This window comes from Aquarana catesbeiana, linkage group LG06 (genome assembly GCF_042186555.1).
Source record: "Aquarana catesbeiana isolate 2022-GZ linkage group LG06, ASM4218655v1, whole genome shotgun sequence".
Classification (NCBI taxonomy): Eukaryota; Metazoa; Chordata; class Amphibia; order Anura; family Ranidae; genus Aquarana; species Aquarana catesbeiana.
The window spans coordinates 369,554,982-369,627,070 of record NC_133329.1 but is presented as its reverse complement, the minus strand read 5'-3'; the positions used below and the strand labels follow the sequence as shown (position 1 = coordinate 369,627,070).

At 42.1% G+C, this 72,089-nt stretch overlaps 1 protein-coding gene across 3 annotated transcripts; it reads right to left on the bottom strand.

Annotated features, from left to right (window-relative positions):
• Positions 1 to 25,637: 25,637 nt before the first annotated feature.
• Positions 25,638 to 63,519, bottom strand: MMADHC (metabolism of cobalamin associated D). 3 transcript variants are annotated; one of them, XM_073634203.1, is made up of 8 exons: positions 63,367 to 63,480; positions 59,419 to 59,461; positions 53,208 to 53,352; positions 45,081 to 45,298; positions 41,116 to 41,224; positions 36,932 to 37,062; positions 31,056 to 31,142; positions 25,638 to 26,720 (listed from the first exon to the last, which is right to left on the bottom strand). In XM_073634203.1, exons 2-8 carry the CDS (start codon positions 59,425 to 59,427, stop codon positions 26,526 to 26,528), a joined length of 894 nt encoding a protein of 297 aa, XP_073490304.1. In that variant the 5' UTR covers positions 59,428 to 59,461; positions 63,367 to 63,480; the 3' UTR covers positions 25,638 to 26,525. The 3 variants fall into 3 exon arrangements, with proteins under 3 accessions (XP_073490304.1, XP_073490305.1, XP_073490306.1); XM_073634204.1 differs by lacking the exon at positions 59,419 to 59,461 and having other exon boundaries at positions 63,367 to 63,447; XM_073634205.1 differs by lacking the exons at positions 53,208 to 53,352; positions 59,419 to 59,461 and having other exon boundaries at positions 63,367 to 63,519.
• Between the last annotated feature and the right edge of the window lie 8,570 nt (positions 63,520 to 72,089).

The following is a 72,089-nucleotide window of genomic DNA, read 5'->3' as shown; positions in this document are numbered from 1 at the left end:
ACAAAAAGCAGATAATCACTACTGTAAGGGGTTCATTTTTTTACTGTAGAACTGTGAAAGAAATAGTTACAGTAGCGATTATTTGCTGTTTTTGTACTATAAAGGGCTCATTTTAGTTTTTTTTTTAACCACATTATGTTACTGGCCGATTAATCGATTATGAAAATAGTAAACGATTAATTTCATAATCGATTAGTTGTCTCAGCCCTAAACCTGACCTTCATGTAAATGGAGATTTATGGTTTTTGACTTTGACTGTTGTTTTAACTTTAACACATTGCTAGTAGCAGCTGCACAAATTTTCTCTATAGCTGTGTGTGTGTAAAAAAAAAAAAAAAAAATTATATATATATATATATATATATATACACACACAGTATATTATCGCTTGAATTATTTTTCCCATTATGGGCATGAGTTTTTTTAAAGCTGCTAATTGTAAATGCTATTCCTTGTTTCGGTGCATACATATATAACATAACAAGAGAATATATATAAAATCTGCACAGAAACAAGGGATATCATTTAGAATTAGCATCTTTTTAAAAAAGTAATTACCTTTTGCAGGAGCTTTTTATATTTCTAGATTTAGAATCTTTGTAAATGTAGATTAACTTCCTGGTTCCTGGAGGGGGAGGAGAGGTTTCCATAGCTAAGGGGCGGCAACTTCCTCTGACACTGCTGTTGCTATGGAAACCCAGTCTGCAACCTATTACACTGCTTGTGCTGCTCTGAGCAAGTGCAAGATCTGGAGGTGCATGCTGGGTAACCAGCATGCATGGAATACAGGAAGAGATACAGTCTGGCTTCAGATGCCCACGCATGAGATAGCCACGGCCACTGGGACTTACAAAAGTAAGGAATCAATGGTGCAAAAATACAAAATGGGCCTTAGTTTACAGCATACCTTTACTAGAATAAATTAAGCATGAGGATTAGAGGAGCATTTTTATGTAAAAAGACGGCAGAATGGCACGGGCAGGCAGAATCACGTACAAGGCGGTCGGCTTCTGTCCGGGAGCGCTCAGACGTAAGGGGGAGGCCATCCATTCGTGCCCCCCCCCTCGCGATCCCTCCCAGTCAATGAGAATCTTCCTCTGCCTCTGTATAGTAAACAGAGGCAGAGGAAGTGATGTCATCGATCCTCGGTTCGGTATTTTCCGCTCCGGCGCCGAGGAGAGAAGACATCCGAGTGAGTGTAAAACACACACATAGTAGAACACGCCAGGCATACATTACACCCCCCTTTACCCCCTGATCACCCCCAAATCACCCCCGTCACACTGACACCAAGCAGTTTTATTTTTTTTTCTGATTACTGGATTGGTGTCAGTTTGTGACAGTTAGTGTGGTAGGGCAGTTAGTATTAGCCCCCTTTAGGTCTAGGGTACCCCCCTAACCCCCCCAAATAAAGTTTTAACCCCTTGATCACCCCCCGTTGCCAGTGTCACTAAGCGATCGTTTTTCTGATCGCTGTATTAGTATCACTGGTGACGCTAGTTAGGGAGGTAAATATATAGCTTCGCCGTCAGTGTTTTATCGCGACAGGGACCCCCATATACTACCTAATAAATGTTTTAACCCCTTGATTGCCCCCTAGTTAACCCTTTCACCAGTGATCACCGTATAACCGTTACAGGTGACGCTGGTTAGTTCGTTTATTTTTTATAGTGTCAGGGCACCCGCCGTTTATTACCGAATAAAGGTTAAGCCCCCTGATCGCCCGGCGGTGATATAACTTAGGTTTTAGGGTCAGATAAGGTCTGCGTCGCCCCAGGCAGCGTCAGGTTAGTGCCAGTACCGCTAACTCCCACGCACGCACCGTACAGCTCCCTTAGTGGTATAGTATCTGAAAGGATCAATATCTGATCCGATCAGATCTATACTAGCGTCCCCAGCAGTTTAGGGTTCCCAAAAACGCAGTATTAGCGGGATCAGCCCAGATACCTGCTAGCACCTGCGTTTTTGCCCCTCCGCCCGGCCCAGCCCAGCCCACCCAAGTGCAGTATCGATCGATCACTGTCACCTACAAAACACTGAACACATAACTGCAGCGTTCGCAGAGTCAGGCCTGATCCCTGCGATTGCTAACAGTTTTTTTGGTAGCATTTTGGTGAACTGGCAAGCACCAGCCCCAAGCAGCATCAGGTTAGTGCCAGTAGCGCTAACACCCACGCACGCACTGTACACCTCCCTTAGTGGTATAGTATCTGAACGAATCAATATCTGATCCGATCAGATCTATACTAGCATCCCCAGCAGTTCAGGTTTCTAAAAAACGCAGTGTTAGTGGGATCAGCCCAGATACCTGCTAGCACCTGCGTTTTGCCCCTCCGCCTGGCCCAGCCCAGACCAACCAAATGCAGTATCGATCGATCACTGTCACTTACAAAACTCTAAACGCATAACTGCAGCGTTCGCAGAGTCAGGCCTGATCCCTGCGATCGCTAACAGTTTTTTGGTAGCGTTTTGGTGAACTGGCAAGCACCAGCGGCCTAGTACACCCCGGTCGTAGTCAAAACAGCACTGCAGTAACACTTGGTGACGTGGCGAGTCCCATAAGTGCAGTTAAAGCTGGTGAGGTGGCAAGCACAAGTAGTGTCCCGCTGCCACCAAGAAGAAGACAAACACAGGCCCGTCGTGCCCATAGTGCCCTTCCTGCTGCATTCGCCAATCCTAATTGGGAACCCACCACTTCTGCAGCGCCCGTACTTCCCCCATTCACATCCCCAACCAAATGCAGTCGGCTGCATGAGAGGCATTTTCTTTATGTCCTCCCGAGTACCCCTACCCAACGAACCCCCCAAAAAAGATGTGTCTACAGCAAGCGCGGATATAGGCGTGACACCCGCTATTATTGTCCCTCCTGTCCTGACAATCCTGGTCTTTGCATTGGTGAATGTTTTGAACGCTACCATACACTAGTTGAGTATTAGCGTAGGGTACAGCATTGCACAGACTAGGCACACTTTCACAAGGTTTCCCATCGCATTTTGAGAGACCCGAACCTGGCACCGGTTACAGTTACAAAAGTTACAGGTGATATATGCCGAAGCATGGGGGCAGCAGGGGCGGAGGAGCGATTTGCTCCTACCTTTTGCGGGAGGATGCCCCCATGCTTCGGCATATATAAATGGTGCATGTATGCCCATCATTAGAAGTGGGTGGATGAAGGGAGGTATTCTAATGATGGGTATACCCACCGATCAATCTCTTTTTTTCGTTCAGCCCACAGGCTGCATGAAAAAAAAAGATTACAATATATGCCCAACAAGGACCAGCAACGTACTGGTATGTTGCTGGACTTTGAGTGGTTATACCATAATGATGCCCGTCTTCCGTGTTTTTCTCTGGCTCTCCTGTCCCAACAGGGAACCTGAGAATGCAGCCGGTGATTCAGCCAGCTGACCATAGAGCTGATCAGAGACCAGAGTGGTTCCAAACATCTCTATGGCCTAAGAAACCGAAAGCTACGAGCACTTCATGACTTAGATTTCGCCGGATGTAAACAGCGCCATTGGGAAATTGGGAAAGCATTTTATCACACCGATCTTGGTGTGGTCAGATGCTTTGAGGGCAGAGGAGAGATCTAGGGTCTAATAGACCCCAATTTTTTCAAAAAAGAGTACCTGTCACTACCTATTGCTATCATAGGGGATATTTACATTCCCTGAGATAACAATAAAAAGGATAAAAAAAAAAAAATTAAAGGAACAGTTTAAAAATAAGATAAAAAGAAAAAAAATAATAAAGAAAAAAAAAAAGCACCCCTGTCCCCCCCCCCTGCTCTCGCACAAAGGCGAACGCAAGCGTCGGTCTGGCGTCAAATGTAAACAGCAATTGCACCATGCATGTGAGATATCACCGCGAAGGTCAGATCACTTTGTCACTTTCCCGCAACTTGTGTCAAAATATTAAATATTCCATGGACTCACCATGCCCCTCAGCAAATAGCTTGGGGTGTCTACTTTCCAAAATGGAGTAATTTGGGGGGGGTTTGTGCCATCTGGGCATTTTATGGCCTTCAAAACTGTGATAAGTAGTATGCCCATGGCCTGTGTGAGCAATATATCATTTAGTGACAACTGTTTGTAATTTTTTTTTTTTTTTTTGTCATTATTCAATCACTTGGGACAAAAAAAAAATTAATATTCAATGGGCTCAACATGCCTCTCAGCAATTTCCTTGGGGTGTCTACTTTCCAAAATGGGGTCATTTGGGGGGGGGTTTGTACTGCCCTGCCATTTTAGCACCTCAAGAAATGACATAGGCAGTCATAAATTAAAGGCTGTGTAAATTCCAGAAAATGTACCCTAGTTTGTAGACGCTATAACTTTTGCGCAAACCAATAAATATACGCTTATTGACATTTTTTTTACCAAAGACATGTGACTAAATACATTTTGGCCTAAATGTATGACTAAAATTGAGTTTATTGGATTTTTTTAATAAAAAAAAGTAGAAAATATCATTTTTTTTCAAAATTTTCTGTCTTTTTCCGTTTATAGCGCAAAAAATAAAAATGGCAGAGGTGATCAAATACCATCAAAAGAAAGCTCTATTTGTGTGAAGAAAAGGATGCAAATTTCGTTTGGGTACAGAATTGCATGACTGCGCAATTAGCAGTTAAATCGACACAGTGCCAAATTGTAAAAAGTGCTCTGGTCAGGAAGGGGGTAAATCCTTCCGGGGCTGAAGTGGTTACAGCATACCTTTACTAGAATACATTAAGCATGAGGATTATAGGAGTATTTTTATCTAAAAAGTAAAATTTTGTCCGGAACTCCGCTTTAACAACTGATGAGCCATCGGCTGTCAATGGGTTTCCCTGCTGACAGCTGAACAATAAAAAAAGAAAACTGCTGTTTAAAAAATAAAGAGAAAAATGACATGGGGGTCCCCCCAAAATCCATACCGGGCGCTTATCCGGGCAGGTCAGGGAAGGGCGAGCGAGCACCCTCCCTCCTAAACCATACCAGGCAACATGTCCTCAACATGGGGGGGTGGGTGCTTTGGGGCGGGGGGGCAAAGCAAAAGCAAGGTAAAACAAGACTGTAAGCTAACTATTTTATTTAGTGACAGGGGCTTTGACTAGAGTTCAGAGAGCTTTAAAAAAGCGTGTCTGAAGCCATGTTTTGAAGCAAGTGTAAACAAGCCCTTAGCTTACAGTGCTGGTTAGCTGTAAGTCAGGGCTCCAGCCAGTCACAGAGCTGGAATCCACGGCCCTGGAAGGAAGATGGGTGAAGATGAATGCGGCCTGCAGCAGGCATGCGAAGCTCACAGGCATCCTCTTCCGGGATACGGTGCTGCTGATAGACCAGCATGCTCCGCCCGTTCTAGCCCCGGATCTCGCGCATGCTCAGTACACACAGATCAGATCGCTGTCAAGAGCTCAGGTTGCCATCACAACGGGTGTCGTCGTAGGAAATCACGCGAGATTTCACGGCGGCTCTCCGCACTGACTCCTGGGATGAATGACACGAGATCCCAGGAGACAGTGCGCCGCAAATAGGAAATGACGAAAATACCCGCAAAGTCCCCGCCCACAGCCGCAGGGACAGAACAAAGAAAAGCATGTATATCGCAAGGTAGGGAAAAAAAAAAAAAAAAAGGTCCATATAGCACTCGGTGCTATATATACAAGCCACTGATATTAAGTATAAAAAAATGGGTGAAGATCCACTTTAAAGAAGTCCGGTAATTGGAGCTATCACAAAAAAAAAAAAAAAAGCAGCCGGCAATGTTTATTAACAACATTGCTCAGCTGCTGAAACACTAAAAATTAAAAGAAACATTGTTTCTTTTTGTATCTGTTTCTTCATCTGCAGATCAAAGGGATGAACAACTGTTCTTCTGTTTAACCCCTTATTAACCCTTAATTTACTCTAATTAGCCTTAATTAACTCCCTATTCTCCTCCATTTAATTATTATTTTCTTGCTTTTTTTTTTTTTGTTCACGTCTATTTTATAAACGATAAACAATGAAAACTTTTTTTTGTTTGCTTTGTTAGTGAATATTTTTACTCATATATATTAACATATATTTACACATTTCACATTGAAAAAGCACAAAATTAAAAAAAAAAAAAAAAAAAAAATTTCGTTTGTAAATAACTTTTCAATGCTTTGTACCATTGCTGACAGCTGAAGTGAAAACAAAACAGTTGCGGTAGTATCGGTAATCGGTATCAGCGAGTACTAAAAATAAAGTATTGATACTTGTACTCATTGTAAAGAAAATGGTATCTGTGCATCCCTACTATGAATACATTATGCCAGTTCCACCAAGGTAGGTATAAGCAGCTTTGGCCTTCTATAGCTCTGAAGGTAGAAGAGACCAAGCGGGACTAAGAGGAAACCGCAGAGGACCAAAAGCCACCCGTGTGAATGTACTTTTAGTATTAAGAAAAGAAGATCGATAATGTGAGTGGAAAATCTGATTACACTGGCTTGTCAGTCTGATTCAGATATAAGGATATCCCCTGAACACAGGACAGGCTGTTCTACCCCGGCTGTCACAGGAGACAATCCTGAAAGGGATTCCTGCCCGCTCTCCCTCTCCGGCCTTTTACCAGGGGCTTAAATTTCCTGCAGCCGTCGGCCTTTGATAATTGCAGTTTTGTTGGAAGCTTTAAATCCAATAAGAGCTCCGAGGAAAAAAGCTAAAGCTAAAATAACTTATCAGTTGGCATCTGTTCCTGGGTAGTCTGCGGCCCTCCGCTCTCTGCATGGACATCTTCCCAATAAGATTCATCGGAAACATAGTTCTTCCCAGATCCCCCGCCTTTCCAAATTATATCATGTTTACTGCTTTCTATGGCTAGTTTTAGGGCTCATGCACACAGGACGTTTTTACAGCTGCGGTTAGGGGCGTCTGATGTTTTTTTTAACTGCTTCTAAATTCCCCTCCATGTTAGCCTATGTGTCCATGCAGACATAAACTGTCAGAGGCGTTTGGAGGCATATAAGCGTTTCGGCTTAGTGTACACGGGACGCTGAGGCAGCCACCTCAGAACGATTTTTTTGACAGCTTGAAACCAGCGTTTAAAAATGCCCATTTTGCCGCGTTTGTGTCTAGGAGCGTTTATTTAAGATAACATCATAGGACCCTCCCAAAGCCCAAAAAACAGTTTAACTATATAACATTTAACTATATTCTATATATATATATATTATTCAGCCATTCTGTGAGACCAGAGTGAGTAGCAGCAGCTGAGAGAACAGCAGTGTACTTGTATCTACTTAAATTTTGGTGCTTTTACTATGGATCCCATAATGAGCATATGTGAGGAAATGCTCCTGACGTTGCTGAGGTTGGAAAGACATTGGAAATTGCGTGTGAGGACCAGAAACCCTAACCCTAATCCTAACCCTAACCTTGTTCTTCAAGGGGAAAACCCTAACTATAACCCCCTAACCCTATTAGGAAACCCTAACCTTGTTCTTCAAGGGGAAAACCCTAACCATAACCCCCTAACCCTAATAGGAAACGCTAACTGGAAACCCTAACCAGAAACCCTAACTTGTTCTTCAAGGGGAAAACCCTAACCATAAACCCCTAACTCTAATGGGAAACTCTAATCCTAACCCTAACCACTAACCCTAACCGGAAACCCTAACCCTTACCATAACCCTAAACTTGTTCTTGTAACTTGTTTTTCAAGGGGAAAACCCTAACCATAACCACCTAACCCTAATGGGAAACGTTAATCCTAACCCTAAACCTAAACTTGTTCTTCAAGGGGAAAGCCCTAACCATAACCCCCTAACCCTAATGGGAAGCCCTAACCCCAACCCTAACGCTAACCCTAACAGGAAACCATAACCCTTACCATAACCCTAAACTTGTTCTTGCTCTTGTAACTTGTTCTTCAAGGGGAAAACCCTAACCCCAATCATTGTCGAAGCTACCTAGAATTTAACATGAGGGAAAAATGCAATTAAAAAAGCCAGATAATAAATTTCATGCAACTATGTTTGATCAAGTTGGGGGTAAAGCTCAATGGTGGGGTCATCTGGTTGAAATCTAACAACATATAGGTCAAATTCCAATTCTACTTTGGCTAACAGCAATGCTAGTGGTGTATTGGGTTGGATCATGGGCTCATTAGGGGTATATAAATGGTCTATGAAGCATAGCAAGCAATTACAAGTTTTTTTTAAATATTTTTTCTAGTGGTTTTTCATCATTTGCTATCATTTTAGATAGGGCAACTTTAAAAACATTTCAAACTAAAACACGGCTAAAAGCCGGTACTGCGTTTAGCGGCGTTTTGTGTCTGAAATGTCGGAAACTTCGACGCCTGAACTCATTTTTTTGCTTTCAAAGAAAAGCCTCTAAACGCAACTGCCTAAAAACGACATTAAACGAACCTGTGTACATGTACACATAAGATGACATTGAATGAGTTCAGGAGCAGCTGAAAAAAGCATCCAACTGCCTCTGAACGTCCGTTTACCAGCAGCCGTGTACATGAGGCCTTATAGGCAGTAGAAAACAATAGCCTCTGCTTCCAGAAGCACAGGCTGTTGAGCTGTAAAAATGCAAAATGTCAAAAAACGCAGCTAAACACTGTAACAAGGGTTTTTACATTATAGGGAATGTTTTTACTGAAAAAACGTCCATAAACGCTATTGAAAAACGCAGCTAAAGCGTCTTTTTTTCCTAGCAGCAACTCTGGCGTTTTTTTAAACGTCATGTGTGCATGAGGCCTTAGGGGTCATTGATATCAAAGTGAAGTGCACATGCGTTATGTGTTAACATGCATTGTGTTAAAGCCCGATTCCAGGAAAGTTAAAAATGATCCAGCAGTGGGGCTGCCCCTGCACTGCAAGGGTTAAATGCTTGTTTTTATCTAGGGCAGGGGTCTCCAAACTTTTTAAACAAAGGGCCAGTTTACTGTACTTCAGGCTTTAGGGGGGCCGGACTGTGGTCACAGGGGTAAAAAAAAAAAATTACAAAACACCTATGGTCAGTAGAAGGAGTTGTGCCCCATAATAGGTATTAGTGATAGGAATTTTGCCCCATCATTGGTGTCTGTGGGAGGAATAATGCCCCATCGTCGGTATCAGTGGCAGGAATAATGCCCCATTGTTGGTGTCAACGGGAGGAATAGTGCCCCATCATTGGTGACAGTGGGAGGAATAGTGCCCTATCATTGGTGACAGTGGGTGGAATAGTGCCCCATCATTGGTGACAGTGGGAGGAATAGTGCCCCATCATTGGTGACAGTGGGTGGAATAGAGCCCCATCATTGGTGTTAGCTGGAGGAATAGTGCCTCATCATTGGTGTCAGTGGGAGGAATAGTGCCCCATCATTGGTGTCAGCGGGAGGAATAGTGCCCCATCATTGGTGTCAGCGGGAGGAATAGTGCCTCATCATTGGTGTTAGTGGGAGGAATAATGTCCCATTGTCCATATCAGTGGAAGGAATAACACTTTATATATGTGGGAGAAAATCCTAAGGGCCAGATAAAGGCATGCAAAGGGCCACATCCGGCCCGCGGGCCACAGTTTGGAGACCTCTGATCTAGGGGTTGGGAAAAGCGGTTTTACTTACCCGATCCTCCGCTCCCCCCGGCAGATGGTGCTCCCCTATGCTCTGGCAGTGGACTGTTCTTCGACATCCTCAGAGGGCATCCAACCATTGGAGATACAACCTGTCTTGAACGCGTAGGAGCCCAGAAGCAGAGGATCGGGTAAAAAAAAACTGTTTCCTGGTCCCCAGATGTAAATAGGCATTTGACCCTTGAAGTGAGACTATCACATGTGATCTCGCACCACGTACAAGTGTGAACCGGGACTAAGTGTTAGATTTGTCCGCCGCACTGTCGCAGTCCCACTAAAAATCGCTGATCGCCACCATTACTAGTAAATAATAATAGTTCCATAAATCTATCCCATCGTATGTAGACGCTATAACATTTGTGCAAACCAATCAAAAAATACGCTTATTGGGATTTTTTTTTACCAAAAATATGTAGCAGAACACATACTGACCAAAATTTATATAGAAATTTGATTTTTTTTCAATTTTTTTTTTTATTGGATATGTTTTATAGCAGAAAGTACAAAATATTGTTGTTCTTTTTTTCAAAACTGTCGGCCTTTTTTTGTTTATAGCGCAAAAAATAAAAGCTGCAGAGGTCATCAAATACCACCAAAAGAAAGCTCTATTTGTGGGGGAAAAAAAGAACATCAATTTTTTTTGCGTACAATGTTACATGAATGCGCAATTGTCAGTTAAAGTAACGCAGTGCCGTATCGCAAAAAATGGCTGGTCATGAAGAGGGGTAAACCTTCCGGGGCTGAAGTGATTAAAAAAAAAAATACATTTAATGGTGGATTAATTAGGCCTCATGCACACTGAAGCTGATAAACTGACGTTTTTGGGATTTAATAAAGGAGGTAAGGGCAACGAGATCAGAATAGACACCACATCCCAATTTTATGATGAATACATGAAAAAGAGGAAAACTCTTTAAAGGTGTCAAAAAAGGCAAAATATTGTTTTTTAATGATAAAAATATATTTTATTAATAATAATAAAAATATTATCATAAAAGAATTCCTTGTTGCATATCAAATTCATTTCATATACAGATACAGACACTACCGCTCTACATGTTTCGCTTCGGATGAGCTTCTTCAGGAATTTCTAGAGTGCTGTATGAATTGATTACTACAAGAAATAGTGAAGAAAACATCAAAATAGGAATTAATTACTTCAAATTTTAATTAAAGCTAATTACATCTATCAAAATATAGGTATACAACAGTATACTTTTTTTAAAATTGGTTTTAACAATAAAACTTTACAGTCAGAAAATATTTTGAAACACAGATGGACGTTTTTGGGAGTTTTTATAGCCCTTAACCACTTGACCACTGGGCACTTAAACCCCCTTCCTAACCAGACCAATTTTCAGCTTTTGGTGCTCTCACATTTTGAATGACAATTACTCAGTCATGCAACACTGTATCTATATGAAATTTTTGTCCTTTTTTTCACACAAATGGAGCTTTCTTTTGGTGGTATTTAATCACCGCTGGGTTCTTTATTTTTTGCGCCGTAAAAGAAAAAAGACCGAAAAATCTGTAAAAAAATACATTTTACTTTATTTCTGTTATAATATTTTGCAAATTAGTAATTTTTCTTCATATATTTTGGCCAAAATTTATACCGCTACATATCTTTGGTAAAAATAACCCAAATCGGTGGATATTATTTGGTCTTTGTGAAAGTTATAGAGTCCAAAAGCTATGGTGCGAATATCTGAAAATTGATCACACCTGAAGTACTGACGGCCTATCTAATTTCTTGAGACCCTAACATTCCAGAAAAGTACAAATACCCCCCAAATGACCCCTTTTTGGAAAGAAGACATTCCAAGGTATTTAGAAAGATGCATGGTGAGTTTTTTGAAGTTGTCATTTTTTCCCACAATTCTTTGCAAAATCAAGGTTTTTTTTTTACTTTTTTTTTTTCCCACAAAATTGTCATATTAGCAGGTTATTTCTCACACACCGCATATGCATACCACAAATTACACCCCAAAACACATTCTGCTATTACTCCCGAGTACGGTGATACCACATGTGTGAGACTTTTACACAGCGTGGCCACATACAGAGGCCCAACATGCAGGGGAGCACCTTCAGGCGTTCTGGAGCACCCAGGCCAATTCTGACATTTCTCTCCTACATGTAAAAATCATCATTTATTAGCTAGAAAATTACATAGAACTCCAAAACATTATATATGTTTTTTTAGCAAAGACCCTAGAGAATACAATGGCGGTCGTTGCAACTTTTTATCTCGCACGGTATTTGCGCAGCAATTTTTTAAACGCGTTTTTTTTGGAAAAAAAACTGTTTTGTGCTTTACAAAAACCAAAACAGTAAAGTTAGCCTAATGTTTTTGCATAATGTGAAAGATGAAGTTACGCCGAGTAAATAGATACCCAAGATGTCACCTTTCAAAATTGCACGCGCTTGTGGAATGGCGCCAAACTTTGCTACTCAAAAATCTCCATAGGCGACGCTTTAAAATTTTTTACTGGTTACATGTTTTGAGTTACAGAGGAGGTCTAGGGCCAAAATTATTTCTCTCGCTCTACCGATCGCAGCGATACCTCACATGTGTGGTTTGAACACCGTTTTCATATGTGGGCGGGACTTACGTATGCGTTCGCTTCTGCATGCGAGCACACAGGGACAGGGGCGCTTTAAAAAATTTTTTTTTTTTTTATTGTTCATTTTACTTTATTTATTTTAGTTTGATGCTTTTTTCCAAAAAAAAAAATTTTTGACCACTTTTATTCCTATTACAAGGAATATAAACATCCTTGTAATAGGAATATGGCATGACAGGTCCTCTTTACAGTGAGATATGGGGTCAATAAGACCCCACATCTCACCTCTAGGCTGGGAAGCCTGAAATTAAAAAAAAAAAAAAACGATCCTGGCTTCGATCGTAGCGGTGAGTCGGTAGAAGCGTGGGAGGGGGGGGACATCCCCTCTCGCCTCCCGTAAGAACGATCAAGCAGTGGAACAGCCGCTATGATCATTCCTATGGTGTAGGGAATCGCCGGCTGAAAAAGCTGATATCTGAATGATGCCTGTAGCTGCACCCATCATTCAGATATCCCCACACAAAGTCAAGGACATTGTATGACGGCCGGCGGGCGGGAAGTGGTTAAAACGCTTTTTTTTTTTTTTTTTTAACACAAAGTTGTCCATTTATACAATATTTCTACCACATAACATGTACATGCCAAAAATGACACCCCAAAATAGATTCTCCTGCTCCTCCTGAGTACGGCGATACCACATGTGTGAGACTTCCACAGCCTGGCCACATACAGAGGGCGAGTACAGCTGAGCATGGCTCAGCATGGCAGGGTATGGCGGGGTATTACGGAGTATGGCGGGGTATTGCGGAGTATGGCGGGGTATGGCAGGGTATGGCGGGGTATGGCGGAGTATGGCGGGGTATTGTGGGGTATGGCGGGGTATGGCGGGGTATGGCGGAGTATGGCGGAGTATGGCGGGGTATGGCGGAGTATGGCGGGGTATGGCGGAGTATGGCGGGGTATGGCGGAGTATGGCGGAGTATGGCGGGGGCATGGCAGAGTATGGCGGGGGCATGGCAGAGTATGGCGGGGGCATGGCAGAGTATGGCGGGGGCATTGCAGAGTATTGCACAGCATTGGAGAGTATTGTGGGGGTATTGCAGAGTATTGCACAGCATTGCAGAGTATTGCACAGCATTGCAGAGTATTGTGGGGGCATTGCAGAGTATTGCACAGCATTGCAGAGTATTGTGGGGGCATTGCAGAGTATTGCACAGCATTGCAGAGTATTGCACAGCATTGCAGAGTATTGTGGGGGTATTGCAGAGTATTGCACAGCATTGCAGAGTATTGTGGGGGTATTGCAGAGTATTGCACAGCATTGCAGAGTATTGTGGGGGTATTGCAGAGTATTGCACAGCATTGCAGAGTAATGTGGGGCATTGCAGAGTAGTGCACAGCATTGCAGAGTATTGTGGGGGTATTGCAGAGTATTACACAGCATTGCAGAGCGTTAGGGATGGCTGAGCATGGATGGATGGATGGATGGATGTCTCTGTGCAGCACTGTGGGCACTACACATACAGCCCACAGCGCTGCAGACATCCATCCATCCCCCTCCCCGCTCACTGTGTACCGATCGGTACACAGGAGGGGAGGAGAGGAACCGGCGTCATCAGATGACGCCGGTCTGTTTACATGTGATCACATGGTAAACGGCCGCGATCAGCGGCCATTTACCGGGATCCGTGATGCGCCGGGTCCCCTGGACCCGGCGGTCACGGATGTGTTCGGGTGCGCGCCCCAGGGGGCGCGCGAGAGGGGAATTCCGGGAGGACGTCATATGACGTCCTCCCAGAGTTATCCAACCGCCCTGCAGCCGTCATTCGGCTATGGGCCGGTTGGTAAGTGGTTAAACTCCCCTCTATGTTATCCTATGTGTCCATGCACACATGGACGTTTTTTTGAATTTTATCAGCAGGGGAATTAATGGGCTGTTGTCTGAACGCCCTAAAATCGCGTTCAAGAGCAGTTCTTCTGACCACAAAAACGCTGTGTCACTTTAACTGACAATTGCGCGGTCGTGCGACGCTGCACCCAAACAAAATTGACATCCCTTTTTCCCCACAAATAGAGCTTTCTTTTGGTGGTATTTGATCACCTCTGCGGTTTTTATTCTTTGCGCTATAAACAAAACAAAAAAAAAGAGTGACAATTTTGAAAAGAAAGCAATATTTTTTACTTTTTGCTATAATAAATATCCCCCAAAAATATATAAAAAAAACAATTTTTTTCTCAGTTTAGGCCGATATGTATTCTACATATTTTTGGTACAAAAAAAAAAAAATCGCAATAAGCTTATATTGATTGGTTTGCGCAAAAGTTATAGCGTCTACAAAACAGGGGATAGATTTATAGCAATTTTATTATTATTCTTTTTTTTTATTAGTAATGGCGGCGATCTGAAATTTTTATTGTGACTGCGACAATATGGTGGACACATCAGACACTTTTGACACCATTTTGGGACCATTGTCATTTATACAGCGATCAGTGCTATAAAAATTCTGCGTAAATGACACTGGCAGGGAAGGGGTTAAACACTAGGGGGCGATGAAGGGGTTAAGTGTGTCCTAGGGAGGTTTTCTAACTGTTCTAACCGATGACAGGGAGCAGTGATCTCTGTCATGTCACTAGGCAGAACAGGGAAATGCCTTGTTTACATCTCCCCGTTCTTCGGCTCCGTGACATGATTGCGGGCCCCCGACGAACATTGAGTCCGCGGGACCCATGGGCACGGTCACGGAGCATGCGGCGGGCACGCGCCCACAATGCCATGATTTAAAGGGGACGTACCTGTACGCTCATTTGCCCAGCTGTGCCATCGTACATCGTACATCGTCGTGCCCTGGTCGGCTAGTGGTTAAAAGTAGACATGTGCAATTCGTTTAGTTCCAAATTCGTTAATTCGGAAATATCCAAATTAACGAAAACCCATTTATCGAATTTTTCCGAATATTCGTAAATTCGAATATTTGTAAATTCGTACATTTGCATATTCGTAAATTTGAATATTCAAATATTTGTAAATTCGTACATTCGCATATTCGTAAATTAGTAAATCCGTAAATTTGGAAATCTGAAATAATAATTAACTAATAATAACTTAACTATTACTATTAAATTATAGGTATTGTAATTTCCTTTAAAATTTGGCGGTTAGTGAACGTAACAAATACGATTTTATCCAAAGTTACGAATGATCCGAAATAACAAATGCCGCATCAAAAAGAATGGAACGTAATGTAATAATAATAATAAATAACAATAATAATAATAAAAAGGTTTTATTATTATTATTTATTATTAATTTGTTCCATTTGTTTGGATGCAGCATTCGTTATTTCGGATAATTCGTAACTTTGGATAAAATCGTATTTGTTACGTTCATTAACAGCCAAATTTGAAAGGAAATTACAATACCTATAATTTAATAGGTAGTTACTATTTCAGATTTTCTAATTTTTGGGTTTTCGAATTTTCTAATTTACGAATTTACAAATGTGCAAATGTATGAATGTGCGAATGTACGAATTTACAAATGCATGAATGTGCGAATGTATGAATTTACAAATGTATGAATGTGCGAATGTACAAATTTACAAGATTGCGAATGTATGAATGAACGAATGTGCGAATTTACTAATTGCGATCATAACGAATGACCCGAAAAACTAAAAATCACAAAACGAATTAAATGAAAACGAACACATTTTTTGGCAGTGCACATGTCTAGTTAAAAGAATGCCAAAAAACACTGACACTGAAAAACACGTTTAAAAAACGCTATTAAAAGCCTGATTTTAATGCAGTTTTCCTGCCAGCGATCTGACATCCAGAAAGTCTTTTTTGAATGTCCTGCATGCATGGAGCCTTAATATAAATCTGCATTCATTTTTGTCTTTTACATCTGCCTGGATTTTGAAAATGAAGAGAACAAAAAAAAAATTCGAAAAAATAGAGATAGTACAAGCACAACGCTGAAGCAATCAGAGAAACGAAGCTTGGAAAAATCCAGGCTGTTCTGTAACATTGGAGGTGTATTAAATCTGATGACAGACGCGCCCACGCAGATGACGCAGTCACAGCGGCCTCTTCTGTTAGACCTCACCTGTCGAGGGTCACTTCATCTAAAGTTACAAGCGCGCAGTGTACAGCGGGACGGCCGGAGCACCGTGCGATGAATGACACCTCAATTATGAAGGGGAAAAAAAATAAAGAAAAGGAGCTGGAAATCAAGATGGTAGACAAGAAAGGACGCACTCTCTACGGAGAAGGACCTCTGACCTTATTTTATAAAATTCCTTTTTATTTCCAGACTATAGAGGCGCAGGGAAGAGAATGGCTCCTTTACAGCTGGCAGAGCCCTGAATGACGCCTCCTCCATCGCAGTGTTCTTATCTCATTGAACTCCATGAATAGGTCTGACTCGGGGATGCGTGCAAGATGCAATTGATAAATACCTTCCTCAGGAGGTTAACTTCCTTTATCCAACAAGCAGAATATAAATGAGGAAGAAAGGTAATATTTTCCGTAGCATGCCCGGAAAGGGGTATACAAATACATATTACACGGGATGACTTTCAAAAATTTCACTAAAATCTCATAAGCTTTAATGCGTTTCCAAAGTCATTTTCAATATTTTTTTGAATCTTCATTAACCTCTTCGATACCGGGCACTTTCACCCCTCTTCCTGCCCAGGCCAATTTTCAGCCCCCCCCCCCCCCATTAACACTATGTGGTGTGTAGAACTGCTGAAGGAATTTCTGTTCAAAATGCGCATCTTCAGCAGTGCGATTTGAGTCATTATTCTGTATGGCTCAAATCCCACTCAATTTGAACCAAAAACAAAACGCGCAGGACACTTTTTTTTTTGGCCGCACCAGGATTCTGCAAATCGATTTCGGGGGTGCCGTTAACATACACACCTGCATCAATTCGCATAAGTGGGGTGCAATTTGTATTGCAAATTCTGCACCGCATCAGTGTGAAGCGGGGCTCAGCGCTGTCGCACTTTGAAGGACAAATGCACGGTTATGCAACACTGTACCCATATGACATTTTATCTTTTTTCCACACAAATAGAGCTTTCTTTCCTTGGTATTTAACCACTTAAGGACTGGAAGATTTTCCCCCTTATCGACCAGGCCATTTTTTGTGATGCGGCACTGCGTCGCTTTAACTGACAACTGCGTGGTCATGCGACTCTGTACACAAACAAAATTGACGTCCTTTTTTTCCGACAAATAGAGCTTTCTTTTGGTGGTATTTGATCACCTCTGCGGTTTTTATTTTTTGCGCTATAAACAAAAAAAGAGTGACAATTTTGAATAAAAACACAATATTTTTTACTTTTTGCTATAATAAATATCCAAAAAAAAAAACTTAAAAAAAAAAAAACATTTCTTCATCAGTTTAGGCCGATATGTACTCTTCTACATATTTTTGGTAAAAAAAAATTGCAATAAGCGTTTATTGATTGGTTTGCGCAAAAGTTAGAGCGTCTACAAAATACGGGATAGATTTATGGCATTTTTATTATTTATTAATTTTTTCCTAGTAATGGCAGCAATCAGCGATTGTTAATGTTGCGACATCGTGGCAGACAGATCGGACACTTTTTTGGGACCACTGACATTTATACAGCGATCAGTGCTATAAAAATGCACTGATTACTGTGTAAATGTCAGTCAGAGAAGGGGTTAACACTAGGGGGCGATCAAGGGGTTGTGTTCCCTAGGGAGGTGTTTCTACCTGTGAGGGGATGGGACTGACTACTTAGTAGGAACACCGGATCTGACAGAGGAGGGGAGACAGAACAGGGATTTGTCTGTTTACACACACACAAATCCCCGTTCCGACTCTCGTGCCCGCGATGGCGGGTGGCCGGCGGCAATTGTGCGCGCCTGCTTTGGCTCTTGGGCCCCATACACACTATTAGATTTTCTGCAGATTTTTGTTTTCAGATTTACCAAAACCATGCTGTGAAAGGGCCTGCCTGATTGTAAATTTAAACTCTTAAGGTTTGATCTCATATTATATGGTTTTGATAAATCCAAAGACAAAAATCTAGAGAAAATCTAATAGTGTGTATGGGGTCTTAAAGGAGCCGCCATACATATACGGTGATTCGCGCAGGAGAGCCAACCTGCCGCCGTATATGTATGGGAGCCGGTCGGGAAGTGGTTAAAGGAGAAGTCCAGCCTGAGCTAATTTGGCTGGGCTTCTCCCAAGGGTCACAGGAGTGCAATTCGTTTTGCACTCCTGTGACCCGTTTTCAGCAGAGCGGTCTGAAGTCCGCTCTCTGCTGACGTCACTGGAATTAGTCCAGGCACCGCGTCATCGCAACAATGAAGTCTGGATCCGCCAGGTGCATGGACTGATGGCTGTCTCAGCCTCTCAGCGAGCCGCTGAGACAGCCGTTCCTCGCCCCTCTACAGCTCAGCAGTCTAGTGAGCGTGGAGGAGCAGAGCAGGAGAGATGCTGATTGACAGTCAGCAGCCCTCTGCTCGGGGAGCCGCGAGAATCAAGCGATTGGCGGTGTTCGATGGCTCGGTTCTCAGTGCAAAGACACTGGCGGACAGATGCAGCATCGGACTGATACTGCATCCACCTAGGCAAGTATGATTATGGGAAAAAAGCAAAACCTATACTTCTCCTTTAACATACACACCCACATCAATTTGCAGAATCCACACAGAACTCATTGAAAATTCTGCACCGCATCAGTGTGAAGCGGGGCTCAGCGCTGTCGCTCTTTGAAGGACAATTGCACCGTTATGACATTTTTAGATTTTTTTCACACAAATAAGAGCTTTCGTTCGTTGGTATTTAAAGCGGTTGTACTGCTTGGTGATTTTTACCTACAAGTAAGCTTATAATAAGGCTTACCTGTAGGTAAAAAATATCTCCTAAACCTTCAAGGTTTAGGAGATATTGACCCTACGTCAGCAGCACATGCGCTCTGCAGGTCTGGCGTATCCTGCCGGATCGAAGAGCGCATGCGCGGTTGTGACATCATCGCGGCTCCGGCCACTCACATCGCCGGAGCCAGCGATTCCGGAAGAAATGCTGAGGGAAGACATCAGCCCCCTCAGCGGTGACCGAGCGCGCTGCAGGAGCTTCGTTCTAAGCTATTTCATAATGTGCTAGTATGCGATGCATACTAGCATATTATGCTATTGTCTTGCAGGTTTTTTTTTTTGGTTTTTTTTATCAGTGGTTTACTACTGCTTTAATCACCACTGGGGTTTTTTTTTTTGCTAAGTAAACCAAAAAAAAAAAAAAAAAAAAGGGCAAAAATTTTGATAAAATCCCCTAGTTTTTCTTACTTTCAGTTATGAAATTTTGCAAATAAATAATCTTTCCTCATGAATTTAGGCCAGAATATATTTTGCTACATTTCTTTGGTGAAAATAATCCAAATCAGTGTTTATTATTTAGTCTGTAGGAAAGTTAGAGTCCACAAACTATGGTATAGATCTGAAAACGAATCAATCCTGGTGTTCTAAGATGGTCCATTTTAAGGGACCCAAAAACGCCAGGACAGTACAATTATCCCCTAAATGACCCCTTTTTGGAAAGAAGACAGTCCGAGGTATTTAGTAAGAGGCATGAAGAGTTTTTTTATTTTTCATTTTATACATACTGTCACGAGCACAGTAATCGTGGAAACTGGTGACAGTATATAAAAAGAAAACTATTTTTTTGTACACACTGTGACCAGAGCAATACAAGTGTTACCATAGTAAACATTTTACTACTCTGTGGAGGTGCTCAGGAATTTTTTTATTTACACACTATGGGGGTTATTTACGAAAGGCAAATCCACTTTGCACAAGTGCACTTGGAAGTGCAGTCGCTGTAGATCTGAGGGGAAGATCTGAAATGAGGGGAAGATCTGAAATGAGGGGAAGCCCTGCTGATTTTATCATCCAATCACGTGCAAGCTAAAAGCAAGCTAGTTTTTTATTTTCCTTGCATTGTCCCCCTCAGATTTACAGCAACTGCACTTCCAAGTGCATTTGTAGTGCAAGGTGGATTTGCCTTTCATAAATAACCCCCTATGTTTGCTTATAACAGTGATATCCATGTGCGATGTGCGAGTTGCCGGCTCTCCTTATCTATCTGCATTCTGTTCGGTGTTTGGAGGACACTTGGAGCCAGAGCACCAACTATTGATGGAGGAACATCCATTCCCCAATCTCCTCTCTGACAAAGGACGCCAGAAGAGACAAGGTTTTTGTCACTTTGGCCATTACAGCCAGGGAAGCAGCTGATCAATCTGTGTTTTAAGTTGTTCCGCCTTCTGACCTCACTAGGTGTCCTGAGATGGTGAGTGGTTCTTTGGCGCATGGGTTACCCCTGGTTGGATTTGGCGGTTTTTAAATTTCTAAATTTATGTGGCTAATATGCAATTATTCACGATTAACATGCAAGTCTGTTCCTGGATTTGGTTTCCATAATAGACAAATCCTATTTTGTTTATGTCTTGACACACTGTATTTGTTTAAACCTTATCTATTGGCATTTATAGTATGAATGCCTGCATCTATTGATACACCCCAGAAGGAAATAATTTCTGAAACGCGTTGGGTGTGAAGCCTACATTCTATATTACGGTGTCTCAGGACCCCTACGACATCCAGTCATGTTGTCATGTAACTGTATTAGCCATGTTTTCCTCAGCAAGTATTTGTATGTCATGTATTTTTGAATCATTTATAGCATGATAAATTTCTATTTTTATATACAATACACATTTTGTTTGTGGGTGCTATATCACCACTAGGGCCTTTAATACCCCATAAGGGGGAACCCTGTCCTCTGTATTTTGTACACAGGGATGTTGGCCCACCCTCAGACCTCTTTATCTCAGCTCTCTCTGTATCAATCTGCATTTGATCAGCTGCTTTGAAGGGTAGGGAGACATCAGGGGTCCAAGTAGTCCCCTGATGTCTCCATGAAGAGTACCCGTCACCTGCCCCTGATGTCTCCATAAAGAGTACCCATCACCTGCCCCTGATGTCTCCATAAATAGTACTTGTTACCTACCCCTGATGTCTCCATAAAGAGTACCCCTCACCTTCCCCTGATGTCTCCATAAAGAGTACCCGTCACCTGCCCCTGATGTCTCCATAAAGAGCACCCATCACCTGCCCCTGATGTCTCCATAAAGAGTACCTGTCACCTACCCCTGATGTCTCCATAAAGAGTACCAGTTCCTGATGTCTCCATAAAGAGCACCCGTCACCTGTCCCTGATGTCTCCATAAAGAGCACCCGTCACCTGTCCCTGATGTCTCCATAAAGAGTATTCATCTCCTGCCCCTGATGTCTCCATAAAAAGAGCACCCGTCACCTGTCCCTGATGTCTCCATAAAGAGCACCTGTCACCTGCCCCTGATGTCTCCATAAAGAGTACCCGTCACCTGCCCCTGATGTCTCCATAAAGAGTACCAGTCCCTGATGTCTCCATAAAGAGCACCCGTCACCTGCCCCTGATGTCTCCATAAAGAGTACCCATCACCTGCCCCTGATGTCTCCATAAAGAGTACCAGTCCCTGATGTCTCCATAAAGAGCACCCGTCACCTGCCCCTGATGCCTCCATAAAGAGTACCAGTCCCTGATGTCTCCATAAAGAGCACCCGTCACCTGTCCCTGATGTCTCCATAAAGAGTATTCATCTCCTGCCCCTGATGTCTCCATAAAAAGAGTACCCGTCACCTGCCCCTGATGTCTCCATAAAGAGCACCTGTCACCTGCCCCTGATGTCTCCATAAAGAGTACCCGTCACCTGCCCCTGATGTCTCCATAAAGAGTACCCATCACCTGCCCCTGATGTCTCCATAAAGAGTACCAGTCCCTGATGTCTCCATAAAGAGCACCCGTCACCTGCCCCTGATGTCTCCATAAAGAGTATTCATCACCTGCCCCTGATGTCTCCATAAAAAGAGTACCCGTCACCTGCCCAAAGCTATAACAATGGGGTTCGTTAGAAAAATGTTTTGAAATAAAAGTCTACTAGGGTATAGCCAGAATAACAGAGAGGCAGTCCAGGGAAGGCAAAAAGGAAGAATAAATAAAAGAAACACATTTTATTTTTCTGTTCCTTTTTCAGACCTGTCCAACAATCAGATTCTGTATAGGGGTCTGTCGTTATTTACATTTTCCCCACATATGGCTGAAAGCTGATGGGACATTGACCTCATAAGCAGCAGATCCTTTATGACACAAAGGGGTATTTCTCATTACTCTAAGGCAGGGGTAGGCAACCTTGGCCCTCCAGGTGCAGTGAAACTACAAATCCCATCATGCCTCTGCCTCCAGGAGTCATGCCTGTGATTGTCGGGGTCTTGCAAGGCCTCATGGGACTTGTAGTTTTGTAGTCTCAAAATAGTTGGAGGCCGAGGTTGCCTACCCCTGCTCTAAGGTTGTCATCTGCTCAGTTTAGATGCAAATTATTGCTTAGTGCAGTGCTCGCAGGATAGTCAGTCAAGGTCTTAGTGTTGTAGGGTAGCCATAGCGACTAAAGACAGAACGCAGCCGTCACATTTCAGAGAGCAACAAAACTGGCTGGATTAACCTTCGTCCACAACACCGGATTTGTCATATCTCCTTTAACAGACCTCACCCAACATGGAGTCCTAAGCACACTACGGAAATACAGTACTGATCATGAAATTATAGAACATATTAAAAAGCATATAAAAAACAAGTAATGATTTCAATGGTATAATTCATACTGTGGGGTTGATTTACTAAAGGAAAAATTAGCTGTTCACTTTGCAGTGGAATTGAAACACCTTTTTCACATAGCTGTCATGTGTGCCTGTATACATCCATTTACTCCTCACAAATTAGCTTGAAAAAGCTCAGTACAGCTTTTTTTTTTTTTTTTTGAGCTAAAATACAGCCCATTCATTGTAATGTGCCTATGCACACAGGCGTGTAAACAAGAGCCGTGCATTCTTTAGTAAAACAAAAAAAAATAAATAAATAATACGGGTGATTGTGCACAAAATGCGTGCAAATGCCCATTTATATATTGTGTAGAATGAAAACACAAGAATACGTTTTCTCGCACACAAATTTGTGCAAAAATTGAACGAACGCATATGCGCGAAAATGCGTGCAAATATATACAAAAAAAAAAAAAGTCTGAAAAAAGAGGATGCTCAAACAGGAGTATCGTGTGCAAGAGGCCTCAAACACAATGAAGTCATCTGCACACAGGTCAGCAGAAAAGCCTCGCCATACACTCCCTGCCAATCAGAATCTATCCTGTGTTGTAAATGAGCAGAGTTCTTTCCTTAGCCGTAGTATGCAGGGGGGGGGGGGGGAAGAATACACAAAGGGAACAATAGAATTGTCTCTAGAAGAGGACTGTCAGGCAGGTCATAGATGCAATTTATTTTTGCAATCACTCGATTCCTCCATCAACACAGCCAGTTTGTGTCCCATGGAACTATTGGGGGCACAGGGAGCTGTCCCAGGAAAACACAGTGATTACTGCTAGTAGGTATAGCCGCTGGCAATAATCGCATGTAAAATCTGACATGCTGGTTGCACCCAAGTTGATTGATGGATCAACTTGGGTACAATCAGCCTGCCCATAGATGTTTCGAATCTCGGCTGGGTTCTGATAAAAGCTAACCATTTATGTTAGGGAAGGTCAGACATACAGGTACGTGCGCTCTTTTTCTTTAATCACATTAGCACAGCCAGACACCTCCAGCTATGCAACTCAACCCAGAAATACTATAAAAACAGGCTAGAAAAAAAATAAATAAAGTTTAGGAGACATCCGCTGATATCCACACATGGTAATCACCTCTCGGAACATTTGCCAGTTTTCTTGCGAGCTGCATTTTCATTGGCTGCTGTACCTACGAAAAACACAGGGAAAAAGGTCTTCTGCAACTTTTCCAAAATCGTAGTCACAGGAAGACAGCATAGTTACGCAGTTCCCAGGACAGGAAACTGTACTGTGGGGGTGCTAGCACAACAGCAGTGCATTATTGCTGAAAGTGCATGAAAGCATGCACAGGAATGTAAACCTAGTCTAAAATCTACATTAGAATACTCTCAGAATGAGAGAATGGTGTCTGCCATTGATAACCTGAAGATGCCAGTTGCATGGCTGCCTCAGATCTCAACACTTCAGAGTGACGGGAAACACATAGATCAGTTTTAAAGGAGAAGTTCACTTTGTTTTAAAAAGATAAGTGCACTTTTTTGCAGGTAAAAAAAAAAATGTGCATTCACTATTTTTTTTTTTTTGCACGAGTCTTGAAAGCATTGCACCCATGATCAGTAGATCGTGGGTGCCATGCAGGACTCCTAAAGACTGTCAGTGTAAGCTGCCTGCCCGTACATCATATGGTTCACAATTACAGGAAGAATTATTAAACTACCACAGTGCTCAGAGTTCATTGAAAGCTACAAGCCACAAAGTACTTTTAGTTTTCACAGAACACTGAATAAACTATGCAGGCGGGCAGGACTGCCACAGTTTCTTTTTTTTTTTTTTAATTGTGACAGCGAGCTATAGGAAAAGATCCCCTGCTTGCGGTCACAACAGGGAATCAGGGGGGGAGTGGGGGATGGTGCTACAGTAACATGTTATACCCTGAATATGGGTGTAACATGCTACAAAAGCTGGTCCAAACAAACTTTTTCCTTCACTAAGTGCTGCACTGGCTCTAAGCACTTTATGTACTGCATGTGGCTTCAGCTCCAAACAGTACACAGTGCTGGATTCTGGCTGTATGACAGAAACTTCCTGCCTCACACCCAGAACAATGCAGAGTCGGTCTGAGCAGCTCTCAGCGATTCATAGACAGCTTTGTATTTTGTTAGTGAATACAAAGCTTCCTCTGATTGGCTGAGGCAGACTGATGATGTCATGCTCACTGACTCAGCCAATCAGAGGAAGCTTTGAATTCATTCACAGAATACAAAGCTGCCTACAAATGGCTGAACGCCGCTTAGACTGACTTGTTTTGTTCCAGATGTGAGACGGGAAGTCCGTCATACAGCCGGAATCTAGTACTGTATGGAGCTGAAGCCACATGCAGTACATACAGTGCTTAGAGCTAGTGCAGCACCTAGTGAAAGAAATAGTTCATTTGGACCAACTTGGTCCAAATGAACTATTTACAGTGACAAGAAACATGAAAATCAGCATTAAAGTCCCAGACTTGGCAAGAATGCAACAATTTGGTTCAGGGTAAAACCCCGTCTCACACCTGGAACAATGCAGAGTCGGTCTGAGCAGAGCTAAGCCATTCATAGACATTTTGTTCATGAACACAAAAGCTTCCTCTGATTGGCTGAGTCAATGAGCATTACACCATCAGAGGAAGCTTTCTATTCATTAACAGAATACAAAGCTGCCTATGAATGGCTGAACGCCACTTAGACCGACTTGTTTTTTTTTTACGGGTGTGAAACGGGAAGTCTGTCATACAATAATAGGAGAAATTGACGCACTCCGTCCTCGATCAAAATTCTTTTTTTATTTAAGATTCAGAACATCCCAACTGTTGACAAAAGACAGAAAACTGGTAGATGCATTTCACACAAAGTACTCCAGCACTGTGTACTGTATGGAGCTGAAGCCACATGCAGTACATACAGTGCTTCAAGCCAGTGCAGCACCCAGTGAAGGAAATAGTTTATTTGGACCAACTTGGTCCAAATGAACTATTTACAGTGACAAGAAACATGGAGATCAGCTTTAAAGTCCCAGACTTGGCAATATTTGGATCAGGATAAAGTGTGAACTCCGGATCTGCATACTTGTTTTGGGTCAATAACTCAGTACTGGAACCAATGAATAGCATTTGTAGATAAGCTGGTATAAGTAAATGTAGTGCAGATTTTCTTGTAAATGACAACTTTAGTAAAGTTATATAAACTTATGGGAAGATTGTTGTTGAAATGAAGGGTCTGACAACAAAATATCTAATGTAAATCTTTCATTAACCCCAAAACTTTCAGAGAAACACTGGGCACTGCTTGTGAAGGTCAAAGCCGGGTTCTACTATATGGGAATGCAAAGGCTTCTCCAGGATTCTGTTTTTTTTAAATGGGACAACACAATTATATAAAATTACTGAGCACTTTGTAAAACACATTTATTGTGAATTTCCTAAAACCTTTCACAATGGACACTGTGAAACATTTCATTGTTTTACAAAGAGAACTGTCACCCGTTACATCATTTACACAGATTATGGTTCTCATAAATAAAAGTTACATTTATTTAAATATAATTGCACAGTTTTTTTTGTTTTTTTTTTTTAAGGCTTCCATCATCACCAGCCAAGAAGATGACCAATCGGTATGAGGTAATGACTGGAATGAAAACTTCCACAACGGCTGCTAGTGTTCTCCCAACTTCCTCATGATGGCGCTGTCCTGAGGAGCATTCGTGAAAATACTTCCTACTACAACGTGCGTTCCCCAGACATTATGGCGAATGACTTTACAACAGCCGAGATCCTCCACTCGGAATCCAAGGTGCCGATAGCGTTCATCCGTTTCATATAGAGTGTTATTCGTGTATGGACCAAAATACTGTTAAAAACAACAAAAAAAAAAAAAAAGTAGTAATAAATATTTTCCATCACACACACACACGTGGCCTGCAGAGTCCTGACCTTAACCCTACTGAATACCAGTGTTGCCAACCTACCAGATTGAAATTTACTGACACAACTTTTACTGGCATTTCCAAAAGTTACCAAATTACAGTTTGCATGAAGGTAAAAAACCTTGAGCCTTTAGAGACACTTTTAGGTCCCTTTCACACAGGGCGGAATCTGCCTTCTAAGCAGGTGAATGACAGGTACTGTCCACTCCGCTATCCAGAGCTCACAAGGATCTGCTCTCCTCTATGGGGCAGTCGGATGGAAACAGACTGCAAGTCCGTTTCCATCTGATTGACATTCGATCCGACGCGCTGGACGGATAGCGAACGTATCACCAAGCGTCTGTATTCAGCAGATTTTTCGGATCGGATGCCAGCGGACACATGTCTGCTGACATCTGCCTCCCCATAGAGGACAATGGGTGGTCCAATCAGGTCCGCCTGAAAAACAGACCAGATCGGTCCGATCGATCGTGTGAAAGGGGCCTAAAGAGAAACCGTTTGGGTCAATGTTTCCTTAACTTTCTAAACCATTGTCACTTCTATATCTGTTTGCTGCTTCCCTCATGTGGCTCTAGTGAGCTGCACTGTGCATGGCTAGTAACTACTCGCAGGCAATCCCCTCACTATTCTGTCGGCACGCATAAAGCTCAAATATCCGGTGAAATTCTGAAAAAAAGTGTCCGGGGCCAGAAGGACGCAGCACAGCAAGGAACTGTGCAAAGGGCCAGAGAAATCCAATAAAAGAAAATGACATGGCTTGTATGTTACAGGTAAAACGTGTGAAAATATAATTATGTGTGAATAATAAAATCTGCCATTTAAAGCACGGAAAATATATTTGAAAACAACTCTCAAAAGTTATTGTATCTGACAAGTGGACTGCAATGTAATCTGGTTACCGTTATTTTGTCGGCATGTCACTTTCACTTAGATGTCCCTACATGACGGGAAAGAATTCCCATTCAGTGGTGTCTATAGCAGTGCAGACGGAGAATCTCCACCAACAGTCAGTTCACGGGGTCATGTTTGCATGCCCAAAAGTGATACAACTCAAAACACAGCAGCCTCGGAATCATTCTAAAGCCGTTTTTTTATGAATCTAGATATAAAGAGGAGTTAAAGGGTAACTCCACTTTTGTGGGGGGGAGAAAAAAAATAGCAAGAAAAAAAAATTATGTGCGATTGGCTCACTAATTTTCCCTGAAGTCTTCACTTAGGCTCCATTCACACTAGCGCGTTTTTTGATGCATTTTGCAGAAATGCACGGGAATTTTTTAACATGGGTTCCTATGGAACATGTTCACATCAATGCCTTTTTGTTTCTCTGCATTTTTGGAAAGGGTCAGGGACTTTTTTTCATGCAAAATGCAGCGTTTTGCATGTAATAGAATTCAATGGACAAGCATCAAAAACGCAAGTGTACCGTTTTTGCAGCGTTTTTGCCGTTTTTTTTTTTTTTTTTAATTTTTTTTTTTAGACTGTAAAAAAAAAAAACTAAAAAAAACCAAAAAAAAACCCCAAAAAAAAACGCAAAACGCAAATCGCGGCAAAAACGCGGAAAAAACGCTGCTCAAAAACGTGGCAAGCATGAAAAAAAACCCTCCAAAAACAACATGCATAGGTGTGAATCGAGCCTAAGTTACAAATCAGATTTTGGGCAATCCCCTGCAATGAAAATGTCATTTTTGGTGAGATACTCCCAAAGCGAAATTATGTGTAAAAGGGATACAGACCCGCCACTTTCCTCAGAGCCCTGCAGGTGCAGCACCCGATAATTATAAAATCACTCCTACACAGATTCACTTTGCACATGGACACAAACAGCTATTTCTTTAGAACAAAAAAAAAAAAAAAAAAGAAGTAGGAATCTGTGAAGAAGAAGGAAGGAGGAGGAGGAAGGAGGAGGAAGAAGAAGAAAGAAGAAAGAAGAAGAGAGGAAGGAGGAGGAAGGAAGAAGGAAGAAGAAGGAAGAAGAAGGAAGAAGAAGGAAGAAGAAGGAAGAAGAAGGAAGAAGAAGGAAGAAGGAAGAAGAAAGAAGAAAAAAGAAAAAAGAAGAAGAAAGAAGAAAAAAGAAAAAAGAAGAAAGAAAAAGGGAGGGAGGGAGGACGACGACATCTGCATTGATCAACACTGCCTCAACGCAAGGACACCCAGAAAACAATGGTATTCTATGTGCCCTGTTCACACTATACAAGTGTGGCGTTGCATAAAAATGAATTTTTACACACTGCACAAAAAGTTACAACTCACGGCATCGCAACACACAAGTTGAATGGATGGTTTGGTAAAGTAACACAAATATAATTTAAAATGAATGTTTCTTGCCTCAAGTTCAGTGCTAACCTTTTTTTTTTCATAAGGTGTGATTTTTAATGTTTAATTCCACTTTTGACATGGGGGATTAGGGGGTGAGCTAAAGTAGGGGTAGGCAACCTGGGGCCCTCCAGCTGCTGTGGAACTACATTTCCCAAGAGATATTGCAAGGCTGGCAGTTACAATTACTCCCAGAGGCATGATGGGACTTGTAGTTCTAAAACAGCCAGAGGGCGTCAGGTTGCCTACCCCCTGATCTAAAGGATATGTGAACCTAGCATTTTGATGCAAAGTCCACTTTACCCACAATGCTGCCCCATTAAAAAGATAGAACAGAAGTATAAAAACACATTGGGGTTGGTTTACTAAAACTGGAGAGTGGAAAATCTGGTGCAGCTGTGCATTGGTAGCCAATCAGCTTCCAGGTTTTAGCCCTCGTTCACATTGGAGAGATTTGTCATGTGATTTGACAGGTCACGAGTAGCACCCTATTGCCAGCAATTGCACTGTTCAAACCCGTGTGACGCCGACTTGTTGCACCGATTTGAAAAAGTAGTTCCTGCATTACTTTTGGCGATTTCGGGTGCGACTTGCATAGACATCTACGGCTTTGAAATGTGCGATTTCAGATGAAGGCCCACCAGTTCTAAGCCGCTGTCAATGTGAATGAGGGCTTATTGTCAAATTTTAATTGAAGAAGCTGAAGTTCATGCCATCATGCACAGCTGCAGCAGATTTTTCACTCTCCAGTTTTAGTAAATCAACCGCAAAGCTAAAACCTGATAATCTGCCTAGTACTTAGTAAACACCAGCTCATGCTTGCAAAATAACCGCTTGCCGACCAGCCACCATCATTATACTGAGGCAGGTCGGCTCAATCCCACGAATCGCCGTAGCTGTACATCGGTCCCTTGAACAGCCATAGCAGGCATGCCCGCACCCGCTGCACTGCCACCGGCCACCCGCGATCGCTCCACAGAGAGCCAGAACGGGGATCTTCCAATGTAAACAGACAGATCCCCATTCTAATTATTAGGAACAGCGATCTCTCTGTACTCCCAAGTCAGTACACTCCCCCCAGTTAGAAACACCTCCCTAGGACACATTTAATCCCTTGATCACCACTAGTGTTAATCCCTTCCCTGCCAGTGTAATTTTTTCAGTAATCAGTGCATTTTTATAGCACTGGTTGCTGTATAAATGTCACTACTCCCAAAAAAAAAAAAAAAAGTGTCAAAAGTGTCCAAACTGTCCGGCGCAATGTCGCAGTCCCGGTAAAAATCGCTGATCACGCTACTAGTAAAATAAATAAATAATAATAAAAATTCCATAAATATATCCCCTATTTTGTAGACGCTATAACTTTTGCGCAAACCAATCAATATACACTTATTGCGAGTTTTTTTAACCAAAAATATATAGAATACATATTGGCCTAAACTGATGAAGAAATTTGTTTTTTAAAATGTTTTTTTTTTTTTTGGGGGGGGGGGGGATATTTATTATAGCAAAAAAGTAAAAAACATTGTTTTTTTTTTTTCAAAATTGCCGCTCTTTTTTGTTTATAGCGCAAAAAATAAAAGCTGCAGAGGTGATGAAATACCACCAAAAGAAAGCTCTATTTGTGGGGGGGGGGGGGGGGGGGGGGGGGGAGGACGTCAATTTTGTTTGGTACAGCGTAATTGTCAGTTAAGGTGACGCAGTGCCGGATCGCAAAAAATGGCCTGGTCTTTAAGGGGGTAAATCTTCCAGGGCTGAAGTGGTTAATAAGCAAATAAGCAATCTCTATATTCTGTATGGCCAGGCTGGGCAAATCCGAAGAGCCAAGTCAGCAATGCACCTAGAAATGCGGTTCCTTCCATATTATAGCATGATATCTTTAGTTTCCGTACATTCTGAGTGTAACAAGACTTAACCTGTATTTAAATTATGTACAAGTCACTTACTGCCAGTCCTGAAGATGGCTCTATGAAGTCGGCCCAGTAGCCTTCTGACCTGAGGGCATAGCATATTTCCTTGGCACCATTAATGAACTAAAAAAAGAAGAAATACAAGTAAAATAAAATCAATTATTGATCAACCCCTTCTAGCTAAATAACTATACACACTACTGCCATCCAAAGTATTTAAGTCAGGATTTTTACAAATATAATGCACCAATTTTTAAACTGTGTCTTAAAGCCAGTCATACATTGAAATCCGTCCAATTCAGCAGGGGCAGGCTGGTTGTACAAAAGTCAATCAATCAATGTGTGTACAACCAGCCTGTTTGGGTTTTTCCCAAACGATCAGTGCTGCCGGCTGTTGCCAACACCGCTGATCATTGTATTCTGCTGGAGGGGGAAGACTCCAGGTTTACCTTTAGCAAATACAATACACCAGATTCTGCAGGACTGTTGCAGAATATCTGTGCTGCACTAGTCATTCTGTGCAATCTTCCTAATCAGAAGTACAGAGGTGGTGCTCAGAACCTGAGAACACTTGGCCTGAAGCTGCACAGGCACATACTCTTAAGCCTAGTACACTACAGTTTTTTTTTTCGTGCTACCCTGTGCTTTGCATGGAAAAAAAAATCTCCGGTCTGGGGTTGCTGTACTAACCATGCAAGATTAGTCCAGTGATCTCCCCCGCTGAGCTGTTGTGTTGTGACAGGGGAACAGCCCCCCCCCCAACCAGAGCACTCCAATCAGAGCTTTCTGCCACAAGATGTCCTCCCAGCATGCAAATATTCTCCTGCGCTCATGGCGATAACCCAAAAAGGTGCAATCCGTATAAAAAAACTTATTGCCAACGGTTTTAAATTCGAGAATGCCCACTATCCTGCCTTCTCAGGATATTGGGTATCCTCGAACTTGAAACTAGGGAAATAGAGAGAGAAAGGCGCACCGACCTAGTGCATTACCCCAAGAAAATTTAGTGTCCTCCACTGCATGAAAATCTATTAAACTCCATTGGTCTTGCAAGATGAGCAAGAGGTATTCAAATGGCTGCCCCGTTTCGAAAGCGAACCCTCTTCATCAGAGCCAACAAATAGTGGATGATCCACTGGCATCACATATACACACACACCCAGCTATTGTTATCTGGTATCATAATAACTGATGGGTGGGGTCTGTGTTAGCCGTGTGTTTATGTGTGTATATATGTATCAGTAACTGTGATGCCAGTGGATCATTCACTATTCGTTCGCTCTCGAAACGCGTCTGAGTTTGAATACCTCCTGTTCATCTGGCAAGACCGATGGATTTTATTAGATTTTCATGCAGTGGGAGGACACTTGCTATGATATGCATTTATATTAATCACATTTGTGAGTATATATTGCTCTTTTAATAAATGTTATTGTGGTAATGCACTAGGTCGGTGCGCCTTTCTCTCTCCATTTTGCTAGTTACAAGATGTCCTCAGCCTTCCGGGCTGAATGATGCCTAGCACCATTCAACCTGGAAGACTGTGGGCATACTGTGAGTGCAGGGTGTCACTATAATCCATTACAACTGATAGGAATGTCTGGGAAACAGGATGGACATGAGAGACTCAACAATACAAAGCTATAACAAAATTGACCCCGATCAGAACAATCTGGAAATCAGGAAGAAGAGGGGGACAGAAAATGGCGTCTGTGCAGGCACTTTTAGGTGGTTCTACTTTATTCCCATCAGCAATCACAGTTTGATTTGGTCCTAAATGCATGCAATAGCACCAAAACAAAGTGCTGGGTGTTAGATGTGCATCATCAGCCATGTATTCTTAGCAATAAACCACCATTTAGAGAAAGCATAAACATCGACACTTCAGATTTATCACGACTGGAATGAGTTTGAGATACTTTTCCATAATCCCTCGTTACACATTAAACCTCTTCCGAATGCACAAAGCATCCAACACTGAATGGTTTTCAGCTCGGCTCTGGGAATGCCCTCTCTGGAGGTTAACATCTAATAGGCAGACGCTCTCCGCTGCTAGATTGGAGTTGACAGGGAGGTGATGAGCTGAGAAATCCAACAATTAATGCATAATTAGACCACATTACAAGAGCAAAATGCAACAGACCAGAACGAGCTTTGGAGACAAGTCTCTTCGAAACAAAAGCAGGTTCATCCGAGAAGTTCAAGTGCAAAAAAGTTGTAGCTAGTGCAAAACAGCAGTACAAGCGCAACAGAAAGACAATGATGGCACTGGTACTGACCATTATAAGGTGGGTCAATGCTTTTATAAAAAAAAAAAAAAAATTGTTAAAAATTGTCAGGGCACAATAAAAAACAAAAACAAACAAAAAAACCCATTAAAATAGATCTCCAAAATACATGCACAATTTCCTGTTTCATCCCTTTAAAAATGGTGCAAGTTCAGAAATGTACCTAATGATCTGCCAGAAATCCAGAGTCCTCCTAACTTTCTGTTTGGGCTGACAATGTAGTAACTTTTCTGCACAATGTTGTCAACCTTGTCTGCTGGAGTATAAATACCTGCCTATCCTTTAGCCCAGTGGTCATCAACCCTGTCCTCAGGGCCCACTAACAGGCCAGGTTTGCAAGATAACTGATATATAATCTATATCTCATTTGCTGCTCAGTGATTGCAATATTCTAGTCTGCATCTCCCCAAGGTAATACATAAATCCTGGCCTGTTAGTGGGCCCTGAGGGCAGGGTTGGTGACCACTGCCTTAGCCCACTTAGTCTCTCTCCACATACATACAATCAGCTTCCAGGTTTATTTTTGGAAAAGCTTAATTGAACAAGCTGACTTCCCCCACACTGTGTGTAGGAAACGTGGGTTATGTAGTTCTGGGAGCATGCCTAGGTCAGTAAGATCTGAGCTCACAGCGACTGCTCCTCCAAGATTTTTTACAAGCCCTTGTTCTTCCCATGCAGCAGGAAGATCAGCACCGCTGGATCCCAGAGACCTGCAGATATCAGAGGAGCAACTTAAGGCAGCATATAGTCATAGAAGTCCAGCAGCATAGGTGCCCTTAATCTGAAGGGTTTACCTTCTACATAAGGGTCTTTCACTGGCAGGAGAGGCTGAAGCTTGGTGGAAATTGTTAGGGAGGGTCTTTTAATATTTAACCAGAGTGTCCTTGAGGACCAACAAAAAACGAAGGCCAAAAGTAGCAAGCATCCTTTTATTGGTCAGTGTAAGGTTGGTGGAAGCGATGCTGACCAGGAAAAGCGTTTTTTATCTACAGCGGGTAGAATAAGTATTGAACACGTCACCATTTTTCAAGGTAAATATTTTTCTAAAGATGCTATTGACATGAAATGTTCACCACATGTCGGTTACAACCCATACAATCCATACATACAAAGACACCAAAACAAATAACTTCAGAAATTAAGTTAAGTTATCTGTATTAAAATGGAAAAAGTATTACACACATGAAGAAAGTGAGGTGCAAAAAGGCATGGAAAGCCAAGACACCAGCTGAAATCCATCAGTAAGTAGAAAGCAATCCTGCCCATTGTCAGTGCAAATGAATAATTAGGCTTTAGAAAAACCTGGAATTAGCAGGAACAATTATTAAAAGAAAAAAACACAAGTAATGCACTCAACCTCCATGGCCTGTGTGCACGCTCACCACGCAAGACTCCATTGCTGAAGAAAAAGCATGTTGGTTTGTTTAACTACTTCAATGCCGGGCACTTCCCCCCCTTCCTGCCCAGGCCAATTTTCGGCTTTCAGCACTGTCACACTTTGAACAATTGCCCGGTCATGCTACACTGCACCCAAACAAAATTTGTATCATTTTGTTCCCAACAGAGATTCCTTTTGGTGGTATTTAAGCACCTCTGGGATTTTAATTTTTTTCTAATAAAAAAAAAAAAAAAAAGGATCGAAAATTTAAAAAAAAATGAGGCGGAACTGATGGGCACTGATAAGCATCACTGATATGGAAGCACTAGCAGGCATTGCTGATGGGCACTGATCGGCATCCCTGGTGGCCATACCTTGTGGTCAGTGGTGGGCATACCTGGTGGTCATCCCTGGTGGTCATCCTCAAGAGGGCTGCGCTGATATCAGCGCAGATCCCCTGTCAGGACTGCCGCTGGTTAGCGCTCCTCGCGTCTGTCAGATGCGAGTGAGGAAATGCCGATACGCAGCTTTTCCTGTTTACATTGTGATCAGATGTAATTGGACACTCTGATGGAGGCTCTTTACCCAGATCGGAGATGCGCTGTGTCAGACTGACACACAGCACCACCGATCGCTGCGCGTCCCCGCGGGCACATGCCGGCTTGTTATCCTGATCACGTCATGTGATGTCTGGTTAGGATAGCACAACCACTTTGCGCACGTCATATTGCTATATGGCGGGTGGGAAGTGGTTAAAGTTTGCAGCACAACATTTAGACAAGCCTGTGAAATACTGAGAGAATAATTTTTGGTCTTGTCTGACCAGACTATAACTCTTTGGATGCCATAATACACACCATGTTTGGAGGTCAAATGGCACATCACCCCAAAAACACCCCAATACCAACAGTGAAGATTGGAGGAGGAAACATCATGGTTTGGGGCTGTTTTTCAGCATATGGTACTGGCAAACTTCATATCATTGAAGGAAGGATGAATGGAAAAATGTACCAAGACATTCTTGATATAAATCTGCTGCCATCTACCAGGATGATGAAGATGAAATGAGGGTGGACATTTCAGCAAGACAAAAATCCCAAATACAAAGCCAAGGAAACTCTCAATTGGTTTCAAAGAAAGAAAATAAAGCTGCTAGAATGTCTCAGCCAATCACCTGACTTGAATCCAATAGAAAAATCTATGGAAGGAAATCAGAGTCCATAGACGAGGCCCACAGAACCTTCAAGAATGGGCCAAAATCACACCTGAGCAATGCATGTGACTAGTTTCTTCATATAGGAGGCGTCTTGAATTTGTCATTACCAACAAAGGATTTTGTACGAAGTATTAAATACATTTTAGTTGGGGTGTTTAATACATTTTCCCTGTGTCATTCCATTTTATTACAAATAACTTCATTTCTGAACTTATTTGTGTGTATGGATTGCACGGGTTGTTACTGACATGTGGGAAAAATTTAACGTTATTAGCACCTTTAGAATTATATTTACCTAGAATAATAATTAAAATTATATATATATATATTAGTCAGGAAATGCTTTAAAGACAGAAAAGGGAGGTTTGGGGGTAAATCTGTACATTGCCTGCACATTCCTCTTTAATATTACACAAGCAATTACATACAAACACCATTATAATCACATGAACAAATTACTGTTAATTGGACGAAGCCTTTATAAAGAAAACAGCGACACCATGTGGAGAAAATTAGGAATGGCACTCTATTTTACTTGAACTGACACTAAACCAGCCATTCTCAACAGGGGTTCCCTGCAACCCTCGGCTACCTTCAGAGGTTGCTGCAGCTGTTTTATCTCCCATCTAATGGTGTCTGCATAATTTTTAGTTTAAATGCCACTTCTGAGCCAGTGTCATTACACCCATGATCTGTGAAGCCTTCTGTATAGAGTGGCATTCTGACCAATACTGTAAAGGTGGTGGTGTTATATCCTGACCATCAGTGAAACTTCCCACTAAGAATGCACTAAGCTCTGGTATATAAAAAAGAAAAATCATAATAATATTCCAGTATATATCCTTAAAGTGGTCACTTCTGACAAGTTTTCCTGACACCAGGAGAGAAAAAAAAAAAAGGGTGACAGGAGAGGCTCAGCTCTGTTTCTGTGTGCTGTGTCAATGGATGGCACCACTGGCATATTAAAGCAGCGACGGACTTCTGTGGATTATCACCAAAATTAAATGCTGGGCCAGAAAGGGTCACCAACCTTCTCCAACAGCATTTCTCTCTCGTTATCCACCTCTTCACTCCACGCAGTCATATCATTCATGGTTTTCTGTGTCACTGTTAGTACTAGTACGTTTTGATCGGGGATCTCGGGAAACATGGATACAACATCTGCAATATATAAAAAAAAAAAAAAAAAAAAAAACTGGTTGTTTCATCTGAACTACTCAGCACAGGCCTAGCATTCAGAATATTTTTTAAAAATAATTTTTATGTAAAAAAAAAATAAGTTACTGGTGGCAGCCAGTGAACATCCATTTACACCAGGCTGACTTGCGGGAACACGTGCTGCAGCTCGTTTTATTGTGCGCTGCGATATGCTGTGCTACTGCAGCTCTATTCATTTCGAATGAATCCCAATGGAAAGGAAATTGCTCCTATTTTTTTCACTGCAGCATACATTGTTGGGGTGCACTACAACAGAGATGTACACTATAAGATTTCATATACAGGGGTGACGGCTCTGCCAGAAAGCGAGTTGTTGATATCTGTGACAATCTGGCAATTTGTTGCAGCGTCTGCACCAAATTAAACACAATTGTGTGCCAAATTCAAACACGTGTTACTGTGCGCAAACGGCACCGATCTCAACCTGGCAGAGACCCTTGTGAGTGTGGGAGCACACCATAATTAATGTTATTGTAATTGAGGTGTATAAACTGGTATCTGTTAAATTACCTGAAGAAGCCTCTAATAGTGCCTAATAACCCCTTGACAACGACCGTACGCAAATATGCGGCCACACTTGACTGGTCTTTATTCCCGTGGCGCCGCATATTTGCATATCTCCCTTTTTGCTGAGAGCGAGCCGAATGGCGCACTCCCAGCACAGAGGCCGGGGTCTCACCAAGAGCCCCGAGCCCAGTTCCATTGATCGGGACCCGGACTTTCCAATTCCTGGTCACTGTGATATCCTCCGATTGGCTATCACAGTGATCAGTCACTGTGAAGCTCACCCCCCCCCCTGTTTTCTGCCTCTGCATGGACGAGAGAGATACATTGCATCACCCTATGTCCTTGCAGAGATAGAAAAAAAAAAAAAAGGAAACCTAGATCAGGGTCAAAGGTCAAGGTCACTATTTTTTTGGACAGCATTTTTATTTTAAATTAGTATCAGTGTCAGTTTGTATTAGTGCGTTTTAGGTAAGATTTTTTTTTTTTTTATATAATAGTGCACTATTGTTTCTGGACTGTACTATGGGTACAAACAGCAACATACATATGTAGTATTGCCGAGATCCTCAGGAGCAGGAGAATTTATTTTGGGTTGTTCTTTGGTGGTAGGTTATGGTAGTAAGAACAAATATACAGTTAAATTAAAAAAAAAAAAAAAAAAAAAGTTTTTTGTTTTTTTTTACTATTTATACTAGTTTTCCTTTGATAAAGATAAATAAATAAAAATAATAAAGAGATATCCATTACAATTTACCACCAAATGAAACAATGATCATATGTACAGTTTTGCTAACACATGCCAAAATTGCAAAGCTGGGCTTAGGCTTTTAGATTTGTTTTACCCTTAGGCGTGAAGGGGGTTAAAATATTCCTTCAACAGAGGTTTCCTTTTTCCTTTATAATTTCCAGATCTAACTTGAGGCAATTCACTTACTCATTCAGTTGCATACATTTCTCCTCTATTTGGGAGAGTTTAAATGCTTTTCTAATAAAATCTTGAACCACTTCTATTACTTCTGATTGTTTGTTGAAGGTCCAGCTATATTTTCACTGCGATTCTCCTCTTTCCTCTAACTACACTACATGTTGTGAAGTAAATGCTGCAGGAATGGTCACACTTGCAGTTTTGTACTTCCTATTTATTATAACAATTTGCACCAATTTCATAAACTTGGAGCAATTTTTTGCACCAAATTCACCTGCGTTAGGGCATTTTGCCTGCACATCAATGATAAATTCCCCTCTGAGTGTTTCCTCATTTCCAATGTTCAGGCTTAACAGGCTTCCTATTTCTTCCTTATTTAATTCTACTTAATAAGGTAATTGGTTAGAGGTCATCCGAGTCTGACATTTACTTCCCGAGTTCCCAAACTATCAAACATCAAGCAGTCAACAGGGCAGCAAATAGACTTTGAGTGATTTTTGACACTTATTGCCTTAAAGGGTGTTTCTACTTTTGCAGTCAAATTTGAGAAAACCTCACTATATGTTTGTTTGTTATGTGTTCTCATTCACATAGTATAACTAATCTTTATTATTGCTTACCTTTTAGATCAGTGGTTCTCAACTCCTGTCCTCAGGACCCACTAACAGGCCAGGTTTTAAGTATGAACTCAGGAAGATGCAGACTAGAATACTGCAATCACTGAGCAGCAAATGATATCACAGTTATCTTGCAAACCTGGCCTGTTAGTGGGCCCTGAGGACAGGGTTGAGAACCACTGTTTGAGGTTTCTAAGGAGAAGGTATCATGGCTGACTGCAAGGTTTTTTTTGAACAATGTTCGAGTGAGCCTGTCCTGATTACCAAAAAATGCAAGAAGCCCAGCCTCTACACCTTTAACCCTTTTTCAGGGCAGGCAGTGCTCAAATCTAGTTACAAATGATAATGAAGATCTGCCGACACAGTAGTCAGGGTTAATTACAGCATACATAGCTGCCCAGCCCCCTGGGATTGTTCCTTGCTGGAGGGTCCTAAACAGAGCATCTGAAAAAGTTAAGCTAGAATTTTTTAAACTTTTTTTTTTAAGTTATCCTATGGGAATGGAGGTATTTAACAAATATAAAGTAGGCATTATCCCAGTTTATCTGCAAAAGTGGAAATAAGCTTTAGTAATGGTATTGCCAAGTTATACTCCTTCATAAATTGGTGGAGGTTCAGGGGCTGTCCCTTTAAATAAAAAATGTTTTTGATCACTTTTATTGTTATCTCAAGGAATGTAAATACCCCTTGTGATAACAATACAGCATTACAGGTACTCTTTATGTAGACATCTGGAGTCTAAAACCCCAAATCTCTCATTTACCCTCAAAAGCAAAAAAAAACCCAAAAAAGTAATATGTTGCTTTAAAGTGGATGTAAACCCGATGTCATCCTTTCTAAACTACTGCCATAGGGGTTATCTATAAGGATATACATGTCTCCTGCATGTATCTTTAACTGTCAAATGTCTCCCCTCTGTCTGTTATGAGACCCGAAAAACTGCAGATTCTGTGGGTGGGTCTGTTGTCTGGAGCTCAGTGGGTGGAGTCATGATGTAAGACTCCCCGCCCACCTCTACACTCCCCTTGTCAATATGTATTTTCTCCTGTGTATTTCTTACACTGAACTTCTGCTATGATCTCTAACATCCAGTGAAAAGACCGGAAAGTAACCACATGACTTCAGCATGCCAAATCATGCTGAGGTGTGGAACAGCCAATCCTTGCAGAGCTGCTGAAGAAAGGAGTGGGAAAGGGAATTACAAAATAATGCATGTCTTAGGATAGTGCACGAGATATGTAAATCACCTGTCACTCACAGCAAGGGGGGACAAAGTTTTTCTCTGTTTGTCAAGATTTATCTCACTGAACAATAAAAGAGGATTGCTCAGAGATGGATTAACTCTTTGTGGCAAGACTGGGCTCAAATTATAGAAAATCTTATACTCTACAGTATGATAAAAAAAAAAAAAAAAAAAAAAAATAAAGGTCGGGTTTACATACACTTTAAGAAAAAAACAAAACAAAAAAGAAACCAACATGTTTACATGGCCTGAGAACCGGAAGTTCTCAGGCCACGTCGCTCCGTGCCTCCAAGGGCAAAGAGATGAGCGGTGGCCATCTTGTCATCACTTATCTCTATGGGAAAAGACTGCGGACAGTGGATGGTTCCCGGGCTTACCGATCGGAAAGGTAAGCCCAGGGAACCTCCGGGAAGTGGTGGGAATGGGGGGGGCGTGCATAAATTTCCAGTTAGGAGGCAAGTGGTTAAAAAGATCCTGTCGCCGGACCATTCATCTAAACAAAAAGATTCAAAAAAGGTTACATGTGCATTTAACTTATTTTATGCATGTTATTTATCTGTGTCAAGCCCTGCTGTATGTGAGATCAGAATAGGGTTGGAGGTGAGTCTATAATTTTTACATTTTGTCTGGACATTTGGATAGCTGTACAATCAGAATACATTCAGTAACGGGGTGGAAGCAGCAGCCTCTCTGCCTGCCTGTACCTTTTCTTAGTAGTTCTGGACATCTCTGCATGGCACACTCTACTTTTGCATTCTCAAAGTACGATCCCGCACTGGATACTTCTTGTTGCTGCGGAGAAACTTCACTTCCCTGAAGGAAAAGGGAGAACAGATTACAAGGCAAGTCCTGCAGCCTTATTTCCAAAAGATTGTCAGGTGATTCAACTGCTTTTAATCACTCTAAAAAGACACGCTGGTAGGTAAACTGGCTCCTGTCTAAATTGGCCCTAGTATGTGTATGAATGCGAGTTAGCTCCTGGAGGGCAGGGACTGTAGTAAATGTTCAATATGTAAAGTGCTGCGTAAATTGTCAGCGTTATACAAATACCTACAGTGCACTCAAAGTTTTCAGACCCCCTTTACTTTTTCAATTTTGTTAGGTTGCAGCCTGATACTACAATTGCCTCCCAAGCCAATTCTGACACTTCTCTCCTACATGTAAAAAGCATAATTTTTTTGCTAGAAAATTACTTAGGACCCCTAAACATTATATATGTTTTTTTTTAACAGATAACCTAGGGAATAAAATGGCGGTTGTTGCAACTTTTTATGTCACACTGTATTTGCGCAGCAATTTTTTAAACACAATTTGTTTTGGGGGAAAATAAACAAACACTTTCATGCATTTAAAAAACAAAAAAACAAAAAACAAAAAAAAACAACACACACTAGTTAGTCCAATTTGTATAATGTGTAAAGATGATGCTACACTGAGTAAATAGATACCCAACATGTCATGCTTTAAAATTGTGCACTCTCATGGAATGGCTCCAAACTTAGGAGGTCTAGTGCTAGAAATATTGCTCTAATTCTAACATTCTCGGTGATACCAACCGTGTGGTATGAATTACGCTTACATATGCGGGCACATCCTACGCATGCGTTCGCTTCTGTGTGCGAGCACATGGAGACGGGAGGGGCTCTTTAAAAAAATGTTTTATTGTTTAAATAAATTTAAAAAAAAAAAATGTATAATTTACACTTTCCCTTTAATTTTTTTAGTTTTTGTTCATTTTTATTCCTATTACAAGGAATGTAAACGTTGGCAGACGTGCCTCATAATGTCCTGCCCGCCCTCCGAGAGTCAGATGACTGGAGACCATCTGGTCCTCGGTCAGCTCTATGATAAACTTCTGCTGCCGGCAGGTTCATTCTCTGGCCTGCTGATCGCACGGGCGAGACTGGAGAAGCCCTGGAGGGCGGCGGAGGGACGTTGCCTCCCACCGCCTGTAAAAACAAACAATCAAGCAGCCATACAGCCGACATGATTTTTACGGTGCAGGGAATCGCCGGCTAAAAAAGAATGATATCTGAAAGATGCCTGCAGCTGCAGGCATCATTCAGATATCGCCACTTCAAGTCCCCATCATATGGCGTAAACCTGGGTGAAGGGGTTAAATTCATTTTTTTTCCTCAATAATCTACTCAGTACCCCATAATGGCAAAGTGAAAGCAGAATTTTAGAAATGTTCGCAAATGTACATTATGAAAAAGGTAAAACTGAAATCACATTGGCCTCAGAGCCGGTTCACATTGGGACAACTTGTCAGCCGATTTAGCCACCTGACAAGTCGCGTTCCGTTCTGTACAATGGAATATTGGATATTCAATAGGATTTAATGTTAATTAACCAATTACTTGGCAAGTCTATTGAAAAAAAAAAAAAAAAAAAAAAAAAAAAAAGAAAATCAGCTGAAATTATACATTTTTTGTTCATTGGAAGCTGGAAAATGATTGTGGATAAAAACCGGTCACACAAACGAGATGAGAATGAGATGAGATATTGCAGCTTATAAGACCTTAGATATATTGGCTGCCTTCGATTTCTTTCCAGGCTATTTCTCTTTATTTTCATATGGTGATCCTGCCAGTAACAGACTTCCTGTCCTAAAGTGACATGCTCCAGCTAGTAGATGGATCGAAATTCAACCGGTTCATCAGGGATGGGCCGAATTTTGATCCATGTGTGGTGGCTCCTTCTTAACAGAAGCCGATCTAGTTGAATGTCCTGTTGAAAAAAATTTTTCAATGAGCGGCTGCAGTCAATAGGTTGCAGCTGCTGATAAGTATATTCTGACAGCAATGTCAGAATAAAATCAAGTCAGCTGGGAGGACTCCTCCATTCATTTCGCTTGTGTGGATGGAGGAATCCGTTCTTTTTTTTCTCTATTGGCCCACTGGCTGATCCAAAAAAAAAAAAAAAAAAAAAAAAGGAATTATACACACCTAGGTGGATGCAGCATTGATCCGATGCTGCATCGGTCCCCTGCTGACTCTGCACAGAGAACTTAGTGATCAAGGACAGCGATCGCTCCATTTTCTCCCTCCGCTCTGAGCAGAGAGCCAGGACTGTCAGTCTCCGGTGCTCTGCTCTCCCCTCCAGTGCCCACTGGAGCATTGGGCTGTAGAGGGGCTGGCTTAGACTCTCAGTGGATTGCTGAGAGGCTGAGCCAGGTGGAGGTCTAGGCTTCTAGGTGGATCCCGACCATACGGTCAGAATCTTTGCAGAGTTTGGACTGGCTCTGTGACATCAGGAGGCTTCAGTCCGCTCTCGGCTGAAAACAGATCACAGGAGCGCAGAACGAACATGCACTGCTTTAAACTGGTCAGAGATGGCTCGAATCCTGGCTGAGATTTAAGCCATCTATGAGCAGGCGGATTGTACCAAAGTCGATCCATCAACTGATTTGGATACAACCAGCATGTCAAATTTTTAGGCTGCGATTATTACCAGCAGCTATAGCTAGCTATAATGACGGTGTTCTCCCCAGAAGAGATATCTCCACTGTGTTGATGGGTGAAATCGAGCAATTTTTTGCAGGAAAGAAAATCGCATTATCTATGGCAGCAGTTCTCAACTCCTGTCCTCAGGACCCACTAACAGGCCAGGTTTGCAAGATAACTGAAATACATCACATGTGATAGCATTTGTTGCTCAGTGATCGCAGTATTCTAGTCTGCATCTCCCCAAGGTAATACTTAAAACCTGACCTGTTAGTGGGTCCTGAGGACAGGAGTCGAGAACCACTGATCTATGGCCTACCTTAGGGACCTTAGATTGGCTTCTTGAGGGCAGGGACTGATGTGAATGTAAAAGACAGGGCTTGACAAATCCCATGCGCCATGTTGCCACAGTGAGCAGAAACCGTGTCCTGGCCCCCGTTAGCCCACCCGCTGCTGGCACCAGGTGCAAGCAACCCCCACCGACTGACGCCTTGGACATGCAATGCCAGGCAGCCAACCCAGTTCCCAACATCCAAAAAAAAAACAAACACAAAAAAAAAAAAAAAAAAAAAAACCCACAACAGAAAAAAACAAAAACAAAACCTCCAGCTCTGCTGCTTACCGCCAGCAAAGTTTTCCCTTTCCTCCCCACACACCGGCACCCCTGCGAACTCTCCGCGTAGGCTGCGCAGAAAAACTCCCTGGCACCAGCCAATCCGCATGTGCCGTGGCACCACCCCTGGTGAGAATAGTGCAACCTACACACCATAAAACCACAACACAACCACAACACACACAAGTGTCAAATCCTCACATCCTGGGAGCCCCAAAGGGACACGCATCCCCCCAAAACCACACAGTGAGTAAGCCATCCCACCCTGCAGCACCGCAACCAAATGAAACAACCGCCTGACCCCCCAATCAAATATTTTAGGTTTTTAAAAAAAAAAAAATGTATATAACTTTTTTAGCTGGCTCCTAGATTCAAAGAAAATGTGTCAAGCCCTGGTATAAATATGTAAAAGCGCTACGTAAATTGAATGCACCATATAAGTGCCTGCAATAAAGATAATAATCAGAACCACAACAAAGCTCTCAAAGGACAGCAGGAAAAAAGGAAACATTTTCCATCTGGCTTCCATGATTTGACAAGACCCAATAAGACACATACACTACCCATCATATATATCACTATACATGGTTTGCCGGGTATCACGCCTTACCTGGAACTCATTGACAAACTGCGCCATGACAAACTCGTGTCTCTCACTAGCAGCCGGCTCAGATAGGAGGTCAGGTAAGTTTTTTGGAGCGTGGACTTTCCTCTGTGTGCTCATTCCATTCACATGATCATCAAATCCAACATTACCAGGGAGTTGAAAGCGCTGATCCTGGGGGCCAAAAGGTCCCATAAGCTCATCTGGCCATACTGTCCTGGGAACTGGGGAGAGAACACAAGAAAAGTCATATGTAATCACAGGATCAACTCCATACAGGCAAACATCAAAATCCAAAGATCAAACACACACAGAAGAGAGACGTTTTACCTGCCTAACGATTTGTATTTCCAGCCATTCAGTACTGGGATTTACACAGCACAGCCAGGAAGAGGACAACACCCAGACACACATCCCCCATCCCATCCCATCCCCCACACTAACCCTCCACATGTCAGCGAGATTAGCACATCTGACACTGAATGCTGCCCTGCCAGTCTGAGTAGAGAGGATTGCAACTGAAGTTAAAGGTACATACAAAATGAATGTAGCCAAGTATAAGGGCTAGTTTACACTTGCTTCAAAACAAGGCTTTGGACATGCTTTGTTAAAGCTCTCTTAACGCCAGTCAAAGCTCCCGTCACTAAATAAAATGGTTAGTTTACAGTCCTGAGTCCTGTTGATGAACAAATGAAGTACCTCTGAAATAAATTATATATATATATATATATATATATATATATATATATATATATATATATACACATACATATATATATAAAATTGTACAGGTTTTATATCGCGCCAACAGTTTGTGCAGCGCTTTGCTATATATATATATATATATATATATATATATATATATATATATATATATATATATATATATATATATATATATATACATACATACACACACACACACACACACACATATATATATATATTTTTTTTTTTTTAAAGTTTTATTATTGCAAAAATCATCAACAAACACATGTATCATAATATTGCATAGTGATCATCTAAAAGTGGTAACACCCCATTACATACGATTAAACCATCCATACAAATTCAAGAGATTATATATATATATATATATATATATATATATATATATATATATATATATATATATATATATATATATATATAAAATTTGTACTTTCAAATTGCCTTAAAAATCCCATTTCAGGAGGTACATAATTTTTTCATATACATAGGGACGATGGCAATTTACACACCAGGCTGCAGGAGTCTTTCAATTGATTCTAGCTTACAGTCCCATTTACACCTTGTGTTTGCTTCGGCTTCGCTTCAAAAATGATACCCCATGTCGCTTTAGCGGTGCTTCAAAGCATCTTCAAAACCTCCATAGAGCTCTATGACAAAGCTGGTTTGAAGAAGCACTTGCTGCTTTTGAGAGGCTTTAATTCAGCTTCAGCTTCGCTTTGTTTTGAAGAAATTGCAGGTGAGAGATAGAAACACACACACAGGGCATCTGCCAAGCTTCAACAAAGCTTAAAAAGAGCATCACAGAAGCCTCGTCGAAGCATCAAAAACACATCATAAAAGCATGTTGAAGCAGCAGGAGCTTTAATGTGCGTTGAAGCCAAAGCAAGTGTAACAGCTAGTATACACTTGCTTCCAAACAAGGCTTCGGACAGGCTTTGTTAAAGCTCTCTGAACGCCAGTCCACGCTCCGGTCACTAAATAAAATGGTTAGCTTACAGTCCTGTTTACATCTTGCTTTTGCTTGGGGCTTCGATGAGGCTACGTGGCGCTTCAGTGGGGCTTCAAGCAAGCTTTGCCATAGACTTCTATGGAGGCTTTGAAGAAGCTTTGAAGCACCACTAAAGCGACATGGGGTATAATTTTTGAAGCGAAAGCCAAAAACAAGGTGTAAACAGGACTTTGCTTTGACTGGCATTCAGAAAGCTTAAACAAAGCGTGTCCAAAGCCTTGTTTTGAAGCAAGTGTAAACTAGTCCTAACTCTAAACAAACTTCCCCCTCCCCTACATGCAGCTCACAGTGGACAATAGAGGCAGTGATGTCCATCCAAAAAGCACTGGGCGGTCTAGGTGCGGCCAGCTACTGATTGACAAGCTACAGCAGAGATATGCAATTAGAGGACCTCAAGCTGTTGCAAAACTACAAGTCCCATCATGCCTATGCCTCTGGGTGTCATGCTTGTTGCTGCCACAAACGATCCAAGGTTTGGTGTTACCCCAACATTACCTTCGTCCCTAATTCAATACATATATACAAGGGGTTCGCCCTGGGACTTTGAGTGAGGTGAATATGGTTAGTCAAGAAACATGTCATGGAAGTAAAATAATGTAGATTTATTACAATTGTTGCATCTGAAACAACAGCAATAACTACAGGCTAATAAAATATGCATATAATGTGAACATGAGACAATCCACATACATGGTAAAACAATATATACCAATATACAAACATCAGAGAAATTTGCAAGCATGAGTAGTACCCGACGACGTTTCGCGAGACCGCGCTCGCTCTTCAGGGGTAAATGCTTTGCTAAATCTGTAATACAAGTAGTAAATCAAATGAATGAGAGTATGTTGCATCAAATAGGCAGGAAAGTGAGTAACCATGGGGGTCAGGCTAGGGACCCCATACTCACCAATGGGCTGGAACAGGCCATCAGTCGCTGATTGCACCGGCGGCGGCTGCAATAAACATCCAACACGGGAGCTGAGGAGGCGGAGCAAAAGGTAACCCCAATGGGGGGGGGGGGGGACACAACCAGAGCACCAACATGGCCTTGGTAGATACAAATATAAAAGTGTCCCTAGAAGTCTGCCCTTGCCCATGATCATGAACTGTAAAGATGGTAAAAAAATATATATGTATATATCAGAAAGACCCTGCGAATAAGGTAAACCTTCCTGCTGTGTTGAGTATGCATATTGCAAAAATAATATTATGTAGATGCAGGTGATTTTCCTACATTGTTTCATATACATATAAAATGTATAGGGACCAGCATAAAGTAAATGCTGGTATATGTTGGGAGACTTAAAGGGCATAAATAAAAGGACATTACAGAGTAACAAAATGTTGGGCCAGTAAGTGTGCATATTGAGTGGAATAGAGTGGGGGTTGGAGGAAAAGGCAAACAAAATGTGCTAAAAGGTCAACTAAGCTAAACGGCAAACAATTTACCTGGGGGGGGACCAAATGCTCCACCCCCAACGTCATGTGCGAACAGGGCGGCGTACGAGCACTGAACACACTCGTCGATGCTGGGGCCGCAAAATGCGGTGTCCCCCATTGTTCGGGATGGCAAAACATAGCCCAAGGGTAATGACACCAGGATTGGCGCCCCCGATGGGCATGGAAGACATGACGTCGATATGTGGGTCCCCCCCAAAACCACAAGGGCAGGAGGGGACAGCAGGGGGTCTAGGAAGACCCCCTTTGACATATATTGTTTTACCATGTATGTGGATTGTCTCATGTTCATATTATATGCATATTTTATTGGCCTGTAGTTATTGCTGTTGTGTTTCAGATGCGCAACAATTGTAATAAATCTACATTGTTTTACTTCCATGACATGTTTCTTGACTAACCGTATTCACCTCAAAGTCCCAGGGAGAACCCCTTGTATATATGTATTGAATTAGGGATGGAGGTGATGTTGGGGTAACACCAGACCTTGGATCATTTGTGACAGCAACAAGCATGATGCCCAAATGCATGATGGGACTTGTAGTTTTGCAACAGCTGGAGGTCCTCTAATTTTACTTCCATGACATGCTTCTTGACTAACCATATTCACCTCAATCAAAGTCCCCGGCTGAACCCCTTGTATATAGGCTTGTGGCTGTCAGAGTCTTGCTATGCCTCATGGGACTTGTAGTTCTGTAACAGCTGGAGGTCCGCTGATTGCATATCCCTGAGCTACAGGGTTGAGAATCAGCAGTGACCATGATGGTAGCCACACCCCCTGCAATATCTCACCCTGCTGTATTGCAAGCTACATGGGAGCCATAGTTCTACTGTAACCACTTCAGCTTAGGAAGGTTTTACCCCCCCCTCATGTCCAGGACATTTTTTGCGATATGGCACTGTGTTACTTTAACTGACAATTACGACGATGTACCCAAATAAAATTGATGTTCTTTTCCCCACAAATAGAGATTTCTTTTGGTGGCATTTGATCACCTCTGCGACTTTTTTTTTTTGCCAAAAAAATACGACAATTTTGAAAAAAAACACACAATATTTTTTACTTTCTGCTATAAAACACATCCAATAAAAAAATGTACAAAATCTAATTTATTCATCAATTTAGGCCAATATGTATTTTGCTACATATTTTTTGAAAAAAAAAAAAGTCCCAATAAGCGTATATTGATTAGTTTGCGCAAAAGTTATAGCTTCTTCAAACTATGGGATAGATTTTTGGACTTTTTATTTTTTTCTTTACTAGTAATGATGGCAATCAGCAATTTTTTTAGTGCGACTGCGACTTTTCAGCGGACAAATCTGACACCAAGTGACACTTTTTGAGGGACCAGTGACACCAATACAGTGATCAGAGCTAAAAAAAAAAAAAAAAAAAGCACTGTCACTGTACTAATGACATTGGCTGGGCAGGGGTTAAATATGTTCCCTGATAGTGCTTGCTAACTGTGTGGGGGATGCTTTGACTGGGGGAAGCAGAAACACAAGATCTCCATCTTCCCCTCTGACAGAACGGCGATCTGCCGTGTGGTTTACATAGGCAGACTGCCGTTCTCTCTGCCTCAGGAACGATCGGCGTGTTCACGGAACCCGTCGATTGGCTCCCGCTGTGTCCAATCACAACAGGAGCGGGTCACCGATGCAGGTACATGATTTCATGCTGCAGTAAATGTACATGGGGCAGTCCAGAAGCGGTTAAACAATAGCTATTCAGGTAAAGAGGTAAAAAATTGCAAATAAAAAAAAAATAATATAGCATATACAAATGCAACACAAGTCATATTGTAATTGAATGTTATTAAAAATGAACTTTCCTTTTCAATCTGCAGCTCTGTAATTTTCTGTAAAATGCAATGCAATATGGCCACCTGGAGTCCTTCTGTACACAGATGGTATACAGAACACCCCCTGAAAATGTCATTTCCTGCTTGTGTGATTGGCTTATAGATTTTCCCAAAAGTCTCCACTAAGATACAAATTCAATTTTCAGCATCCACTGCAACAAAAATTTTGTTTTTGGCGAGATACTCCCAAAGGGAAATCACGTCTAAAGGGATGCAGACCCTGCCACTTTCCTCATTAGAGATGCGGCAGCTGATTGAGAATTATAAAATCACTCCCATACAAATGCACTCTGCACAGGGGCACAAACAGCTATTTCTTCAGAATAACAAAAAGGTAGGAATTTACAACAAAGTTCATTAAAATCCCTGCAATGTACATAGATCACCGGGGGGGGGGGGGGGGGGGGGGATGTTCTTTTCTCAACAAAGTGGAGTTTCTCTTAAAAACAAGTAAATATAATATACCTTCCTATTTACCAATGTTAGCAGCATAAGGATTATAAATAGTTAATTATGCTTGAGATAGCTTAGTACCACTTTAAAAACCCCGTAGGACCAACAGGCCACCTCACTCACACTAAACTTCTGTACATATCCAAGATCAGTGGACAACCCAGTGCAGGAGCTGTGCAGACGATGTGTACTGTGCATCAACACAGCCTATTCTTCATAGGTTTTAATGGAAAAGCTGCCATTGTGGGGCTTGTATTAGCTGGCTTTTTCATTGGCCTATAGAGGAAAGAACAGTGTCCTTCATAGGCCACCTTCACCCATGGGAATGAGGACCTGTGCAAGTTGCCTTGTAGTCAACACACTCCCCATTTGCATCTGATAGGACTGGGTGCCAGCCGATTACCCCCACATTTCTCACATCACCTATTATGCCACATTAGTTTTGTAGGGCAAAAAGAGCAGCAGGGGAGTAAAAGGAAGGCAAGAATAAAGTGAAATGCGGATTTTTCAAGCATCTTCATTTTAAAGCGGAGTTCCACCCAAATTTTGAACAATATCTGTATGTATTCTCTTCCTTGCCTAGATGCTGACATGCCGTTTAAAAAAATTTAAATCGCCGTAATTATCTTTTATTTTTCTATTCTTCTTTGCACTTCCTGGTTCTCCTCCTGTGGGAGTAGGCGTGTTTCTAGCCTCTCCTAGACTCCTGGGAGCTAGTCTCAGGCTTCCCAGGATGCCACTGAGCATGTGCGGGAACGAGCGGTGAATGCTGGGAGCACAGCATTCACCACATCCAGGAAATAAATGCTTGTGGGCTTCAAATGCCCACAATGAAGATGGAAACCGCCTGCAGTGAATAATATAAGTTATTCTTTCCGACGAAATCTGACACAGGCGGACATATTACACACAATATGTGAGTATGTAATGCTGAGAAGAAAAGTTTGTGAATGAACTCAACAAAAAAAAAAAAAAAACGATAGATAGGTGGACCCCCGCTTTAAAATACCGCAAGCTTTAGGCTTGTAATGAATGTTTTACTGAGGTTTCTACTGAAGAGTGCAAGAAACCGAGCTGACTGAATTGATGAAAAAATATTGAAATAACACTTTATGGGAAATGAAGGCTTTCAATGTCTAAACATTCTTTTCCTGTGAAAAAAACAATGCTTGTAATATATATTTGTACACTAACCATTTGAAGGAAATTTTTACATGAGATAATAATGAAAATACAGTAATTAAATCCATCTTCGTGAACTGAGCCCAACAGGTAGTAAAAGCTCCATGTCTTGGTCAATGACCTTACTTGCTGCTTTTGATACCCTGTCTTCAGGAATCTGACTCTGCTCCTCCAGCTGCCCTCCACTGCATTTACTTACCCAGACCTAGTGGAATGAAAAGGTGGTGGTGTTGAACTTCTTTCTCCAAAAAGCACCTCTTAAAGCAGAGTTTTGCTGGAAAAAAAAATATTAAAAGCCAGCAGCTACAAATACTGCAGCTGCTGACTTTTAAAATATGGACACTTACCTGTCCAGAGAGCCCGCGGTGTCGCCAGCCGAAGCCGATCCGTCCTTCGGCTCTCGGCTGCTGCCGCCGCCATACTCGGTAAGGAAATAAGGAAGTGAAGCCGTGTGGCTTCACTTCCTGGTTCCCTACTGCGCATGCACGAGCCGCGCGTCCTCACAGGTCCCTGCTGTATTCTGTGTCTCACAGAATACAGCGGGGGAGGACGGGGTAGGCGGCGGAAGTGGCGTAGGTCACCGCAATCACTGCGGTGATCTATGCCAGGAAGTGGGAGCAAATACCTGTATGAGACGGGTATCTGCTCCCTCCTCCCCCCTGAAAGATGCCAAATGTGACACCGGAGGGGGGGAGGAATCCAAAAAGTGTAAGTTCCATTTTTGGGTGGCACTCCACTTTAATGTTTTTACTACACCTCCTTCTCTTCTTTTAAAGGTCACTGCATTTGTCTTTTTTACTCCAGTTTCCCTCTTGTTTTAACCCTATGCAATGGACACACACTACTACTCACCCTAAAGAAAACATCAACCTTGAATTCTCCCAACTCTGCACTCTTGCATACATCTCATTCCCGTAATGAGAGCTGAAAGCGGACTCCTCATATTCCCCAACCACTTTTTATATGAGCTTAGAGTGGTTTTTAAGGTTCAAAGTTTATCTTCATGCATTAAGGTAAAAAAACCTTCTCTGTGCAGCAGCCCCCTAATATGTACCTAAGCCCCATCGTGATCCAGTGAAGTGCACAAGAGCCTCGGCTCTCTGAGGACTGTGCCTCCTCATTGGCTGAGACAGCAGCGGGAGCCATTACTGTCAATCACGGCCACTAAGCCAATAGGGAGTGATGGAGTAGGGCCAAGCCTCAGCTCTGTGTGAGAACGGACAAGCAGAGCTGCGGCTTGGGAGCCCCTTTGCAAGCTGCTTGCTGTGGGGGCACTTGGCAGGAGGGAGAGGACAGGAGCGCCAGCGGGGGACCTGAGAAGAGGAGGATCGGGACTGCTCCTTGCAAAAGTACTGCACAGAGCAGGTAAGTACGTTTATTATTAAAAAAAAAAAAAAATAACTTAGCCCTTAATATCACTTTAACGCAACCCCTTACGTATGTCAGGTGGTGTAGCAGCTACATAAGGTTCATCAGAGCCTGAGGATCCTGCAGTAGAGAAAGCACGGGTTCCTCTCACCCTTGTCATAAGGGAACAGAACCCGGGGAGGTAGGTGACGAGCCTGGCTCTGCTGCAAAGTGCCTGCAAAACAACAAAGCATTATTTTAAAGTTTCATAAATAATAATAATAATAATAAGTATTGTATATTTAATACATCAAATAAACCAAGTGTTAGAAAGTGTGAGTAAAACTGGCAATCAATTTTTAGGATTTTTTTTTTTTCTGTGGGATTTGAACCCATGAGTCTTTCAATACCTGAATGTTTTTTTTGAAGGTAGAGGTGCTAACTGCTAGCCTATTGGTAAGTAATCAGCTTAAAGTAAACCTGTCAAATTGTACAAATCTTGTCTAAGAAGGCTACACATGGTGCCTATTACCACTGATGGAACTTCTGCCATAGCAGCCCAAGTGTGGAGGGACATGGAGGCAGCAGCGGGAATGAACAGAGTGATTGCATAGTTACATAGTTGGACCAATGTAACTATGTACAGTATCTCACAAAAGTGAGTACACCCCTCACATTTTTGTAAATATTTTATTACATCTTTTCATGTGACAACACTGAAGAAATGACACTTTGCTACAATATAAAGTAGTGAGTGTACAGCTTGTATAACAATGTAAATTTGCTGTCCCCTCAAAATAACTCAACACACAGCCATTAATGTCTAAACCGATGGCAACAAAAGTGAGTACACCCCTAAGTAAAAATGTCCAAATTGGGCCCAATTAGCCATTTTCCCTCCCTGGTGTCATGTGACTCATTAGTGTTACAAGGTCTCAGGTGTGAATGGGGAGCAGGTGTGTTAAATTTGGTGTTATCGCTCTCACTTTCTCATACTGGTCACTGGAAGTTCAACATGGCACCTCATGGCAAAAAACTCTCTGAGGATCTGAAAAAAAAGAATTGTTGCTCTACATAAAGATGGCCTAGGCTATAAGAAGATTGCCAAGACCCTGAAACTGAGCTGCAGCACGGTGGCCAAGACCATACAGCGGTTTAACAGGACAGGTCCACCAAAGAAGTTGAGCGCACGTGCTCAGCGTCATAGCCAGAGGTTTAGTTTGGGAAATAGACGCATGAGTGCTGCCAGCATTGCTGCAGAGGTTGAAGGGGTGGGGGGTCAGCCTGTCAGTGCTCAGACCATATACCGCACACTGCATCAAATTGGTCTGCATGGCTGTCGTTCCCGAAGGAAGCCTCTTCTAAAGATGATGCACAAAAAAAGCCCGCAAACAGTTTGCAGACAACAAGCAGACTAAAGTCATGGATTACTGGAACCTGATGAGACCAAGATAAACTTATTTGGTTCAGATGGAGTCAAGCATGTGTGGGGGCAACCAGGTGAAGAGTACAAAGACAAGTGTGTCTTGCCTACAGCCAAGCATGGTGGTGGGAGTGTCATGGTCTGGAGATGCATGAGTGCTGCTGGCACTGGGGAGCTACAGTTCATTGAGGGAACCATGAATGCCAACATGTACTGTGACATACTGAAGCAGAGCATGATCCCCTCCCTTCGGAGACTGGGCTGCAGGGCAGTATTCCAACACGATAACGACCCCAAACACACCTCCAAGATGACCACTGCCTTCGAAAGAAGCTGAGGGTAAAGGTGATGGACTGGCCAATCATGTCTCCAGACCTAAACTCTATTTAGCATCTGTGGGGCATCCTCAAATGGATGGTGGAAGAGAGCAAGGTCTCCAACATCCACCAGCTCCGTGATGTCATCATGGAGGAGTGGAAGAGGACTCCAGTGGCAACCTATGAAGCTCTGGTGAACTCTATAACCAAGAGGGTTAAGGCAGTGCTGGAAAATAATGGTGGCCAAACAAAATATTGACACTTTGGTCCCAATTTGGACATTTTCACTTAGGGGTGTTGCCAGCGGTTTAGACATTAATGGCTGTATGTTGAGTTATTTTGAGGGGACAGCAAATTTACACTGTTATACAAGCTGTACATTCACTACTTTACATTGTAGCAAAGTGTCATTTCTTCAGTGTTGTCACATGAAAAGATAGAATAAAATATTTACAAAAATGTGAGGGGTGTACTAGAGCTGCACAATTAATCGTTAAAAGATCACGATCTCGATTCACCTCCTCTGATGATCTATGTTGTGGAGTGTCTCCATTCTTTCATGTTACAAGTATAGAGTTCTCTGCTTACTCTGGCAGCCTGCCAAGATTTTAACATCTTTGTAACTCTTTTAGATCAAAGGGATTAAACTTCTGTGTGAATTTGCAGGAAGTTTAACCACTTAAAGTCTAAACCTTTTTCTGACCTTTTTTGCTAGAAAATTACTTGGAACCCCCAAACATTATATATATTTTTTGTAGCAGAGACCCTAGAGAATAAAATGGGGATTGTTGCAATATTTTATGTCACAATGTATTTGCACAGTGGTCTTTCAAATGTAATTTTTTGGGAAAAGTACACTTCAATGAATAAAAAAAAAAAAAAAAAAAAAAAACGAAACAGTAAAGTTAGTCCAATTATTTTGTTTAATGTGAAAGATGATGTTACGCCATAAGAATCGTGAGAGAATTGTGATCTATGTTCTAAGCAAAAAAATTGCGATTCTCATTTTAGCCAGAATCGTGCAGCTCTAGGGTGTACTCACTTTTGTGGGATACTGTATATACCATACCCGTGGGATTGCCCTTGAAGCTGGAAATCAATGTAGCAGACACCGCTACTCCAGTGATACCCACCTGCTTCCGGTTTGAAACGCATTGGAGGTTTCCGGTTGGAAGTTTACTGTGGGGGTTCACTCTATGACAGCAAACAACAACTGGATGTACCACATAGGCTACTTTCACACTGAGGCATTATTCAGATGCTAAAGGGCCAAAAATAGTGCCTGTAAAGTGCCTGAAAAACGCCTCTTCTGCCACCCTAGTGTGAAAGCCCTGAGGGCTTTCACACTGGAGCGGTGCGCTTGCAGGATGGGAAAAAAAGCCGGGCTAGCAGCATCTTTGGGCCATTGCAGGATCGGTGAATACACTGCTCCTAAAATGCCCCTGCCATTGAAATCAATGGCCAGCGCTGCCGAAGCGCCCGCAAAGCACATTGCCTGCGGCACATTGAACCCTTTTTTGGCCGCTAGCGGGGGTTAAAAGCACTCTGCTACCGGCCGAAAAGCACCTCTACAACTACGGTAAAGCACCGCTAAAACTAGTGGCGCTTTACCACTACTGCGCTCTCGGTGTGAAAGGGCTCATACTGTGAAGCACAATCATGTGATGTTGACCCTCGTTTTTCAATGTAACATTGTGATCAACTATGTTTCAACACTCACAAATTACAAAGGGAGGGGTTTGTTACTATTATGTGTAATATAAAAATGTGAAATGAAAAATGTGTTTTATTGAAACATATATGTATATATTTTCTGGTTGCCTAGAAAATCCCATGCATAGGAAATCTATATAGGAGGGATGGTGGCAACCATTTCCTGCACTTTACAGTGATTATTTGCTATAAACAACAATCTGGAAACTCATGCACATAAAGTGACCCTGTCACCATCACAAAGGAAAAGGACAGCAATTGGGAGTCAGTCGCAGCTTTAAGAGCAGCTTTAGGGGGACCAGTTTCAGTGCTGAAGGGAGCCTGCTGGAACGAGGAGTAAGGCAAGTATTTTCTCCTTAATCCTCTGCCCGTAGAGTAAATGAGCAAAACAAGTAGATTTTTTTCATTTTCAGAGAGTTGGGCTGTAAGGCCGCCGATTCATTTAGGCCCTGTTCACACAGGCTTCAGCTTGTAAGAGTGCAGTGTGTACAGCATGCTTTCGCTAAGCTTTTAAAAAGTATTTGGGAAGCTTTTTGCAAGCTAGGATCAGCTTTTTTGGAGGCCTTTAAAAGAACTTTTAAGCCTTGTATTCATGTCTGGTTCAGCAGGAACCGGATGACTTTCGGTCCCGGTGTACAGCTGTCTGTGCTACAGAAGACAGTCTCATGACTGGCTTCTGTCAGGCGGGCATGCTGGAAAGCCAGCATCCAACCCGCATGTGATCAGCACTGATCACTGTATTCTGGTGCTGGGGGCAGTCCCCCTATCAGGAAACAAAGACACAGCGGGAAAAATTGCCGCACTAAGATTGCTTGTGTTAGTACGGCGAACTCTATTTTTTTTGCTCAGCCCTAGTGTGTACCAGGCTTTAGCTCAGTTTAGGGAGATTAAAGCGGAGTTCCACCCAAAAGTCGCTGGACTCCAAGACAGGTAAGTATCCGATTATTAAAAGTCAGCAGCTGCTGGCTTTAAATTTGTGCAGCGGTGGGCAGACCTCCGCTTTAAAGTGGAACTAAAAGCAAGAACTTTGCTTTTGCATTTTGAAGAATAAGTAAGGGAGGGTTATAACCCCTGTCAGGTTATTTTTTGCCATCTGCGTCCCACTGAGATTTCCCTTCATTTCCTGTCCCATAGCCAAAACAGGAAGTGAGATGGAAAAGAAATGCTGATTATACCTTATATCAGAGCGTCTCCCAGCACTCACGTGACTCCTCTGCGCTCTCCCCTCCCCTCCAAGGAGTCACGTGAGTGCCGGGAGACGCTCTGATATAAGGTATAATCAGCATTTTTTAATATAACAGACACAAGGGCACATAATGTTATTTTACAGATGGGATGTTTATAGTGTAGTGGCTTAACAACCACTTTAAGATCTCTGTTTATCTCCTCCAAACTGGAGCAGAATGGTACTTTACAGCTGAACCCCAGCCTTACCTTTTTTCCAGTCTCCAGTCCTTTCCTTTTTCTGAAACAGATTACTCTCCATTCCCTGCCAACGTGCATCTTTACAAAATAACTCTTTGGAGTTGCAGCAGCCATCTTAAAGCGGTAGTAAATTCGGCCACTCCGAGTATCAGTATAATTAAAGGCACTATGCCATAGCTTTCTAAAACAATCCACATTATAGCAGTAGTAAACCTACTTTTCCATCATGGCGGCAATCTCACACATGTGCCAAGTCTTGTTTTAGTTTCGGGGTTACTATGGCAACCATCCCTTATATCTCCGAGTCCAGTGCTCAGTGCTGATGTCTACACCCTCTGACATTGCAAGTCACATGGAGTGTTTCAGAAAGTTGTGAACACACCTGTAGTTATGTGTGATTGCAAGGCAATGCCGCATAGCAGTGATATGGGGGGGGGGGGGGGGGGGTACAGCATCTGCATAAAGTAACCAATGGCACATAGACCATTCTGTAAATGGGGCCAAATCTGCACATGTGCCAGTGACATCATTAAAGAAACATCACCCGATTTCTACTTCATGGCGGAGGTTAGAGTAATTCTGAGTACAAAGATATGTTCACTATTTCTTAATACTTTAAATGGGGACAATTGTAAGTGTAGAGGTTACTATTGCTTTAAGCCCTCTTTATTTTCCCGTATAAACAACTTCAACCATTCATAAATCCCCTCTCCTCCTGATTTGTGCTGTTGTTGGCATGTCTCAGTAGCTATTTCTGTCATTTATCATTTTGTTCCTGAGCATTATATGAAAGAACACATTTGTGGCAACCTTTTTAGACATGCAGCCTCAGACATTCAATCAACAGATTGCACGACTAAAATCTGCAGCAACCAGTGGCCGAGGAGCAATGCATGTCTAAAGGGATGCTGCGGACGTGTTCTACGACAGTGTGCTGTGACGCTTATAGAAACTTGTCAGCCCCTTCCACAAGACGCAAAGCAAATCTGCACGTTGAGCAAATGGAAGGGGGGAACAAGGAAGGTATTACATGCATACATTGCACTTTGACTTTATAGGTTTTACCAAAGCTTGTCAAAAGCTCTGCAAACGCTTTGCAAAACCTCGCTGGTGGAGCAGCCAGAGTTTTATGTTGTTCATGCTGACATTTTGCAGATGATTCACCCCATTTATTACCCAAGTGCCTTATTTTCCTTTGGAGTATATCTGTGCATACACTGAGCTCTTAGTACAAGCTGAAGCTCATATAAACAAAACCTTCAAAATGTGCTGCCAACACACAGCAATGGAACAAAATGTACATCATAGCCAACATCATGGCATTTTCCTATAAAAGAAATATAATTTACACCAAATGTTCCCCAATCTCAACAAATGTCAGCGTCATTATTAAATTAGCAACATCAGAATTAAAATTACTCACAGAGGCCATTTTATTGTTATTTCTCCTGAATAATTTCTTTTACCTTAAAAAAAATAAAAAGATGGAAAAATTAATAATAATTACACCTCCGTCCTCCAATAATTAGACATTATGCCCTCGTTCACATGCATATTTGATAAAGGAAGCAAAACCAAACGTTAGGCCCTCAAGAGATAGAGGGATAGAGAGATATATCTCTATTTTCTAAACTAATCTAAACTGAATGTACATGAACACGGTGTGCATTATACCAGTTACATTGCCTTGAAAAAGTATTCACACCCCTTGAAATTTTCCACAAAAAATTTTGAAAATCATTTATCATTTTCCTTCCATTTCACAATTATGTGCCACTTTGTGTTGGTCTATCACATAAAATCCCAATAAAATACACTTACATTTTTGGTTGTAACATGACAAAATGTGGAAAATTTCAAGGGGTATGAATACTTTTTCAAGGCACTGTATAGACAATCATTAAGGCTAATTTCACACTGAAGGCGCTTTTCAGGCATTTTAGCGCTAAAAATAGCGCCTGTAAAGAGCCTAAAAAACGCCTCCCATGCCACCCCAGTGTAAAAGTCCGAGTGCATTCACACTGGAGCGGTGTACTTGCGGGACGTTACAAAATGTCCTGCAAGCAGCATTTTTGGGGCAGTTTGGAAGTGCTGTAAACAACGCTCCTAAAACCACCCCTACCCACTGAAATGCATGAGCAGTGCTTTGGAAGCTCTGTAACACAGACTGTTTTAACCCTTTTTTGGCTGCTAGCAGGGGTTAATAGCACCTTGCTAGCGGCTGAAAAGCACTGCTAAAACAGCAGGAAATCGCTGCTAAAATGATTGATGCTTTACCGCTAATTCGGTGTGGGCCCCAGTGTATAAGTAGCCTAAAAGTATAAAATGTATGGCCAAAATAGGTAACCATGTGCAGCTTGATTTATCAGACAAGGACATTCAAGCCTCAGTTCTCATCAGACAGGAAATAAAGTAATAATCAGAGCTCCAAACTATGGGAAAAAAGTCTACAATATATTGTACAATGTGAAATTGTATACAAATATATATATATATATATTATACAATCTGTACATTCTGCTGGGGTCAGAGAAGGATAAGGCCCTGTTGGGGGTGATTTGAAGCTACAGTAATCACATCCTGTGGTCATCAATGATCCTATAGCTGACCATACACTAGCAGAATTTCATTCTCTGAACATTTGTTTGATGTAGTGAGAGGGGTCAGATCTATGTTTGTTTTTGACAGCAGTGACAAAAAATTTGAAGCTGCAGGATGGAAATTTTTTTCTCAAATGACCAAAATTACCAACATTATGTGTCATTTCTATTCGGGAAATTCCATAAATCTCAAAACCAAAACGATAAAAGTGGACCAGTGGGAGAGAACATTCCAAATGAACCTCAGATTACAGTGCTATCCATGCCGCCAGGCTCTTATAAAACAAATGAAAAGAAACTTACCGGTAATCAGGCATTTTCTCACAGCGGCTCGTTCTGCGATATTTAGGCATTGGTGCCAAACTGAGGCTCCATCAATGGCTTAATTGGCTTGTGAATTAGACAAGACCGAGCTCATGGGACGTATGGGTTGCATGGGATGAGGAGAAGTAGGACTCCCATAAACTTATGTGGACAGTTTGGTCTCATTTCAGATACTCCTCGGCCTTAAACTCCTTTATCTCCGAAAACGTCTGAGGATTCAATTTGGCTCGGGACCTCCCCATGGTATCCCCCATCTTTCTCCCTTCTTCCTCCTCTGTATATCTTTTTACTGTTCTTTACATTACAATTTACACAATTGTTTTTATACCAGTTCGGCGCTCGCAGTGTGAAAGGGGTCTCAAAGGCAAAAGATGACAAAAAAAATTTTTTTTTGATCTTTTGCTTTAAAAAAAAAAAAAAAAATGTTTTACTTCCACCCTGGACTGGAAGTGATGTCATGACATTGCTTCAATCCTCCAATGCCATAGAGGGGATCAGAAACAATCTTGTCTCGCACTGCCTCTGTAACCAGCCGGCCACACTGTCGGATTGTTTCTAGGGTGCGCCGGCGAAAACTGTAAGCCTGTGAAACACCAGTGATCGGAAAAGCGATTCAGTTGCTAATGAGCCGCCTGAACAACTTTCATGAGAAAGCCAGCCTCCGGCTAAAATAAATAAAATAAATGATAATGGGTTTATGGCTGATAGCTTCAGTCATAATCCTGGTAAACCACTTGCAAACTGCAAAGTATATATACGCACTGCGGTCGGCAAGTGGTTAGTGCGACTTGAGTACCATTAGACTGCAATATGAACTGTCAAAAGTCGCATCTTAAAAGTTATCAATGCAACATTTTTGCAACAGCCAAAGTCCCAATGGGACGTCAAATGCCTTTGGAGTCGCACAAAGTGTGAATAGAGCCTAAGATGGCAGATGCCTTTGCAGTAAACAATAGGAAGGATTAGTTCCTCTAACACTAAAAGTCCCTTCTATTACTCTCAACCTCCTCCAAGTTCCTTTTTTGATGCTGTGATCGACTTCGTTAGAGGGTGGCTACGTTTGTTCTCTATGGTCGCACTGTATGTAGGAACGCAGCCACCCTCTCTTACTCACTGCTGAGTTGGACTTTGGGATTTGTAGTGTGCAGAGGGTAGGACACATTTGTGATGCGCCAAAACTTTGGCCGCTGAAAATTATCAGCTAAAAAAAAAAAAAAAAAAAAAAAAAAAGGGTTTCCAGCGTTGACAGAAAAAAAAAAAAGTGCTGCTGAAAACCCCCACGATTTTACCTTACTTCTGGTGTGTTTTTTTTTTTTATAGGTCATGTGACTCAAAATATGCATCCAAAACACAACACGTGTGCATTTTTTTTGTGTTCTTGCTGCATTTTCATGATGGGATTATTATACACCAGAGGGTATTATCTTATTGTCATACTGTTCATGTAAATTGTTGTCTTGTGTTTTTTGTTTTCTTCTTGTATGTAAACCAGTTTGTTGTTTTTTTTTACCATTGATCATTTTTTTTGATTGAATATTTTTTTTATATATTCAATAAAATGGACCTTTTTGTACTAGCCAAGTGTGTGTTGCCTTTAAATTCCCAACGAAGGGGGAATCTCTTCTTTTTTTTTTTTCTAATTGCTGCGTTTTCAATGCATTTCAAAGGCGGAGGTGTGTTTTTGGTGAGAATTTTTTTTTTTTTAACGGCACTAAAAATGCAGCAAGCAGGATTTTTAACACAGCTTCAAAAAGGTGCCGATAATGGCCGACAAATTCATATTCATTTAAATTCATGATAATAATTCAAAGGTCGAAAATAATTAGAGACGCACTGAAATTTCAGCGGCTGAAACGTATCGGCCGAAAATGGTGTTTTGGGCATTTTGCCGGTATAGAAAAAGGTGCCGATGACGGCAATGAAAACTTAACACGTGCGTTATCGATGCGTTCTTGCTGCTTTTAACGCATTTCAACAAGGAGGTGCGTTTTTTTTTTGATTTTTCCACTGACCAAAAATGGCGCAAGCAAGATTTTTAACACCACAACGGAAGTGCAATGGACCAGTGTGAAGACAGACATAGAATTGAACCCGGCGGGGCGAGGAATAGGGCGAGTATCACTTCTAATTCCCCTACACTGAGACCTAATGGGCATTAACCCTCACAGTGCTGGGGGAGGGGGGTGGGGACTATTTCTATCATCCCCTGAGTTCGGATTTATGTCGTTCTCAATAAATGTGACCTTATCATTACAGGTTCTCCTCGTAGATCATGTGACTTGTAGTGCCCAGCAGGTGGATGGAAAGCTATGAAAACATTTCCTGTCTTAAAGGGACAGTCTATATGTGAGGTCCCCGGATGTGACCTTCCCCAGGGCTCTGCACAGCCCCCGTGCTCCTAATAACAGACAGTGGAGTGATCTCTCCATCCATAGATACACACATACCTCTCCTCCCGCCTCTCTCCGGACCCCAAACACATACAACTATCGTCCTCTTCCGTGCCCGGCGCCGCCTACCGCAATGGCCTCCTGCCATTGGTCAGACACTGCCCCGCCTTCTCCCTCGTATCACCTCTCTGCTGATTGGCCGACAATGCGGAAGTTTCGGCGGCGCAGGGCGCGATTGGCCGGATGGGGTTGACGGAGAGACCTGTGAGCCAATAGAGGAGGGCGAACTCGCTGACCATACGCTGTTATCAGGCGATGTGACAGCCGTGCTCAGTGCTGATGGCTGCTGGAGTGTGAACTCGCTGATTGGTCAGGAAGATGGAGGCGGGAGGTCCCTGCTTTAGTGTTGTCATAGCAGCCGTGTCTTGATAACTTGGGTGGATGGATCTCTGAGAGGGGAGGAGCGCTGACATCATCACATCCTGGACCAATCAACGTCACACTGCCAGTCACATTAATTCAAATAAGCTTTATTGGCAGGACCAAATAAATTTTCACATTGCTAAACGTTGTTTGTAAGGGAAGGAAGGGGGTGGAGAGTTAGCTGTAGAGCAGCTTTTTTTTTAATGAGTAATAAAAGTCCATGTTTTTAACCGCTTCCATACCGTGCAAATTCTGGTGTTCTGTCAGAAAGCCGCTACCCATCAGAAAATGCAACCTTAGTGACGTATTGCGGCCATCTTGGTACACCCCGCACGCGTCCACAGTAAGCCTACAGTCTGAAGTCGCCAAGTGGACATCTTTTTACACCCACCGGAGTCTTGCATTTCTCACTTATTTTTACCACTAAACTGACCTTGTATAGTGAAATACAGGATTTAGAAATCCGTCAAACTATTCTGATGTTGAATTTTTAAAAGCAGCGGTCTTCTGTCAGATCAGCAGGCTTGCCGATGCTTTTAAAATTCAACATCAAAACCGTGTTACTGACTTCCAAATACTGTATTTGACTATATAAGCTCAGTTTAGTGGTAAAACTAAGTGTGAAATGCCAGACCTCAGTGGGTGTAAAAAGATGTCCGCTTGCCGCCTTCTGACTGTGGGCTTACTGCAGATGAGTGCGGGTGTACCAAGATGGCCGTGCTGGAACGTCACTTCCGTTACATATTCTAATGGGTAGCGGCTTTCTGACAGCAGACCGGCATTCCTCTCCTACATGTAAAAATCATATTTTTTTGATAGAAAATTACTCAGAACCCCTGAACATTATATATATTTGCAGAGACCCTAGAGAACAGAATGGTGGGTGTTGCAATTTATTTATGTCGTATGGTATTTGCGCAGCAGATTTTCAAACGCAATTTTTTTGGGGAAAAAAAAAACCTTTATGAATTAAAAAACAAAACACTAAAGTAAGCCCAATTTTTTGGTATAATGTGAAAGATGATGTTACGCTGAGTAAATAGATACCGAATATGTCACGCTTTAAAATTGCGTCTGCTTGTGGAATGGCAGCAAACTACGGTGCTTAAAATTCTCCATAGGAGACGCTTTAACCACTTCAGCCCCAGAAGATTTGCCCCCTAATGACCAGGCCATTTTTTGCGATCATACGGCATTGTACCCAAACAAAATTGACCTCCTTTTTTTCCCTCAAATAGAGGTTTCTTTTGGTGGTATTTGATCACCTTTTTTGCACTATAAACAACAAAAAAACCAACAATTTTGAAAAAAAAACAATATTTTTTATTTTTTGCTATAATAAATATTCAAAAAAAAATGTCTTCATCGGTTTAGGCCAATATGTATTCTTCTACATATTTTTGGTAAGAGTAATGGTGGCAATTTTTAGCAGGACTGCGACATTGCGACGGGCAGATCGGACACTTTTGACACTTTTTTGGGACCAGTGACATTTATAGAGCGATCAGAGCTAAAAATAGCCACTGATTACTGTATAAATGTAATAATTAAAAATATATATATTTTTTTACTTTCTGCTATAATACATATCCAAAAAAAATATAAAAAAACTAATTTATTCATCAGTTTAGGCTGATATATATTCTTCTATATATTTTTGGTAAAAAAAAAAAAAAAATCACAATAGGCGTATATTAATTGGTTTGCGCAAAAGTTATCGTGTCTACAAAGTATGGGATAGATTTAGGGATTTTTATTTTTTTTTTTATGTTTTAGAGCCCTTTCACACTGGGGCGGTTTGCAGGTGCTATTGCGCTAATAATAGCGCCTGCAAACCGACCCGAAAGTGCCACTGCTTTCATTCCAGTGTGAAAGCCCCGAGGGCTTTCACACTGGAATGTGTGCAGAGGCGCTTTGCGGTGGTATTTAACCCTTTCTCGGGCGCTAGCGGGGGTAAAACCGCCCCTCTAGCGGCCGCATACCGACGGTAAAACGCCGCTAATAATAGCGGCGTTTTACCGCCGACGCCGCCCCCGCCCCAGTGTGAAAGGGCTCTTACTGGTAATGGCAGCGATCTGCGATTTTTAGCGGCACTGTGACATTGCGATGGAAAAATCTGACCCCAAATGAAACTTTTTGGGGACCAGTGACATTATTACATTAATCAGTGCTATAAAAATGCACCGATCAATGTAAAAATTACACTGGCAGTAAAGGGGTTAAGACTAAGGGGCGATCAAGGGGTTAAGTGTGTTCCCTCAGCGTGTTCTAACTGTAGGGGATAAACAAGATATTTGGGGGGGTACACCCTAAAAGATGCATTAAAGATGCATTAAAGATTTGGTCACACGGTATTGCTATATGGTGCTTAAGCCCACTTACTGCGACAAAGTACCCCATTGTTAGTGGGTCCTACACTATCCATAGACTGGGAGATCCTGCTTTTCTTTAATGCATCTTTTAGGGTGTGCCCCCCAAATATCTTGTTTGTCTATTGTATGGATTATGACCAAATCCTTTTGGGTGAGGAGCACCCCACTCCCTCATTAATTACCTCTCATTAGTGTCCACTTGTGTCATGGGTGGAGACCTCTAGTTCTCCCATATAGAGGAGTGTATGTCTCCCATGGTTCAGAGAAGCAGGATCTCCCATTCTATGGATAGTGTAGGACCCACTAATCATGGGGTACTCTGTCGCAGTAAGTGGGTTTAAGCACCATCTAGCAATATGTTGTGACCAAATCCCCATATTTTGATAATGTTTTTTAAAAAATGTCTAGGTGTTTTAAATAAGCCTTGCAGAAGGTAAATGTCTTTTTTGCATGTGTGCGCTGTAATATTTTGTTCTAACTGTAGGAGGGGGTTGGGCTACCTGGGACATGCCAGAGATCACTGGGAACAGAAGATCTCTGACATGTCATCTGGGAGAATGGAGAATCGCCTTGTTTACATAGGCAGTTCCCCGTTCTGCCTCTGTATACCGCGATCTCGGGTCGCCGGCGGACGTAGCGTCCACCGGACCCGCAGGTGGCTGATCGGCAAGTCGTTAAACATCTTTACAGGTACAGTTTAGACCCCTTTCACACTACAGCGGTGCTAAAATGCTGATAGTTTTTGCCGTGCTTTAGTGGCGCCTTTCGGCCGCTAGTGGAGCTGATTTTACCTTTAAAAAAAAGGTAAAAAGTCCAGTTTTGCAGCACTTTCTAAGCGTTTAAAGGCACTTTGGAAGCGCTGCCCATTCATTGCAATGGGCAAGGGGCGTTTTGGGAGCCCCAAAGATGCCCCACAGACATAGATCCCAACTGTCCCTGATTTCGAGGGACTATCCCTGATTTGGAGCAATGTCCCTCTGTCCCTCTTTCCTCCTCATTTGTCCCTCATTTTGGTCTGATCTGTATAGTTGTATATAAAATGCACTTTTTATCTTTCAAAAAGTGTTTCCCAGTGCTAAACCTTTCATCCAATTTCTAATTTGCTGCATTTGTAAATTTCAAAAGCCAATATAAAGGAATAGGAATATAAAGGAAAAAAAGGCACTTGTGGGCACTTTTGTATAACTCTCCTTGAAAGGGGGCGTGGCAGGGGGTGTGTCCTATGCCTGCATACTTTTGCTAATAGGTGTCCCTCGTTCCCATCTCAAAAAGTTGGGAGGTATGCCCAAAGATGCTGCTTGCAGGACTTTTTATAATGTCCCGCAAGCGCACCGCCCCAGTGTGAAAACACTCACTGCAAAGAATGGGAGGCAGTTTTCAGGCACTTTTTAGAGGGTATTTCTAGCACTAAAACGCCTGAAAACTGCTTCAGTGTGAAAGTGGTCTTATGCCCCGTACACACGAGCAGAATTTCCCTCAAAAAAAGTGTGATGGGAGCTTTTTGGTCGGATATTCCGACCGTGTGTATGCTCCATCCAACTTTTTCTGTCTGAATTTCCGCCAGCAAAAGATGAGAGCTGGTTCTCTATTTTTCCGACGGAAAATGGTCTTGACGGAAATTCCGTTCCTCTGTATGCAATTCTGATGCGCAAAAAATCACGCATGTTCGGAAACAATTTGACGCATGCTCGGAAGCATTGAACTTCATTTTGTCGGCTCATCGTAGTGTTGTAGGTCACTGCATTCTTGACGATCGAAAGCTCACAGAACTTTTGTGTGACCGTGTGTATGCAAGCCAAGCTTGAGCGGAATTCCGTCAGAAAAACCATCCAAGATTTTTCAGACGGAAATTCCGCTCGTGTGTACGGGGCATTAGAGTTGCACAGGAGGTCTGGTGCTAGAACAACTGCGCTCGCTCTGACGTTCTCGACAATACCTCACATGTTTGGTGCGATCACCATTTACATATTTATTTATTTTGTTACAAAATAATTTTTTTTTTACACTTTTTTTTTGTACTAACTTTATTGCTATCACAAGAGATAAACAACATCCCTTGTGACAGCATAGGCTGTGACAGATCCTCTTTCTGGCCTCCCATGCAGCTGGTCAGACACAGATCGGTCCGATCGGCTGCTTTCATGGCTGCTGGTGGCCAGGCAAACAAAGGGGTGGTACCGAAAGTGACGAACTACTTGTGGCTCACAGTTTCCGTGGTTACAAAGAGAGGGAAACGACGTCAGTTCCTCTCTCTCTCTGTACAAGGCAGCCATCGCCACCGGTCGCATCGCTTCCAGGCACCGCCATGGGACAGATTTTTCTTTAAAGATGAACTTACACTTTAGGCCTCATGCACACGGACGTTTTTACAGCTGCTTTTTTGAGCTTTTTTTGCAGCTTAAAAATGCCTGTCTATCTTAGTCTATGGCTTCATGCCCACCTAGGTGTTTTTGAGCTGCAAATGGCATAGCCATTTTTAAGCTGTAAAAAAAACCCAGGACCAGTTTTTCAGCTGTAAAAACGCTCTAACGCTGATAAACGCTCAAAAACGCTCAAAAACTTCATTCACCAACGTTTTTTAACGTTTTTGATCTATTGAGAAAAAAAAAAAAAAACATTTTGAAAAAAAAACAAACGCTAAAAAACCCTAATGCGGAAAAACGCTCAAAAACGCTCAAACGCTAAAAAACGCTATTGCAAAAACGTTGAAAAAAGTTTAAAAAAATCACTGCAAAGATACTGGCGTTTTCATAACGTTATTTTAACAGCCTGTGTGCATGAGGCCTTAATTTCTAGGTCACTTCAATACCGGGCACTTTCCCCCCTTCCTGCCCAGGACAATTTTTAGTTTTCAGCACTGTCACACTTTGAATGACAATTACGCAGTCATACAACACTGTACCCAAACTACATTTTTATAATTTTCTTCCCACAAATAGAGCTTTCTTTTGGTGGTATTTGATCACCTCGGAGCTTTTTATTTTTTGCTAAACAAACTAAAAAAGACCACAATTAAAAAAAAAAAAAAGTTTTTCTTCGTTTCTGTTATAAAATGTAGTTTTCTCTTTCACTGACGAGCTCTAAAGAGGCGGCACTGATGAGGCGGCACTGATGAGTTGGCACTGATGGGCACTGATGAGGAGGCACTGATATGTAGAATTGATAGGCACTGATAGGAGGCATTGATATGCAGCACTGATGGGCACTGATAGGTGGCACTGATATGCAGCATTGATGGGCACAGATGGGCACTGACAGGCGGCATTGATGGGCATTGACACACCCCCTGTGTGTCTGATCTCTGTACCCCCACTCCTGTGTGTCTCCTCTCTGTCCCCCCCGTGTGTCTCCTCTCTGTCCCCCCCCCCGTGTGTATGATCTCTGTAACCCCCCCCCCGTGTGTGTTGGGGGGGGGCTGCTGCACACTGAAGGTTTATCTTGATGCATAGAATACATTAAGATAAAAAAAACTCCTACCTTTACAACCACTTCAAGCTATATTTTTTAAATAATAATAATAAACTTTATTTTATATTGTACCTTCTTAAAGGTAGCTTCTCCAAGCGATTGTAGATCCCACATTATTGAACTGCTCTGTTATGTATTTTCCATGATGTACAATTAACTGGCCAGGTGACAATTTACATATAAAACAAAGTTCTCTAAAGTAATAAATTGGATTGCAGGTGTTCTTTACTTGTAAAAAACATCAATGAATGTATATGAATGAGTCATAGGCTCCTGCTGCTGTCAATCACAGCCAGTGAGTCAATCAGGAGATGGAGGGGGCAGGGCCGCACAGCTCCATGGTACTCCACAGGAGGGAGGGGCCAGGAGTGCCGACGTAGGACCCGAGAAGAGGAGGAGCCAGGGTGCTCTGTGCAAAATAACTGCACAGAACAGGTAAGTATGACAAAAAAAAAAACTAGACTTAAATATCACTTTAATCTGATTTCACTGCACACTGTGAGCTTCGTGTGTGTGCAAAAGAAACTGCAACAAATCAGAGACTCTTGTGAAAAAAAAACGAATGGTTAACGCTGCGCTCAAAAACAGTATATAAATAACAAAATTGAAATAAATCAAATAGATGAAGCTGCCAGCACCAAAAAGTTCTAAATACAAACTCAAACCAGTGGAAAACATGGGGTGGGTGCAGCGCTAATAACAGTGTGAAAAAAAAAAACGAAAAAATTGAAGTTCATATCAAATATTCAGAAGTGGTGAAAACCTGAGATAATGAATTGGAAAACTAAGGCAGAGCCCCAAAGCATGATGTTGCCACCCCCATGCTTCACAGTAGGTATGGTGTTCTTTGGTTGCAACTCAGCATTCTCTCTCTCCTCCAAACATGACGAGTTGTGTTTCTACCAAACAGTTCTACTTTGGTTTCATCTGACCATATGACATTCTCCCAATCCTCTTCTGGATCATCCAAATGCTCTCTAGCAAACCTCACACGGGCCCCGACATGTACTGGCTTAAGCACATCTGGCACTGCAGGATCTGAGTCCCTGGCGGTGTAGTGTATTACTGATGGTAGCCTTTGTTACGTTGGTCCCAGCTCTCTGCAGGTCATTCACTAGGTCCCCCCGTGTGGTTCTGGGATTTTTGCTCACCGTTCTTGTGATCATTTTGACCCCACGGGGTGAGATCTTGCGTGGAGCCCCAGATCGAGGGAGATTATCAGTGGTCTTGTATTTCTTCCATTCTCTAATTATTGCTCCCACAGTTGATTTCTTCACACCAAGCTGCTCGCCTATTGCAGATTCAGTCTTCCCAGCCTGGTGCAGGTCTACAATTTTGTTTCTGGTGTCCTTCGACAGCTCTTTGGTCTTCACCATAGTGGAGTTTGGAGTTTGACTGTTTGAGGTTGTGGACAGGTATCTTTTATACTGATAACAAGTTCAAACAGGTGCCATTAATACAGGTAATGAGTGGAGGACAGAGGAGCCTCTTAAAGAAGAAGATACAGGTCTGTGAGAGCCAGAAATCTTGCTTATTTGTAGGTGTCCAAATACTTATTTTCCACCATAATTTGCAAATAAATTCTTTCAAAAATCAGACAATGTGATTGTCTGGATTTGTTTCCACATTTTGTCTCATATAGTTGGGGTATACCTATGATGACAATTACAGGCCTCTCTCATCTTTTTAAGTGGGAGAACTTGCACAATTGGTGGCTGACTAAATACTTTTTTGCCCCACTGTATACGTGGTTTTATGATGTTTTTTATTGATGTTTGTACAATAAAATTATTTTTTTTTTTTAAAAACTGTTTGTGTTTTGGTGCTCACCTTAGTGACAACCTCAAATCCCTAAAAATCCTATCCACTTTATGAGAGGAAACCGTTCCACCCAATTTATTGTACTTTCCAGGGGATATTCATGGAGTCTTTCCTCTTCCCTCCTTTACAGCACAGTTCCCCTTCACATCACAGGCCCCCTTTATATTACAGTGCACTGTACATTAATGTCACAGGACTGCTCTGTAAAGGGGACTGTGATGTAAAGGGGACTGCTTTGTAAAGGGGGGGAACTGTGATGGACACTGCGATGTAAGGGGGACTGTGATGTAAAGGGGGGCACTGCGATGTAAAGGGGACTGTGATGTAAAGGGGACTGCTCTGTAAAGGGGGGCACTGTAATGTAAAGGGGGGCACTGTAATGTAAAGGGGGACTGCTCTGTAAAGGGGGACTGCTCTGTAAAGGGGAGCACTGTAATGTAAAGGGGACTGCTTTGTAATGCAGATTCAATCTTCCCAGCCTGGTGCAGGTCTACAATTTTGTTTCTGGTGTCCTTCGACAGCTCTTTGGTCTTCACCATAGTGGAGTTTGGAGTTTGACTGTTTGAGGTTGTGGACAGGTGTCTTTTATACTGATAACAAGTTCAAACAGGTGCCATTAATACAGGTAATGAGTGGAGGACAGAGGAGCCTCCTAAAGAAGAAGATACAGGTCTGTGAGAAAGAGGGGCTGTGATA

Bases quoted from the DNA above. Each gene is read 5' to 3' on its own strand.
- MMADHC (XM_073634203.1), bottom strand. The intron at 45,299-53,207 runs GTAAGGGGTTGC...TTCTCTCCCCAG, and splicing joins TGCTACACCACCTGACATAC to TTCCCAGGACAGTATGGCCA. The intron at 26,721-31,055 runs GTAAGTGACTTG...TGTTTTTAACAG, and splicing joins AGCCATCTTCAGGACTGGCA to TATTTTGGTCCATACACGAA.